The sequence below is a fragment of the Brienomyrus brachyistius genome, chromosome 21 (assembly GCF_023856365.1).
Source record: "Brienomyrus brachyistius isolate T26 chromosome 21, BBRACH_0.4, whole genome shotgun sequence".
Lineage (NCBI taxonomy): Eukaryota > Metazoa > Chordata > Actinopteri > Osteoglossiformes > Mormyridae > Brienomyrus > Brienomyrus brachyistius.
The window spans coordinates 12,237,921-12,294,744 of record NC_064553.1 but is presented as its reverse complement, the minus strand read 5'-3'; the positions used below and the strand labels follow the sequence as shown (position 1 = coordinate 12,294,744).

The 56,824-nt window shown below is 44.2% G+C and overlaps 5 protein-coding genes and 1 long non-coding RNA gene across 19 annotated transcripts; 3 read left to right on the top strand and 3 right to left on the bottom strand.

The window, feature by feature from the left end:
* Positions 1-1,820: 1,820 nt before the first annotated feature.
* On the top strand, positions 1,821-5,045 carry LOC125716532 (G-protein coupled receptor family C group 5 member B-like). Of its 2 annotated transcripts, XM_048988946.1 has the most exons (4): positions 1,822-2,573; positions 2,880-3,863; positions 3,957-4,015; positions 4,332-4,501. In XM_048988946.1, the coding sequence occupies exons 1-4, from the start codon at positions 2,510-2,512 to the stop codon at positions 4,395-4,397; spliced, it is 1,173 nt and encodes a 390-aa protein (XP_048844903.1). In that variant the 5' UTR covers positions 1,822-2,509; the 3' UTR covers positions 4,398-4,501. The 2 variants fall into 2 exon arrangements, with proteins under 2 accessions (XP_048844902.1, XP_048844903.1); XM_048988945.1 differs by lacking the exon at positions 3,957-4,015 and having other exon boundaries at positions 1,821-2,573; positions 4,332-5,045.
* A 10,035-nt stretch (positions 5,046-15,080) lies between these two features.
* On the bottom strand, positions 15,081-18,458 carry LOC125716584 (uncharacterized). Its single transcript, XR_007384358.1, has 3 exons — positions 17,678-18,458; positions 17,238-17,293; positions 15,081-15,221 (listed from the first exon to the last, which is right to left on the bottom strand). It is a non-coding gene; the product is annotated as an uncharacterized LOC125716584 (long non-coding RNA).
* Positions 18,459-20,868: 2,410 nt separating this feature from the next.
* On the top strand, positions 20,869-22,914 carry LOC125716540 (G-protein coupled receptor family C group 5 member B-like). Of its 2 annotated transcripts, XM_048988969.1 has the most exons (4): positions 20,869-20,999; positions 21,306-22,289; positions 22,383-22,441; positions 22,746-22,914. In XM_048988969.1, exons 1-4 carry the CDS (start codon positions 20,936-20,938, stop codon positions 22,809-22,811), a joined length of 1,173 nt encoding a protein of 390 aa, XP_048844926.1. In that variant the 5' UTR covers positions 20,869-20,935; the 3' UTR covers positions 22,812-22,914. The 2 variants fall into 2 exon arrangements, with proteins under 2 accessions (XP_048844926.1, XP_048844925.1); XM_048988968.1 differs by lacking the exon at positions 22,383-22,441.
* A 6,433-nt stretch (positions 22,915-29,347) lies between these two features.
* Positions 29,348-34,603, bottom strand: LOC125716555 (uncharacterized). Of its 9 annotated transcripts, none has more exons than XM_048988997.1 (6): positions 34,381-34,603; positions 33,112-33,504; positions 32,183-32,206; positions 31,907-31,930; positions 31,368-31,466; positions 29,348-30,876 (listed from the first exon to the last, which is right to left on the bottom strand). In XM_048988997.1, exons 1-6 carry the CDS (start codon positions 34,562-34,564, stop codon positions 30,665-30,667), a joined length of 936 nt encoding a protein of 311 aa, XP_048844954.1. In that variant the 5' UTR covers positions 34,565-34,603; the 3' UTR covers positions 29,348-30,664. The 9 variants fall into 9 exon arrangements, with proteins under 9 accessions (XP_048844954.1, XP_048844955.1, XP_048844956.1 ...); XM_048988998.1 differs by having other exon boundaries at positions 29,348-30,873; XM_048988999.1 differs by having other exon boundaries at positions 33,124-33,504.
* Positions 34,604-36,275: 1,672 nt separating this feature from the next.
* Positions 36,276-44,592, top strand: LOC125716527 (fibronectin type III and SPRY domain-containing protein 1-like). Of its 3 annotated transcripts, XM_048988937.1 has the most exons (13): positions 36,276-36,428; positions 37,617-37,712; positions 38,568-38,699; positions 38,982-39,083; positions 39,446-39,468; positions 40,224-40,345; positions 40,545-40,754; positions 41,651-41,749; positions 41,982-42,129; positions 42,217-42,296; positions 42,493-42,744; positions 43,099-43,187; positions 43,271-44,592. In XM_048988937.1, exons 1-13 carry the CDS (start codon positions 36,414-36,416, stop codon positions 43,379-43,381), a joined length of 1,479 nt encoding a protein of 492 aa, XP_048844894.1. In that variant the 5' UTR covers positions 36,276-36,413; the 3' UTR covers positions 43,382-44,592. The 3 variants fall into 3 exon arrangements, with proteins under 3 accessions (XP_048844894.1, XP_048844895.1, XP_048844893.1); XM_048988938.1 differs by lacking the exon at positions 39,446-39,468 and having other exon boundaries at positions 40,201-40,345; XM_048988936.1 differs by having other exon boundaries at positions 41,982-42,296.
* Positions 44,593-44,954: 362 nt separating this feature from the next.
* stap2a (signal transducing adaptor family member 2a) lies at positions 44,955-53,910 on the bottom strand. 2 transcript variants are annotated; one of them, XM_048988940.1, is made up of 14 exons: positions 53,611-53,910; positions 53,198-53,311; positions 51,015-51,086; positions 50,659-50,778; positions 50,444-50,500; positions 49,434-49,591; positions 48,569-48,700; positions 48,343-48,412; positions 47,204-47,306; positions 46,385-46,483; positions 46,074-46,220; positions 45,892-45,963; positions 45,652-45,771; positions 44,955-45,437 (listed from the first exon to the last, which is right to left on the bottom strand). In XM_048988940.1, the coding sequence occupies exons 2-14, from the start codon at positions 53,297-53,299 to the stop codon at positions 45,385-45,387; spliced, it is 1,305 nt and encodes a 434-aa protein (XP_048844897.1). In that variant the 5' UTR covers positions 53,300-53,311; positions 53,611-53,910; the 3' UTR covers positions 44,955-45,384. The 2 variants fall into 2 exon arrangements, with proteins under 2 accessions (XP_048844897.1, XP_048844898.1); XM_048988941.1 differs by lacking the exon at positions 53,611-53,910 and having other exon boundaries at positions 53,198-53,590.
* Between the last annotated feature and the right edge of the window lie 2,914 nt (positions 53,911-56,824).

Sequence of the window (56,824 nt, the reverse complement as noted above, 5' to 3'; positions counted from 1 at the left end):
CACGTACATTTTGCCCAGATTACTTTAAATCGGACAACTTACCCCGATAAGCCAGTAACCCTGCTTCGTAGTAAAGGCCACTGACATGACCTGATCTCAAGATGCACAACGTGTGGAACCTTGAGGCAGATGGACTACAACAGGGGTCTCCAACTCCGGTCCTAGAGAACTGCTATCCAGTAGTTTTCTATCCTACCTTGCTTCTGATGAGCCACACCTATTTCTGGTATTTACCCAAAGCAGACCTGTGTAGCTCATCAGACACCAGGTAGGATAGAAAACAACATCCATGCTCAATTACACATGCAAATTGGTAGAATTAATGGACTGTCCCTCACAAAAACTGTAACGTTTTAGTGGCTAAATTGCGTTTTCTACGCCATTTCAGACAGGAGATTTGTTTGGCTATGCCTAGATTTTTTTATACAATTTAGACAGCACAGAATCATTAACCTATTTTAACGCATTTATTTATACAACCACATATTTCCCACATTTTGACATCAGTGATGCAGTGAAGGTATATACACTCTCTTTATTTCTTGACACCAACCCTTCCCATTAATCCGGGTTTGGGACCGACACCTAGTTGAGCTGGCTTGCTCACTTAAGTGACTGGGTTAGGTTAAACTATATACATATTTACAAAGACTACAATAAACATCCCGAAATATGTAGTCTAACTAAACGCAGTTTAAAGAAGGTAGTCTACCTGGCGAAACTGCAAACAAATTAAAAGGTCCACGGCATATAATCGGGATATATCCAAGCAGTTTTTAAGAACGTAACCTACGCGGCGAAATTGAATTACTTTCTGGACAAACAAACGCAACCAGGTATGAACATTACGCACCTTCCCAGTCTTAACGTATGTCATCAGACGGATGAGGACGTTAGACATCCTACCCATCATGCACTGCAGTTTTGTTGCAAATTCCTCAAACAGAAACCCATTAAATACGAAAGGAACAGCTTAGTTTGACTTCAAAATATTTACTATGTATTGTAAATTAAGTGTTTCGTAGGGATTTTACAGATTTTGTTTTCAAAAAATTAGAAATTACACCATACACCAACCATAATAAGAATGTATACAAAATATGAAAGATATATAAAATAGCAAGTCAATTAATAACTCCAATTATTATATTCCAACTATCAAGAGTCTCGGATGGATTATGTCAATATAAATTTATGTGTATTTATTATATGCGACGGTGCCCATTTTGCAGGGGGGAGGGCCTTCTCCGATCCAGGGTAGGGCCCGGACCCAGGGGCGGTGGCCCCGCCCGCCACACCTATAGCTCCGCTCCTGACCGTAATACTTCAGTCAAAAATGTAGTACAAGGCTGATAGGCATGTTTCAGTATGCAGCGGAGCAGAGGTGGCGATTTCAGATCCAGAGAGTACAAATCCAGACCAAGATTTTGTTTCAACCAACCAGTTGGGTAGTCTGTGACTGTGACTCTTTATACTCAAGTGGTTGGTTGAAACAAAATCTGGGTCTGGATTTGTACTCTCTGGACCTGAAATCTCCACCTCTGCAGCGGAGTAGTACACATTTGTTTTGTACTATACAGGTAAATAAACAGGTCTTTCACAAACGTATCCCTGCTCGCTACAACCGCGAAGCTAAAGCTAACAAGACATATATTTAATACTACTGAAAAGAAAAAATGGAGACCGCAACTAAATTCGCTCCCTGCGTGCCCCATGTACAACCAGGGAAACAATAAACGAATGGCTGCTTCCGAATAGTATCCTTTCTGAATTAATGAAGATTAACCAAATAACAAGAGATTTGGATACCACATCCTTAAGTCAGAGAGCCTTTTGTACAATATTTATTTGTTTGTTTATACATACATACATTTATTTAATCAAGTTCGAACTATCCATCTATAGTCGCGCGTCGTAGAAATTACATGTAAATAAGATGCTGTACCCCATTTTGATCACAATCTATTCCCCCCATTACTAATAAAGAACTAACAAAACGACTTGTTCATCTTCCAATTTTAGGGTGGCGGTGTAGTTTCTTATGAAATTACTTGTTAACTTTAACCTACGAGTTTTGAGTCTCACATGCTTATTTAAATTATTTAACATTAAGGTCCTGTTATGCCGTGAAAAAACGACACACGAAAGTGGCCAGAAGCTACAAAAGTTCTCGGTGAAGACCGCAAAGGAACTTGGAACCATGGGCGGTTGCACAAAACATTTTTCTTAAAGTCTTACTTAGTTTCCTTACAATACAATCGGTTGCGACAAACACATAAAGGTTCTCCCCTTAGGGTTCCTTAAAGATGTTCAAGGGAACAATTAGGTGCAGGAAGTCGAATTCGCCACATTTGCTTGTTTTTGTTCGAAGTTTTCTTGCTTGTATTCAAAATGACGTTATCTCTTTCGAAGTGCCAATTTTGACGTTTCTGAAATTCTAAAAGACGTAATAATAGTCACGTGACAAGCGTTCTTAAATACGTAGCTCGACGCAATACTTGGCATTTGCATGAAAATGAACTCAGGTGGTTGGTGTGTTTTGAGAGCTGGTGAAGACTACAGACGTCGACAAGGTACGTAACCCCCCTATCCGAAATGTGTACATCAAACCTGCAAATTAGCTATAAAGTAATCCACTCCTCCTTTTCCTTTTGAAAGACTCAGATATATAAGAAAATTCTCTATTTGTTTTCCTAAACTGTAGAAGCCTGCTTATCTCACAGCACACTCTTTTGCAGTGGTTAAACACTTATAGTATGTTGCTGAGATGTCACAAAAGTGACAGGTGATGTGTCCTACATTGTGGTACACTGTTTATAATGGACTAATGCCTTTTCCACCCATAAAATAATTTTGTCGTCTCTCTCTGTTTCTGTCAGCAATGGCATTTCCCTCCTTCCTGCATATCCTCCTCATCTTCTCCCTGGTGGGCAGCGGCTTTGCGGAAGATGAGGCTTCTCCTGAAGGCTGTGGCTCTTTCCTGAAGAGGCCGCTGTGTAACCTGCATGCAGTGTGGGGCCAGGCAGTGACATTGGCGGCAGGCATAGGGGCCCTAGCCTCACTGATCCTGGCCCTGGTGCTGTTCTGCCGCCTGCGTCAAATCACAGAGCCTGAGGCTCGCAGTGGGGTGGCACCGCTGCTCCTACTCCTCGCCACCGTCCTCATGCTCTGCGTCCTCAGTTTTGCGTATGTCATCGAGCGGGACGACACTGTCTGTATTGCCCGGCACTCCCTCTGGGGGGCACTGTTTGTCCTGGCCACAGCATGCCAAGCGACCCAGGGTGCACGACTGCTCAAGTGCTCCGGTTTCAGACCCCTGGCAGGGGTGCTGATCGGCATGGCCATAATGCAGGGCATAGCCATTCTCCAATGGATCCTGGCAATTGCACTGCACCCGGGCCAGCCCGTCTGCCAGTACCATCCGCCACATTTCAGCTTGGCTTGCATGTACGGGCTGGCCCTGCTCCTAGCACTGCCATTGACCTTGGCCTGTGGCTTGTTTCAGGGGCAGCCACAGTGGATATGCCGGGCCTTGTGTCTGCTCCTCATGAGCATCGCTTCACTCCTTATTTGGGTGTTTTACTTATTTTATCAATTCAAAAAAGTGTTTCCTGACCAGTCCTCCAGCTGGAAGGACCAGTTACAGGCAGAGGTACTGGTGGCACAGGCCTGGCTGCTGCTGGTTCTCCATGTCGCTCCTCAAGCTCATGCCTGCCTGCGCCCAGCCCCGCAGCCCTCTGGTACAGATGATGTTCGGGAGCAGGCCCAGCCCCGCCTGAGGGAGGCCAGTATAGAGGAGGGCCTTCCCCTGTCCCCCCAGCCCAGTGTAGAGAGCCAGGGCTCTCCATCACGCAGCAGCTCAGGTACAGTACTTTCTGTTTTACTACATTGACCTACTGTTTGTGTGTTTGAGAGAGAGCATGACCTTCACTATTTCCTCCCACTCTTACATGAAGCTGGTTCAGAAAGTCAGTGGCCCAGCACATCCTTCCATATGGAGATGAGCAGCAACGCAGTGAGTGCATCTCCTCATTCAGCACCTCACACACATACACAATGAGGCAACCCAAACACTGCACTGAACATACAGGTTTGGTCTACAGGCCTTTCCCTGTTCCTCAGACCTCACCTGACCAGAGCCTAAATACCATGGATGCAGGTCAAATTAGAACTGGGCTGCACCCCCATCAGTCCGAGTTACATCATGCTGTTTAGGGGGTGCATGTATACACAAGTAGCCCTCAGCAATCCCAGTCAAAACTTTTAAGTGTCACCACTGAACTGCTGAAGGATGCTTATAAGGTCAGTAAATACTTGTCTCTCATCTGCAGGAACCCATGCCCTCCACCTCCACCGGAATATATCACATTTGGCATACACAGTCATCTGGATTTTGAGGAGGATGGCTCTGCTTAATTGGCCATGGACCAGCTGCTGCTCCCCACTGGACATCTGCAAGATTATTAATACTTACATGATTAAAATATGTAATTTTTATGACCATCTGTGTAATTGGTGTGTTTTGTTGCTAAAGGGTTAAATAAGCATTTAATTGTATTCACTATATGATGTATAAGAAGATTCATGCTGGAGATTCTCTAGAATTAATTTGTATTTTATATCCACAATTTAACATAATTTACTAAAGCTTTCATGTTTTATTTTAATACGAAGGAGCACAGTCCCTTTATTTGGGCACTCACCTGCTATGCTCTGTGTTACGTCCACAACACTGCTGAGTAATCGGCAAGACAACATTTAAACAATGGTTTTAGACTGATTTTGACTTGATTTTTAGTGACGTCTAATCAGGTAAACATGACAGTTATGTTCAGGGGTCAATACTATGGGACATTCTGACCTACATTGTGACCAAAATGCATTTTCTTACCATGTCACAGACCTTTTGTTCTTTCGTATGATTTCTTATCCAAGGTAGGGTTATGGTGAGTCTGAAATCTATAAGCAGGCACAAAGAAGGGTCTCATTCTGCCCATTCAGTCCTATGGGAAAAACCCAAATCCAACAATGACAATCTGAACCGTAAGTAACCAAACAGCTAAAAGACTTTGGGCATCTTTAGATTTTTCTTTGCACTCAGATTTTTATGAAACTGAGTTTCCCCTTGTGGGGATTGAAAAACTTGGTCTTCACAATGTAATATATACTTAACCGACACACACAGACAGACACACACACACACAAACACAGTCGTGTAATCATAGCTTTTTGGGGACTGCTCATTTATTTCTATGGGAAAAATACTAATGCTCACAATGACAAGCTTAACCCCCACCCAGCCCTAACCATAACCATAAGTAACAAAATGCAAGGGTTTTTGCATTTTTAGTATTTTTTATTGCAGTCACAGATTTAAAAAAAATACAGTTTTCCCATGTGGGGACCAGGATCACAGTGTGGAGGGCCAATGTAATGGCATCCTCAGATGACCTGTTTAACCAGTAGGCAAACTGATGTTGGTCCAGGGAGGGAGGTATGTTCTTCTTGATGTGTGCTAGGACCAGCCGCTCAAAGCACTTCATGATGATGGGGGTCAGGGCCATTGGATGGTAGTCATTCAGGGTCCTGACCGCTGCCTGTTTAGGGACGGGCCTGATGGGGGCAGACTTGAGGCAGGTGCGGACAGTGGCTAATACAAATCTAGCACTGTAGAAATAGGATTTTGAAAGGCTGACCACAGGTCTGAAAAACCATGCTGCATGTATAATAGAATAATGTTTGAGCCGGGGTCAAAACCTAATACATGGAATTGTGTGTGACAAGACTGACTCCATTCATATGGAGACTTGAGGCCAGACTCACCTACCACAGATCTGATGTCATGTAAGGAAAACATTGACATCAGGAAGAATAAATGGTCAATCCGAAATAAAAATATGATCTTGTGATGTTGTTGTGCCGAACTAGCCTACTATTACTGATTGGTGAGAGAGGTGTGGCCGCTGTGGTACATCCAATGAAGATGCCAAGAGTATATTCTCCAGAACTTTTAATAAAGGCTTGGAACAAGGGCTCTGTACTAGTATGTGTGTGTGTGTGTGTGTGTGTGTGTGTGTGGTCCTGAAAGTAGAAATAACAAAAATAGAATAAAGAATATAAATCCGTTATACATACAGAGTCCAGTATCAAATAAACAGTTCACAATATTACCTTCGTCGTTGTATTACGGTAACTTTAAGCGGCCATCCCGCAAGTTTAATAGAATAAACAATCATAATACACAAAGTAATATAAATAAGATTTGTTGAGATAAATAAGTATGTAAATATAAACCATTTAAAAATAAACATAGCCATTGCATGACATCCGAGGTAAATGAAACATAAATCTACGCAGTAAGTTAGAAAATAAAACGTTCGCCGCACTTAAGGGGCTCATTTACGATTAACTGTATATAATATCCCAACATAAACACTCTTGTACAATGCACATGTAGAAACTTACGGGTATCTGAACGCACACAATCAAAGATTCCCAGCGCGGTATATCGCTCCCTTCCCGATATGACTAAACCCGCGTTCTAAAAGAAGAAAAGGAAAAACATGGCGGGGATAACGTCCAGTTTACGCCTGCCTCAGTCAGAGTCCCTATTGGTCACGTGTCTCTGGCGAAGTCGTCCAATGAGAGCAGGAACTGGGCGGGACTCGCAGGGTGCGAGCTGAGCATAACAGGCAGACTAAACCCGCAGCCCTTTAGCACAGATGTCATAGTCTGTGTACTATGAAAAAAATATATGTTTCAGATGTGTGTCCTGTTAAAGAGCATGCATACAGAACACGCTCCTCTATGAGCTCATTGCAGCCCTGTCCTGTCCTCCCTAAATGTGTGCAAATACAGACACACAAAGAGAGCTTCTACTTTACCCTCTGTATCTGCAGGCGGAGTTTCTGTGGAGGGAAGTGGTAAAGGAAGACTTTATTGTCACGCTACGTTTACAGTCACTCCTTTTAGAAACCTTGCCAATAATAAATACATGATGTATGTGAGCTAGTTTACGCTCATCACAATTCCATGGGGAAGTAAAATGAGGTTTTTCTATTATTTGTTGCAGCCCCACGTATCACTACAACCTATTGTGGCGACATTATGTGTCCCAAATTACCAATTAGAACTTTCGTTCCATTGCCGGAGCATTTCTCTAGGTGTGGGATCTCCACTGTCACCTCACAGAAGTAGATCCCTTGATTGTTGAAGTTAGTGTTCCTTAGAGTCAGTCTGGACCAACTGTGTCCCCCCTCCTCGTACACCAGCTCTTTGGGGTCCCCATCGTCTGATACGTTTCTTCTATTGTCTCAAATGCTGGAGGACACCAGCACATGGCCTCCCTGGGATCCATCACTATGAGACCAGGTCACTCGAACCCTAGACTCGTCTGGCACCTGGAAGGTGCAGTTGAGTGTCAGGGAGTCCCCGGTGGTGGCCCAGGATTCCTGAGGCTGGGACACTGTGCACCAGCCCACAGCAGCTTCCACACACGCCAACACTGTGACGATGGGGAAGAGAGGATATGTGTCAGAGAAGTTAATCACAGACAGAAAGCTGCATGTGCCTCTGAAATACAGACTTCTGGGCACGGTGGAGATGCTTTTTAATGTTAAAGGAGAGAAACATTAATTAAACTAACTAGACATGCAGACCAAGAACCTTAATCAGCTTATAAATAACAGCATAATATTCTGCGGCCATTTATGTTAACTGCTGATAATCCCCTCTTTGATTCAGGTAATTATTCCATATGTAATGCAGGTAATGATTTATCATTCTTGCCATATACAAACAAGTGAGACTGAATGTAGCTATTTGTTTGCAGTCTGTATCTGTGCCTGCTTATTCCAATCGAGGTTAGTCAATGACTGGAATGTTAGATTAGCATATTTTATGCATTCAGAGGTGCATTTTTGGTTATTCAACTTTTGGTAAATTATCAATTAATGCATACAATATCAAAGCATGTGAATCTAAGTAATTGCTGTCAAACAAGAGAGGCAATACAAGAAGAGTCATACATAAAAGACTAAAGAATTCCTAAGAATATGTTTTACAACTCTTGAATCTCTTGCTAAAAATATTATATATATTTCAACTGCTACTTCCTACATCCTGTATAATTTGAAATAATTAGTTAAAAAAAAACGTTTTTGTGCATTATAAAGGCATTATGAAGGTGCAGTTAATGTAGAGCAAAACTACTTCCTACTTCCTGTAAAATTTGAAATAATTAAAAAAGTTTGATGAATGTGAGCGTAACACAAACTCTATAGAAGCGCTGATTGTGTCTTTACCTGTCATGAGTCCAACGGCTGTTTTGTGTCCCAGTTCCATTGCTGCAGTAAAGACAAGTGACGTTACTCGCTGTCTGTCTGCATCCCACACTCACATCTAGAAGGGACATGGAGGGGAGGGGCGATGACCACAAATGACACAAAGCCTTTTTTTTCAGTCACTAATACTTCTTGCAGTGTTATGAATATTATTTCAAAGTAATGCTTGGTTGTAGTGTAGTAAAGTTTGTTTGATGGGGCATAAAGGTTTCAGATTCGGAATGTCAGCAATTTCAAAATCAATTACATAAACTCATATCGCAAACATTAACTCTCAGAGATTTGTCTTCAAATATGTATCATACTAGATCAGAATCAGAAGCATTTTATATGCCATGTACAAAATTATAAGGACTTTTTATTTTTTGAAGATGGTGGTATGTATTTAAACAGACCAAATATACAACAAGTCCTCACCTCAACATACGATGCACATTGAAGGGGGGAACTCTGCTGTGTGTGTGTGTGTGTGTGTGTGTGTCTACCACCAGATTATGGTCAATCCAACCAAAGATGTAGTATCCCTGTACTGCGGCGATGCTCAACTCCACACACAGCCCTGTTGACAGCAAGTGTAGTTGTACAGTGATTAAAGTGACTGCAGAATAGTCTCCACTTCCCTCATATCCCACCCCCCCCCCCACTCACTTTTCAGGAAGTGCAAGCAGATACCTGCCTTAGTCATCAAGCACGATAAGTCGTGGGCTTGATCTTTAAAAGCGATAATGAACCCCCCCAGTGGAAATTACTGACATGTTGTGATGCTCTCTTAACAGCCCACACACCTATCTTCTAAATCTGCTTCTCCTGTACAGGCTGACGGTCAACATGGTATCTACACCAGAAAAAATAGGCCATAAGTTAGAAGCAGTGGTGTAGCTGTTAAACAAAATGGTGGGTAAACTATACATGTTTGTTTGCAGGCTCTTACACGCTGCTAAATAAAGGTGGATGTACGACTGTATGGGTGGGGGTAAGGGAGGTGTCTGGATCACAAACCGTATCTTTAGAGAGAATAGCAAAACACTATGTGTTTGTGGGTTAGATATACATTAAAAATCTATTATTTTGACGTTGTAGGGGGCATTTTTTTTTCAGTCCTCACAAAGGGAAATTCCATTTCATAAAAATCTATTACTGCAATCAAAAAATTTAAACTGCCAAACGAATTGTATTTTGTTTGGTTATTTATGGTGAAGCTTAGGGCTTGACAGGAGTTAAGGTTGTCATTGTGGGATTCACTGCCCATAGCAGTGAATGGACAGTCCCCACAAAGATTTGAGTACAGTGTGTGTTTGGCCCTTCCCTGCACTATGTGACCTGGATGCAGTGTGGGGTGTGGCGGTGGCAGCAGGTGGCCCTGGCCCTGCTGAGCCTGGCCCCAGTGCTGATGTGCCACATCACAGAGGCCACTGTCCTCATGCTGTGCCGTTAGCTTTGGTATGTCATTGAGCATGACTGCATTGCCTGGCACGCCCTCTGGGGGTGCTATGTGTCCTGAGCATACCTAACGACCCAGGGTGTGTGACTGCTCTGGCACTCCTGCTTCAAGGCCCAGGTGGGCTTGGCCATAATGCAGGGTATTGCCATTGTTGAGTGAATCCTGGCAATTGTGCTGCACCCAGGTCAGCCGGTCCCTCAGTACCAGCCACTATGTATGGCCTTGGTCTGTGTGTACGGCTGGCCCTGCTCATTGCAGTGCCGATGACCTTGGCCTCTGCCCCTTGTCATGAGCTTCACCTCCACCATGCTGTGGACCACCTGTCTCTTTTACTATCGATTCATGAATGAGATGACCAGCTGGAATTACCACTTGCAGGCGGAGGTGCTGGTGCCACAGGCCTGGTTGCTATAACTGTTCCATGCCATTTAAGGCCCACATCTGCTTGCGCCCAGCCTTGCAGCCCTCCGATCCCAATGACGTTGTTTCTGTGCAGGCCCTCCCCCACCTAAGGAAGGCCAACTTAGAAGCGGGAATTTCCCTGTCCCCCCAGTGGATTGTGGAGAGCTAGGACTCTGTCTTCAATGACAGCAGCTCAGGTACAGTACTTTCTTTTTTTACTACATTGACCCTCACTAGGGGCGGCATGGTGGTGTAGTGGTTAGCACTGTTGCCTCACACCTCTGGGACCCAGGTTCGAGTCTCTGCCTGGGTCACATGTGTGTGGAGTTTGCATGTTCTCCCCATGTTGTCGTGGGGTTTCCTCCGGGTACTCCGGTTTCCCCCCACAGTCCAAAAACATGCTAAGGCTAATTGGAGTTGCTGAATTGCCCGTAGGTGTGCATGTGTGAGTGAATGGTGTGTGAGTGTGCCCTGTGATGGGCTGGCCCCCCATCCTGGGTTGTTCCCTGCCTCGTGCCCATTGCTTCCGGGATAGGCTCCGGACCCCCCACGACCCAGTAGGATAAGCGGTTTGGAAAATGGATGGATGGATGGATGACCCTCACTATTTCCTCCCACTCTTACATGAAGCTGGTTCTGGAAGTCAGAGGAATGGAAGTGCAGAACCATGGGCCAGCACTTCCTTCCACATGCAGATGTACGAGCTGACCGAGATGAACAGCAGAGCAGTTTTGCAGATCCTCATTCAGCACCTCACCCACAGACACACTGAGGCAACCCAAACACTGAACTGAACATGCAGGTTTGGTCTATAGACCCACTGCTGCTGCCCATTGGGAGAAGACCTGGAATTAATTTGCAACAGTGTAATCATTACATGATTAAAACATAATGTATATGATCATCTGTGTGACTGTTGTGTTTTTTGGCTATATATGAATTTAATTGTATTCGTCACTACTGTTCAAAAGTTTGGGCTCACTTAGAAATTTCCTTTTTTTCCAAGAAAACACTCATGAAATTAATCTGAATAGAAAATATAGTTAAATAAACAACCCACATATTGAACTCTACTCAGTCCACAAATGCGTTTTCCTTACAAATCCATCCATCCATTTTCCAAAATGCTTATCCTACTGGGTCGCGGGGGGTCCGGAGCCTATCCCGGAAGCAATGGGCACGAGGCAGGGAACAACCCAGGATTGGGGACCAGCCCATCACAGGGCACACTCACACCTACGGGCAATTTAGTAACTCCAATTAGCCTCAGCATGTTTTTGGACTGTGGAAGGGGAAACCGGAGTACCCGGAGGAAACCCCACGATGACATTGGGGAGAACATGCAAACACACATGTGACCCAGGCGGAGACTCTAACCAGGGTCCCAGAGGTGTGATGCAAAAGTGCTAACTACTGCACCGCCATGCCACCCCTCCTTACAACTCTTTAAAGGGAAATCAACAGGCTTTCCGATGGTATAAGATTTATTGCCAACAAGTCTTGTCACAACAAAGAAATAATCGGCCAAACACAAATTTTCTTACTTTTTGTGCTAAGTTTATATACATATAATGGTTCAGTTTAAACCATGCCAGTGTTTCATTTATTTTTTGTAACCAATAAATTTATACGTGGATGAACAAACACATAAATAGCCATATGAGAAGAGTAGCTAACGTTCCTCGACTGAGGTAATTATACATTTAAGTATCAGAAGTTCCACTTCTAACTGTCCGTTATGGCTGAGCTGAGTACTCATTACATAACTGAGGTAATTATACAATAAGGTAAAGGTAATTTCGCCTTTTTTCTATAAAGCCACCACCTAGTTATTTGTTATATGACTTGTTATATAATACCTGCCTTTCGAAGCCTTAGCATGCTAAACTCAAATTTTGACGTTTTTACACATATGAAAGATAAACCTTAAGAAAAGAATAGGTCGGAACAACTTTTGTTGTTAGCAATCCTTAGTATGTACAACGAAACATTTGAAGTTTTTATAGATATGAAAGATAAATTATCGGAACGACAAATAATTACTCGGCATAACAATAGGTGGTTTTCTTAAAAACGTAGAAGTTTGAGTTGCCCTCAAAACTCAAAAATCTAGTGCAGTAAGTTGCCTTGAAATTTTAAGTTGTCTTAACTGTCTCCGTTTTACAGTATATCTATTTTGATAAGTCACCAAACCCCATCTGTCCATTTCTCAATTATTTTTGTGGACTTTCAGTGTTCTGGGCTTCATGAGAACATGGTGAATCTAGCGGCGCCATAAAACCAGTGTGTGGCTTTTATAAAAGCTGCTTCATGTCTGAAATATATGGCCAGTAAATATTTAAAGATATCGGTAATGTTTATTTAAGTACTTCAATGCAGCGTTTTAAAAGTTAACTGTCTGTCCGTGTGTGTGTGTTTTTCGGGCTATAAAATCAAGATATTGTAATGACTTAGGTCCTCACGAAGACAGTAATGCACGGGACGGTGGGGATGGTGTGGCCGAAACATCAGAGTTGCCCGTTGGTGGTGCGCTGAAATCAACAATTATTTAGCTTATAAATATTGAAGCGCTGGGCAGACCGAGGTATTGTGAGCGAAGCGAAGAAGAAGACTTACGTAGCGGATTTCAACAAAGATTTCATTGCAGTCCGAAGCAGGACTGTAACAGACCCCGCCCTCCTAATGAACACCGAACCCAAATACACAGCGGAAACACGCCGATTAATTTTGTGATACACCATACCGTGTAGTCTGGTGCTCTACATTTACTTTTGGAATCAGGAATGCTCGATATAATTTGAAAACACCATTAGAAGTGTGTATAGACGGCGAAAAGACGTTTTGAATGATGTATTGCTGCTTTTTCACAAGTCACACGGGGGTCACAATATCTGACATCAAGTAAAAAAAGTCACCCCTTTACCATAGAGCATGTAGAGCTGACCTGTACATCCTAGTAATTAATTATGTACAGGCTTTTTACCATTTGCCACTTTTTGCTTGTTTTTGTTTGAAGTTTTTATTTGTTTGTATTCAAAATGACGTTATCTTTTTCGAAGTGCCGGTTTTGACGTCTCTGAGATTCTAAAAGACGTAATAATCGTCACGTGACAAGAGTTCTTATATACGTAGTTCACCGCAATACTTGGCATTTGTATGAAAATGAACTCAGGAGGTTGGTGTGTTTTGAGAGCTGGTGAAGACTACAGACGTCGACAAGGTACGTAACCCCCCCCCCCCATCCGAAATGTGTACTTTAAACCTGCAAATCAGCTATAAAGAAATCCACTTGTCCTTTTGTTTTTGAAAAACTCAAATATATCCTTTGCCTTCTTCGTTTTTTTTCCCTATATGGTGGAAGCCTGCTTATCTCACAGTACTTTTTATACAGTAGTTAAACACTGATGGTATGTTGTTCAGACCCAAAATGATCTCTTCGTCTCTTTCTCCATAGCAATGGCAATGCCTTCAGTGCTCCATATCCTCCTCATCTTTTCCCTGGTGGGCCACAGCTTTGCAGAGGATGAGGCTTCTCCTCGAGGCTGTGGCTCCCTCCTAAGAGGCCATTCACCAACCTGTGCGACCTGGACGCAGTGTGGGGTGTAGCGGTGGCAGTGGCGGCAGGCGTGGCGGTCCTGGCCTCGCTGATCCTGGCCCTGGTGCTGTTGTGCCGCCTGCGACGCATCACAGAGCCTGAGGCTCGCAGCGGAGTGGCACCTCTGATCCTGCTCCTAGCCACCATTATCATGCTCTCTGCTCTCAGCTTTGTCCATGTCATGGAGAGTGAAGAGCATGTGTGCATTGTCCGACACTCCCTCTGGGGGGCACTCTTACTCCTTAGCATTGCATACCAAGCGACCCAGGGTGTGCGATTGCTCCGGTGCCCCTGCTTCAGGGCCATGGCGGGGGTGGCGATAGGCCTGGCTGTAGTGCTGGGTCTTGCTAGTGTTGAGTGGATCCTGGCGATTGCACTACACCCAGGCCTGCCCGTTTGTCAGTATCAGCCGCTGCGCATCAGCTTGGTCTGCATATACATGGTGACCCTGGTGTTGGCAGTACCAATTGCCTTGACCCGTGGCCTGACTCGGGGGCAGTCACAGTGGAAATGTAGAATTGTCAGCCTGTTTATTATGTGCTACATCTCTGCTGTGGTGTGGGCCATATTTTTTACGTACCAGCTATACAACAAATCGCTTCCTGTCCAGTCCCCTAACAAGGAAGACGAGATGCTGGCAAAGATGCTGGTGGTGCAGACCTGGCTGCTGCTGGTGCTCCATGCCACTCCTGAAGCTCATGCCTGCCTGCGCTCAGCCTCACAGCCTTCGGGTCTGGTTGATATTGCCATGCAGGCCCAGCCCCGCTCGAGGGAAGCCAGTGTGGAAGAGGGCCTTCCCCTGTTCCCCCAGCCCAGTGTAGAGAGCCAGGGCTCTCCATCGCGCAGCAGCTCAGGTACAGTACTTTCTTTTTTTACTACATTGACCTACTGTTTGTGTGTTTGAGAGAGAGCATGACCTTCACTATTTCCTCCCACTAAAACATGAAGCTGGTTCAGAAAGTCAGTGGCCCAGCACATCCTTCCATATGGAGATGAGCAGCAACGCAGTGAGTGCATCTCCTCATTCAGCACCTCACACACATACACAATGAGGCAACCCAAACACTGCACTGAACATACAGATTTGGTCTACAGGCCTTTCCCTGTTCCTCAGACCTCACCTGACCAGATCCTAAATACCATGGATGCAGGTCAAATTAGAACTGGGCTGCACCCCCATCAGTCCGAGTTACATCATGCTGTTTAGGGGGTGCATGTATACACAAGTAGCCCTCAGCAATCCCAGTCAAAACTTTTAAGTGTCACCACTGAACTGCTGAAGGATGTTTATAAGGTCAGTAAATACTTGTTTCTCATCTGCAGGAGCCCATGCCCTCCACCGGAAGATCTCATATTTGGCATACACAGTCATCGGGATTTTGAGGGGGGTGGTGGCTCTGCTCGATTGGCCATGGACCAGCTGCTGCTCCCCACTGGACATCTGCAAGAATATAATACTTACATGATTAAAATATATATATTTTTATGACCATCTGTGTAATTGGTGTGTTTTGTTGCTAAAGGGTTAAATAAGCATTTATTTGTATTCACTATATGAAATATGAGAAGATTCTTTAGTATTAATTTGTATTTTATATCCACAAATTAATATAAATTTACAAAAGCCAGGGTTCCCACGGTCATGGCAAACATGGAAAAGTTTTGAAATTATTTTTCTAGGCACTGAATTAATTTTGGAATTCTTGGACTGAGAGGAAAAATTTTGGAAACTAGTCGTAGCCTTGATCATTTTTGTTTCCCGCTGCTTTCTGCAACGCGCTAACGGAAATGTACGAGCGGAAGTCAATAGTTAACTACCTTAGTAAACACCTGTTTCTGCTCAGATTTCGTATATTTCAGATCGCTGCTTTTTTGATCGCTATTCCAGTTTTTATTGTTTTATTTTTTTGCATGTATTTAAATTTTATTGATCACAGTTTCCTGTTTTTGAGTCCGTTTGCCACTACCAATCATAATTATTTCAATATCGGAATTAATTTTCTTAATGATTGAACGGTATTTGCACATTGGCAAAAGTCGTCCACCGTCTTTGTTTATTTGGTAAGCAGATTGGCTATTATTGTACCGAAAATTGTAATATTACTATCTGAAACTGCATGATCATCAAATCAAAGCAAACTTGTGGATTTTGGAAATTTTTCTTATGGTACTGGAAAAGTTTTGGAAAAGTTATGTAAATTCATTCTGCCAGAATTGGGGGAGCCTGTAAAGCTTTCATTTTATTTAGCATTATTTCAGTACAAATCTAGAACTGCAGAAATGGGATTCGGGAAGGAATCATTCCAGCACAATAATATAGTTGTAGGGTGGGGGTCAGTTCTTCCTGTAGAGGAACTCACAGCCCAGATTAGACTCCAAGTATATGTCAGCTTATTTCACCTGAAGAATGAAAATGATATTAGGTGAAGTAAAAGTGATACAAATTAGAAAATAGCAGAACCTCACTGTCACGATCGCGGTCGAGCAAAGCGGCGATCGTGCGGGCAGGCGTGCGAAGAACAGGCAAACGAGTCCAAATCGGGGCAATACTCTGGGTTTAATAGGGGAATCGGGTCTTGGGAACACTGACAGGTACAATCCACACCATAACCACAATGACGGACAAGGGAGACAAGCAAGACTAAGACTTAAATAGGACAAGACTGATCAAAGTAATCGGACACAGCTGGAGACGATCAGGGAAGCACATGCGGGTAATCAGGGGGCGTGGCACACACGAGGAGCGGACGAGCCGGGCATGACACTCACTTTGGTACTGTATATTTTAAAAAATTCACAAAGTGTCTGAAGTTTAATAATAATTATTTTAATAATTGAGGAACCAAGCACACAGAAAGCTGAGGCTGGTCACAATTCTGAAATCCATGCTGTATGTATTTTCACATAAAGAGAGGCAGAAAGGGCCCAAACAGTAAAACATATAGGCTTCTAGGATTCCTCTTGAGGATTCAGCTATAAACAACTGTAGAAGTATTTATGGAAGCAATTTTTTTTCCTGCTGTGTCAACCTGCAGCTGGATCAGTAGGACATTTTAGGAAGAACATGTTAGGACAGATAAATGTATACAAGGTGTCACGGGACAATTAAAAGTCATAAAACGTCTTAAAATTTGAGTTGAACCAATTAAGGCTTTCAAAATATGCCTTAACCAGGTCAGTGTTTTTGAGGTTGTAAATGTTCACAGTGGTCTCCCTGTGGTTTTGCTTCCTACAGTTTCAGTTACCAGCAGTCCAAAATTATTAAATGCGAATTTCCTGAAATAATTCATGTTTTAAATTGCGCCCCACTCCAAGTAACGTGCTGAAAAGCTCCAAAAGGTGGGTGTGTTTGCTAAATATGTGGAAAGGAAGGCTTCAGCGGACGTAGGAGACAAGGAGGCCAACGTACTTGTGTGATATATGCTAGAATGTTTATCAGACATAACAATGGAATCACCTTTACCAGATCCAGCAGGATGGATGAGGCGCTCCAACTCCTAGGTAACTATAACACTAGAAAATACAACAGAGTGTAAACTATAAAAGTATATTATTTTTCCTTTTAGGTAACCCCATTTTCTTTCCCACAGGTTCAAGGGTAAGAGTCAACAACTCCTCAGTGAAATAAGACACACACTAACAAAAGTTAACCTTACTGATACAGGTATATACAGAAATAATAAAAGCACATAAACCAACAGACGTCTGGTCTTTGTGGTTGTAAACCAAAGTAAATAAACTTTTCACTATAGTAAATCAAGAACATCAACAACAAAAATAAGTAGTGATTCCCTTCAAGAGGATTACTCGGGAATATATTCGAACGTATTCAAAGAAACAGGTTTCACATTTTATAGCGACATACAACAGTAGCTGGACTGTTTAGAGTAACATTACCAGTCTGAGGCAGTGAGCTGCGGCCCTGGAGGATGGCTGTACGGCAGGGCAAGGAAAAGTCCGTTCAAGCGTCCATATAACTCCGTCCCAGGCGAATATGACGGGCGTCACCATTCCGCGGCCCAGAGATTACCGCATACAACACTCAGTCTCACTGCAGTACCGATCAGAAGAAAAACGCCAAATATCCCTTATCGTAAGAAAACCCGTCTCCTCTTCCTGCTTATCACAGCGAAATGAGAGAGTCATTCCGCGCACTCAGGACAGTCTGAGCTCCCGGTCAGTTCGGTAACTCTGCCACGCGCTCTGTCGTCGGCTGCAGCGCCTCTTCCATTTGGCAAAAAAAACTCCTTACTGCGGTACAATTTCACCAATCCGCAACCGCATACAAGGTAAAGCGCAAACACGGCTTGTGCCCTAGTTTAGGTTTCTGGAGAAAGAAAAAAGAAGTCCCCCCCCCCATTTAACGCATAAGCGCGCGGACCCCACAAAGAAAACAGCCACCGATTTCCGTTTCTCCGGCCGCGCGCCTCCACCTTTTTGCCACACCCACGAAGGGCAGACATCGCTTGAACTTCTTGTGCCATAAGTAATCAAAACCAGCCATTTCCAGTGTGGGGCTGGACTGTGTATATTGCCAGCCGGGTGGTGGGTGTAACAACAAGCTGCATCAGCACATGCTTCCCAACCTGTGGCTTGTACTACGAAGCGGGGTTACTGGCTTATTAGGATAACTTGTCGAACCACAGTTTAAATGGACTTCGTATTCGTTCACGTACATTTTGCCCAGATTACTTTAAATCGGACAACTTACCCCGATAAGCCAGTAACCCTGCTTCGTAGTAAAGGCCACTGACATGACCTGATCTCAGGATGCACAACGTGTGGAACCTTGAGGCAGATGGACTACAACAGGGGTCTCCAACTCCGGTCCTAGAGAACTGCTATCCAGTAATCCTACCTTGCTTCTGATGAGCCACACCTATTCCTGGTATTTACCCAAAGCAGACCTGTGTAGCTCATCAGGCACCAGGTAGGATAGAAAACAACATCCATGCTCAATTACACATTCAAATTGGTAGAATTAATGGACTGTCCCTCACAAAAACTGTAACGTTTTAGTGGCTAAACTGCGTTTTCTACGCCTTTTCAGACAGGAGATTTGTTTGGCTATGCCTAGATTTTTTAAATACAATTTAGACAGCACAGAATCATTAACCTATTTTAACGCATTTATTTATACAACCACATATTTCCCACATTTTGACATCAGTGATGCAGTGAAGATACACTCTATTTCTTGACACCAACCCTTCCCATTAATCCGGGTTTGGGACCGACACCTAGTTGAGCTGGCTTGCTCACTTAAGTGACTGGGTTAGGTTAAACTATATATATATTTACAAAGACTACAATAAACATCCCGAAATATGTAGTCTAACTAAACGCAGTTTAAAGAAGGTAGTCTACCTGGCGAAACTGCAAACAAATTAAAAGGTCCACGGCATATAATCGGGATATATCCAAGCAGTTTTTAAGAACGTAACCTACGCGGCGAAATTGAATTACTTTCTGGACAAACAAACGCAACCAGGTATGAACATTACGCACCTTCCCAGTCTTAACGTATGTCATCAGACGGATGAGGACGTTAGACATCCTACCCATCATGCACTGCAGTTTTGTTGCAAATTCCTCAAACAGAAACACATTAAATACGAAAGGAACAGCTTAGTTTGACTTCAAAATATTTACTATGTATTGTAAATTAAGTGTTTTGTAGGGATTTTACAGATTTTGTTTTGAAATAATTAGAAATTACACCATACACCCACCATAATAAGAATGTATACAAAATATGAAAGATATATAAAATTGCAAGTCACGTAACGACTCTCATTATTCTATTCCAACTGTCAAGAGCTTCGGATGAATTATGTCAATATAAATTTATGTGTATTTATTATATGCGACGGTGCCCATTTTGCAGGGGGGAGGGCCTTCTCCGATCCAGGGTAGGGCCCGGACCCAGGGGCGGTGGCCCCGCCCGCCACACCTGTAGCTCCGCTCCTGACCGTAATACTTCAGTCAAAAATGTAGTACAAGGCTGATAGGCATGTTTCAGTATGCAGCGGAGCAGAGGTGGCGATTTCAGATCCAGAGAGTACAAATCCAGACCAAGATTTTGTTTCAACCAACCAGTTGGGTAGTCTGTGACTGTGACTCTTTATACTCAAGTGGTTGGTTGAAACAAAATCTGGGTCTGGATTTGTACTCTCTGGACCTGAAATCTCCACCTCTGCAGCGGAGTAGTACACATTTGTTTTGTACTATACAGGTAAATAATCAGGTCTTTCACAAACGTATCCCTGCTCGCTACAACCGCGAAGCTAAAGCTAACAAGACATATATTTAATACTACTGAAAAGAAAAAATGGAGACCGCAACTAAATTCGCTCCCTGCGTGCCCCATGTACAACCAGGGAAACAATAAACGAATGGCTGCTTCCGAATAGTATCCTTTCTGAATTAATGAAGATTAACCAAATAACAAGAGATTTGGATACCACATCCTTAAGTCAGAGAGCCTTTTGTACAATATTTATTTGTTTGTTTATACATACATACATTTATTTAATCAAGTTCGAACTATCCATCTATAGTCGCGCGTCGTAGAAATTACATGTAAATAAGATGCTGTACCCCATTTTGATCACAATCTATTCCCCCCATTACTAATAAAGAACTAACAAAACGACTTGTTCATCTTCCATTTTTAGGGTGGCGGTGTAGTTTCTTATGAAGTTACTTGTTGACTTTAACCTACGAGTTTTGAGTCTCACATGCTTATTTAACATTAAGGTCCTGTTATGCCGTGAAAAAGGGACACACGAAAGTGGCCAGAAGCTACAAAAGTTCTCGGTGAAGACCGCAAAGGAACTTGGAACCAGGGGCGGTTGCACAAAACATTTTTCTTAAAGTCTTACTTAGTTTCCTTACAATACAATCGGTTGCGACAAACACCTTTACGTTTTCCCCTTAGGGTTACTTAAAAATGTTCAAGGGAACAATTATGTGCAGGAAGTCGAATTCGCCACATTTGCTTGTTTTTGTTCGAAGTTTTCTTGCTTGTATTCAAAATGACGTTATCTCTTTCGAAGTGCCAATTTTGACGTTTCTGAGATTCTAGAAGACGTAATAATCGTCACGTGACAAGCGTTCTTAAATACGTAGTTCACCGCAGTACTTGGCATTTGTATGAAAATGAACTCAGGTGGTTGGTGTGTTTTGAGAGCTGGTGAAGACTACAGTCGTCGACAAGGTACGTAACCCCCCTATCCGAAATGTGTACATCAAACCTGCAAATTAGCTATAAAGTAATCCACTCCTCCTTTTCTTTTTGAAAGACTCAGATATATAAGAAAATTCTCTATTTGTTTTCCTAAACTGTAGAAGCCTGCTTATCTCACAGTACACTCTTTTGCAGTGGTTAAACACTTATAGTATGTTGCTGAGATGTCACAAAAGTGACAGGTGATGTGTCCTACATTGTGGTACACTGTTTATAATGGACTAACGCCTCTTCCACCCATAAAATGATTTTGTCGTCTCTCTCTGTTTCTGTCAGCAATGGCATTTCCCTCCTTCCTGCATATCCTCCTCATCTTCTCCCTGGTGGGCAGCGGCTTTGCCGAAGATGAGGCTTCTCCTCAAGGCTGTGGCTCTTTCCCGAAGAGGCCGCTGTGTAACCTGCATGCAGTGTGGGGCCAGGCAGTGACATTGGCGGCAGGCAACGGGGCCCTAGCCTCACTGATTCTGGCCCTGGTGCTGTTCTGCCGCCTGCGTCAAATCAGAGAGCCTGAGGCTCGCAGTGGGGTGGCACCGCTGCTCCTACTCCTCGCCACCGTCCTCATGCTCTGCGTCCTCAGTTTTACGTATGTCATCGAGCGGGACGACACTGTCTGCATTGCCCGGCACTCCCTCTGGGGGGCGCTGTTTGTCCTGGCCACAGCATGCCAAGCGACCCAGGGTGCGCAACTGCTCAAGTGCTCCGGTTTCAGACCCCTGGCAGGGGTGCTGATCGGCATGGCCATAATGCAGGGCATAGCCATTGTCGAATGGATCCTGGCAATTGCACTGCACCCGGGCCAGCCCGTCTGCCAGTACCAGCCGCCACATTTCAGCTTGGCCTGCATGTACGGGCTGGCCCTGCTCCTAGCACTGCCATTGACCTTGGCCTGTGGCTTGTTTCAGGGGCAGCCACAGTGGAGATGCCGGGCCTTGTGTCTGCTCCTCATGAGCGTCGCTTCTTTCCTTATTTGGGTATTCTATTTACTCTACAACTTCAAAAAAGTGTTTCCTGGCCAGTCCTCCAGCTGGAAGGACCAGTTACAGGCAGAGGTACTGGTGGCACAGGCCTGGCTGCTGCTGGTTCTCCATGTCGCTCCTCAAGCTCATGCCTGCCTGCGCCCAGCCCCGCAGCCCTCTGGTACAGATGATGTTCGGGAGCAGGCCCAGCCCCGCCTGAGGGAGGCCAGTATAGAGGAGGGCCTTCCCCTGTCCCCCCAGCCCAGTGTAGAGAGCCTGGGCTCTCCATCACGCAGCAGCTCAGGTACAGTACTTTCTGTTTTACTACATTGACCTACTGTTTGTGTGTTTGAGAGAGAGCATGACCTTCACTATTTCCTCCCACTCTTACATGAAGCTGGTTCAGAAAGTCAGTGGCCCAGCACATCCTTCCATATGGAGATGAGCAGCAATGCAGTGAGTGCATCTCCTCATTCAGCACCTCACACACAGACACAAGGAGGCAACCCAAACATACAGGTTTGGTCTACAGGCCTTTCCCTGTTCCTCAGACCTCACCTGACCAGAGCCTAAATACCATGGATGCAGGTCAAATTAGAACTGGGCTGCACCCCCATCAGTCCGAGTTACATCATGCTGTTTAGGGGGTGCATGTATACACAAGTAGCCCTCAGCAATCCCAGTCAAAACTTTTAAGTGTCACCACTGAACTGCTGAAGGATGTTTATAAGGTCAGTAAATACTTGTCTCTCAACTGCAGGAGCCCATGCCCTCCACCTCCACCGGAATATATCACATTTGGCATATACAGAAATCGGGATTTTGAGCAGGATGGCTCGGCTCGATTGGACATTGACCAGCTGCTGCTCCCCACTGGACATCTGCAAGAATATAATACTTACATGATTAAAATATATATTTTTTATGACCATCTGTGTAATTGGTGTGTTTTGTTGCTAAAGGGTTAAATAAGCATTTATTTGTATTCACTATATGAAATATGAGAAGATTCTTTAGTATTAATTTGTATTTTATATCCACAAATTAATATAAATTTACAAAAGCCAGGGTTCCCACGGTCATGGCAAACATGGAAAAGTTTTGAAATACCTTAGTAAAACTACTGAAAACTACCTTAGTAAACACCTGTTTCTGCTCAGATTTCGTATATTTCAGATCGCTGCTTTTTTGCTCGCTATTCCATTTTTTATTGTTTTATTTGTTTGCACGTATTTAAATTTTATTGATCACAGTTTCCTGTTTTTGAGTCCGTTTGCCTCTACCAATCATAATTATTTCAATATCGGAATTAATTTTCTTAATAATTGAACGGTATTTGCATATTGGCAAACGTTGTCCACCGTCTTTGTTTATTTGGTAAGCAGATTGGCTATTATTGTACCGAAAATTGTAATATTACTATCTGAAACTGCATGATCATCAAATCAAAGCAAACTTGTGGATTTTGGAAATTTTTCTTATGGTACTGGAAAAGTTTTGGAAAAGTTATGTAAATTCATTCTGCCAGAATTGGGGGAGCCTGTAAAGCTTTCATTTTATTTAGCATTATTTCAGTACAAATCTAGAACTGCAGAAATGGGATTCGGGAAGGAATCATTTCAGCACAATAATATAGTTGTAGGGTGGGGGTCAGTTCTTCCTGTAGAGGAACTCACAGCCCAGATTAGACTCCAAGTAGATGTCATCTTATTTCACCTGAAGAATGAAAATGATATTATTAGGTGAAGTAAAAGTGATACAAATTAGAAAATAGCAGAACCTCACTGTCACGATCGCGGTCGAGCAAACGGCGATCGTGGGGGCAGGCGTGCGAAGAACAGGCAAACGAGTCCAAATCGGGGCAATACTCGGGGTTTAATAGGGGAATCGGGTCTTGGGAACACTGACAGGTACAATCCACACCATAACCACAATGACGGACAAGGGAGACAAGCAAGACTAAGACTTAAATAGGACAAGACTGATCAAAGTAATCGGACACAGCTGGAGACGATCAGGGAAGCACATGCGGGTAATCAGGGGGCGTGGCACACACGAGGAGCGGACGAGCCGGGCATGACACTCACTTTGGTATTGTATATTTTAAAAAATTCACAAAGTGTCTGAAGTTTAATAATAATTATTTTAATAATTGAGGAACCAAGCACACAGAAAGCTGAGGCTGGTCACAATTCTGGAATCCATGCTGTATGTATAGTGAAATAATGTATTTTCACATAAAAAGAGGCAGAAAGGGCCCAAACAGTAAAACATATAGGCTCCTAGGATTCCTCTGGAGATGATTCAGCTATAAACAACTGTAGAAGTATTTATGGAAGTAAATTTTTCTCCTGCTGTGTCAACCTGCAGCTGGAAGTGGAAGAATGTATTATAGTAGAGAAATGTATACTGGCCCGTAAAAAGTCTTATAACGTCTTAAACTTAAGTTGAACTAATTAAGGCATTGAAAATATGTGTCAAATTGATTACATCTGAATTTTTTTGAGGCCATCCATATTCACAGTGGTTTCCCCTTATCAGTGGTATAACTTCCCATGGTTTCAGTTACCTGCATACCTGTCTGAAATATTAAATGGAAAATTCCAGAAATTATTCTACGTTGTGTAGTACCCACTTCAGTTATCAGGTTGACTATCACCATATATGGCAAGCCAAATTGTCTTTTGTTAGTATATGGCTTACACATCATGACTTAATTGTTACTAATAAAAATAAGAGTCTTACTAGTAAAAATGCAGTTTTGTGAATGCATTTGCTTGGACTTACTATATTGCCCGTAGGTGTGAATGGGCACCCCATGGCAAAAAAAATTTTGATCTGCTGGTGCAAAACCCCCCTCCCCCTGATTGGTGAATTTTACTAAAACCACTCCCACCTCCATCATGATTGGAAAATACCACTGGCAACCTTGAGCTGCAATTAGCATATTATTGAAGTTCCATTGTTTGTAATCCCCTCTCGTTTCCCTTTCGGCACCAAAAAAACAGCACAAATTCCCCCTTTAATCCCATATTATGGTCCATAATAATATAAATGCACACTCACTTAGTACTTTATTAGGAACATGTGTGTTCATGCAGTTAATAAATCAGCCAATCACGCGGCTACAGTGCAATGGATAACATCACACAGATTCGGGTCAGGGGCTTCAGTTCATGTTCACATCAAGCACCGCAATGAGGAAAAATGTTATCTCGTGATTTTGAACATGCATCTGAGGATGCACAACATGTGTAACCTGGAGGGAGATTGGCTACAACAGCAGAAGACCATATCAAGTTACACTACTGTCAGCCGAAAACGTAAAGCTGAGGCTGCAGTGGGCACTGGCTGTTATACCTCGTGTTCGTAAAACGTGTTTGTGAATAAATATTAAAAACTACAAAAAAAGATCCCTTTGTTTCCCGTGTTCCCTTTTCCCGTTCCCTGGTTATCTCATCTTCCCCTCTCCCTTTCCCTTACCTTTCTGTCCATCCTCAACCCTAGACTGGGGATCGTAACAGTATACTGTATAGCTGTCATATTGCTGAAACTATAGCAGTTCTCTAGGTTGTATATACACAGAGTGAGGTGAGATCTTCCAAATCTCATGAATGAAACCACAGCATTTCAGTGGGTGGCACTGTGGCCACACGTGTGACATCTAACTAGAGGTGTGAGACTGTGCAAACTCTTATTTCCTCCTGCATTTCCTGAATCTCAAACTCTTAAGCAGAACTGGTGCCTGTAAAGTGTCCGTGATGTGTGCACTGATGTGGAGGGTAAATGTGGGTAAACGCTGTTCACACGCCCTTTTTAATTGCAAAGCAAGGTTCACTCTATATATGATCGTTTGCTCACCTGTCATTCTGCAATTTTAAAAAGATTGAGTCAAATATACTCTGTGCCGTTCTCTGAATTAGCCTGCAATGGCAAACCACACTAACCCTTTCCACAAACTGGCACACTACCCCCCCCCCCCAGACATTTTGCAAGAATCACAAATCCCACCCCACCCCCCAAAAAAACACATAGAGATTGAAAATGGTACACAGGCCAAGTATTTATTTTTCAGTAAATAAACTAACGTTAGTTATCATTGCGTACTGTAGCATGCAGGTTGATACCTTTTGCAATAAAGGTTAGTTGGCTAATAGACATAACATTAAATAAGCATCTGAATCCATACAAGTTTATTTCCATTTTTTCTAGCTGGGCACAAACTTATCAATTTCCACACTCAGGGTTTGTGTCATAGAAGGGCATCCGCAGATGATGCCCCCTCAAATGAGGCATTGTGCTCCCCCCCGAAGAGCCAACAACTAGGGACACCATCTTTATGTTTTATTTAATTTCAGTTTTATTTTTTCAATAAAGGCGTTCATCCTAAAACTATTGCTATTGATCATCTGCTTATCCAACACTTCGCCACCGATCAATAACTTTTATCCTCGCCTAGCACTGTGTGGTATATTAAACTTTTACGTTATATCGGTCTATTGTCAAAATGAGATATAGGGTAATACAATACCCTTTATATCAATATACTTTTATTGCTTGTTAAAATTAGGGCTATATTAAAGATTTTAACAGGAGCCAATAGTATTCCTTTCTCGAGATAAGCAATGCTGTACCTCTGGTCGTGACATTGCACACACTCTTCGAATCCGCAGCTAAAAAAATCAAGTTGCTTAGCGTCTAATGGAGAAACCGATGGAACCAAAATCCAAAGAATCAGTCTTTCTTGGTTCATTCCAAAGACAAACAGCTCACAGGTTAAAAATATCATAATTTGTAACATTTTGTTTTATTTTGTTGAAGCGTAATAACTTACAGTAACATGAGGATCTTCCTAGTGATTCTGCACACTTTCCATGCTTGTCAGGCTTCTGCTTTAAGAGGTATTTACCAAAGATTTTAAAATTTAGTTTTTTGTTCATAAACATTCAATGTCATAAACTGATTTTAAAAAATTCTGTTGGTAGATATTGTGGAGTGATAAATTTATAGCAAGGCTGTTTTATTGGACTCATGCAACACAGATATTGGCCTAGGCATAATTTATTCCATCCATCCGTTATCATAAGCTCTTAATCTCCACTGGGGTCACAGGTGGGCCTGGAGCTTATTGCAGTAACCAACACACCATAGGCCACTCACCCAATTACAGGGCCAATTTAGACACGCCAATCAACCTGCCCTGCTCACTTATTGGACTGTTAGAGGAAACCAGAGCCCCCAGCGTTTTCACAGGAAGAGGAGCGAACTCCACACAGAAAGGACCCGGGACCGAACCCAGGTCTTTATTTTGTCTTTATTTTGAAATGTCTGTTTGCAGTAGTGGAAATTGTCTATATGGTTGTGGTGGGGCGTCGATTGACCATGAAAGGTCTGATTCGTAATACAGTACAGGCTGTGTGGTACGTCGTTCCATGACAATGAGCCTCTGCAGAAAACGCTGCCAACGTCACGTCTCAATGATTGGTCACTATGCCGTCGTCATGTTGAAACTTCACCATATTGGATACTTTCTGTCCAATCAGAGCGGTCTGTTTCTAGTCATCGCTTTAATTTAGTGAGTGTATAGCAACTGAAAAATGGCCCCCACAGCGTCAAAAAAAGGTCTTTGGTCCTCACAATGTATACGCATACACACTGTAGTGTTTTGCTATTCTGGCTAAAAATACCTAGAAATAGTGTGTGGTCCAGAATGCCCCCTTACGCTCCATGATGATGATGATTTGGTTTTAATGATAGTGCAGTCCTGCTTATATGTCAGATAGTTTATCTTAATTTTTTTAGTGGCATGTAAGGGTGTCCACGAATATGTATAGCCTACCCAACTTTTCTTGTAGCACTAAACCACTGCCCTATTTTTTCTGGGTTGGACTCCTGTACAGGAGAAGCAGATTTAAAAGATGAGTGTACGGGCTAAACCCAGTCTTTATAAGAGAGCATCACAACATGTCAGTAATTTTCACAGGGGGTTCACTATCGCTTTTTAAGCCCACGACCTTATCGTGCTTGATGTCTCTGAATCCGGTATCTGCTTGCACTTACAGTAGGGGGGGGGGGGGGGGGGGGGGGGTTAGGGGGCACAGGAGGGAAGTGGAGAATATTCAACAATCACGGAGCCGCATGCGTTTCTTTTCGAATTGGTGGCGTGTGCATTTAAGCACAGCCTGAAGGTCACGCCCTAAGCGGCATGACCTAAATAAAACAAGCAGCAGGAAGTGGACGGGGGCACTTACAGCCAATGCCTTCTTCACATTTCCTATCTGCCATCCTCATAGGCAATGTGGGTTACAGCTTCATCACCACTGCACTTTCATTCTTGTGCGGGAGATAATTTAAATGTTCAGCTTGTGATGGCGTCTTACCTGGACTGCATTTTCCTGCTCCCCCCCCCCCCCCCAACATCATACATGGCGGGGGAGGTGGGTGGTCATACGATGATGGTGCTCGCATCAGTACAGTTTTCTGGGCCAGAAGATTATGCTGCCAAGCTGTAGACTCGGCCCACCAGCTTAAGGAACCAAACAAGTAACCTCCCGTTAATGCGGCGATGTCACTTCTTTAACTTGGATAATTAGAACGAGAATTTTGGACAGATCTATAATCAAAAGGCCTTAGAATGGGCCGCCCCTGTTTCACCCTCGAAAAACTATTTATATTAATGGATTCATTATCTAGCTACTGCATATGGATGGGTAAAGTCCATCCATCCATTTTCCAAACCGCTTATCCTATTGGGTCGCGGGGGGTCCGGAGCCTATCCCGGAATCAATGGGCACGAGGCAGGGAACAACCCAGGATGGGGGGCCAGCCCATCGCAGGGCACACTCACACACCATTCACTCACGCATGCACACCTATGGGCAATTCAGCAACTCCAATTAGCCTCAGCATGTTTTTGGACTGTGGGGGGAAACCGGAGTACCCGGAGGAAACCCCACGACGACACGGGGAGAACATGCAAACTCCGCACACATGTGACCCAGGCGGAGACTCGAACCCGGGTCCCAGAGGTGTGAGGCGACAGTGCTAACCACTGCACCACCATGCCGCCCCGGATGGGTAAAGTGTGGAATGGAATATCTGGTGTTTCCTGTTTCCTGACAGTAGCAAAGACACCATAGTTATTAACGGTAACTGCTGAAAGCGGCGAGCGCTTTGCTGCAGTATGACATCTGTTTAAATGTTCATGCTAAAAAGCACAACCGGCTCTTGTGGTCTGGTTTCCTTGCACTGCCTCAAACCTTCACTTCTCTTCACACTCCTGTGGTCATGCTGTGTTAACTGACCTCATTGAAATAATAAGCAAGTTCCCGTTCTAGAAAAAAACACTAAGCACAAGCATAATGCACAGAACATTTTTTATTGGTTAAAACTCATATCACAAGCTTATTAATAAAAGTGCTAGTTAATATAATATAAAATATAAGTCTTTAAAACATGCCACCGTTTATCATGTGGACAGCTAATATGAGCCATACATATTAGATTTGACCAAAGTAGCATGGTATTAGTATTTGAGGCCAAGTTCAATCTTGCGACCTTCCAGTAATAGGCACAGAGGTTTAGCCCACTGATCCGCACACTTACATAGCCATTGTCTCACCACTTATCCTATACAGGTTAACTGGTGGAGCTGCAGAACAGGGCAAACACACACAATCATATGGCAATTTAAAGATGACTTTGGACTGTAGGTGCAGAAGATCCTGGAGGAGTCCGTGTTAAATTTGAGAAAATTTAATTTAAGCCAGTCTCAGTTTGCACCCAGGTGTCAGTAGTAAGCTGATCACTGACATGACCAAAACGGAAAAGGAGGTTACATCAGACACATACTACTGAAGCTGCGAATGATATGTCTTTCGAGATAATTATCTCGTTGTCTTGCAAGAACAACATAAAACAATAATTGCAAACATAGACATCCCCGGCTTCCATTGTATGTGCGTGTGAGTGTTTCATGCTATTTGTGCAACTGAGGGTAGAAGACAGTAGTGCTGGTTGTTGCCGGGGGGGTGGGTAAGGGGGGAGGGGAAAAGGAGGACAAAGGGGCTAAAATGAGGACACCCAACAGCAGTCTGGACACAGCGCTGGAAAACCAGGGTGTCCGGACAACATCCGGATGAGTCCTCACCCTTGGCTATTGCTACTGAATCTGCGCTGCATGCCCTTCCCCCCAAAAAAAAAAAATTTAGAACTCCTCTCCACATGCTCATCACATAAGAGATTAACTGGAAAAATAATGGATCAGTACAATAGCGCTGAGAAGAAAGGCTTCTCTTGAATCTGTTTTTACTACAGCTGGCAAAGCGCACCACAACCTGTGCACAAAGCAGAGTCCCTCTGAAGCGAAGCAGAGTGCCATGTAGAAGCAAGCAACATCCTACAAGCTCAATGCAAACAACAGTTTTAAATAAATGCTAGAGCTTGAGGAGACAGCAAGGCGCGGATATTGCATGGCTTTTGCCAGTGGTACAGACAAGCCCTAGCCAAGTTGGAAAGTAATTCACTCCTGAAAGGCATTTAACTCATTTAATAGGCTTTACCGAGCAAAACAGAATCACAATAATTGAATTTTAAAATGATAAAATTATAATTATATATATGTATATTTATATACAAAAGTTCAGTACACATACACTATTAACCCGAGCAGATGCTGGCTTATGTTTTTAGGCCACTGGTCTGGACAGGCTTCCGCCCCCCAAGCTTGGTGAGGGCCTCCAGGGACTTGGGGCTCGGGGCCTGACACGGTTTGTCCTGGTACCGGTTGAGGCAGGTGACCTGATTTCGCTTGCGGTCCGGTACCTGGCTGCGGGGCTGAGCTCGACTGAAGGGGCGACGAGCACGTGGAATGTTGGCATAGGTCACATCTTCTAAAGGAAAGACGAGAAAAGATCAAAGAGCTGACAACTGGATGATGGCAGTGAAATCCAACGAAACGGGTTTGTATAAGTGCTGCAGTGGAAGGGAACAGAAACAATGCTTGCAGAAGAAGGAGCTTCTCTTAACCACACAATCAGAAGAAGAACTTTTATTTACAAACTCCTGGGAACTGAACTTGCAGCCTATTGGTCACAAAGTCTGTTCTTAAACTATTACTCTAAGATTTACTGCAATAAAGGTTTGCTGCAATAAAGAATGTAGATGGGCCAATCCATATGTGTGTTACGTTGCACCGAGAAATTAAGTTGGGAGCTGTCATGTGTTGTGCTACCCTTCTCAACACGCATAGTGGTTAATGGTAATGCACCTCTCCATGGCGGTTTAAGTGTAATTTCTCCTACTGCTAACTCCTTGGACAGGTACCTCCAATGTTCTGTTATAAAGAATCTTTTGCAGAATCAGCACTAGAACAATGGCCTACCTTTGGGCCTCTTCTTCCAGCAATAGATGGACAATCCCAACATCATGCCGGTCAGCAGAAAAGCTATTCCTACTCCCACTCCCAGCCAGATCTCCCAGCCTGGACATGGAGAAGAGGACTTGTGTTGATTTCAGGACCATATGAAGGCAAAACAGGGACCATGTGAGGATTAAAGCACATGAGAAATATTCCATAAAACCAACAGTGTTTGAGCCTGAAATAAGGCCAAGTTTAAAAATAAACTTGTGCATAACAAGACCGAATGCATTCATGTCCGAATGATGGGACTCGAGTACCATTGCTCTGAATTCTTGCATGGAATAGGCTGACAAAAAAATCTGACTTTAAAATCATGGTCAATTCAAAATAAATATATGATCTTGTGGTGTCATAGTCTGTGTACTGACAAAATAAATGTTTCAGATCTTTCCTGTTACAGAGCAAGCATACAGAACAAACTCTATGACCTCACTGCAGCTCTGTCCTGTCTTCCCGAAACGTGTGCAAATACAGACACACAAAGAGAACTTCTACTTTACCCTCTGTGGCTGGAGACGAAGTTTCTGTGGGGGAAGAGGTAAAGGAAGACTTTTTACTGTCACGCAATGCTTACAGTCAGTCAGTTTAGAAACCTTGCATAGAATAAATATATGATCTTGTGGTGTCATAGTCTGTGTACTGACAAAATAAATGTTTCAGATCTTTCCTGTTACAGAGCAAGCATACAGAACAAACTCTATGACCTCACTGCAGCTCTGTCCTGTCTTCCCAAAACGTGTGCAAATACAGACACACAAAGAGAACTTCTACTTTACCCTCTGTGGCTGGAGACGAAGTTTCTGTGGGGGAAGAGGTAAAGGAAGACTTTTTACTGTCACGCAATGCTTACAGTCAGTCAGTTTAGAAACCTTGCATAGAATAAATACATGATGTATGTGGGCTAATTAATACACCATAAATCCATGTAGAAATTAAATTAAAAAAATTCTTTCACTCTTATTTTTCCAGTCTCATGTGTTGCTATTATGGAATATTGTTTACTATACAACGTAAAACATAACCATTATGACATTGTTAAAAAGCATAACAAATACTCATAATGAAGTCATTACAATGTAATCATCATAATGTAATCAACACAATGTAATCGACTGAGTATGTATCTGCAGCTTATTTTAGCCTCAGAGCTTCTATTAGCTATGTTATGTTAGCCCTGATTGTATGAATATCCACCTTTTTTTAGTGTTGCAGTTTTTCACCACGTTGAAGGATGAATATATTATCAACCCTTTCGTTAGACATTGTGCGACAAGCTGAAGCTGCCAAGGTTTGCTACCGAAGGGAAGGGTTTCGCCTGAGTTCACGGCTGAGTATTTTTAAGAAACCAACTAGAGACGGTCGCGCCACAATTATGTTCGGCCGAGGGATCAAACAGTAAAAGAAATGACCGACAAATTTATCACCTAGGGGTGTGGATCAAGGGAGAAAACAATGATTGAGAATGGTTGAGGGAATGATGATGCTTAAGTGATGAGATAAGAACTTGTATAAAAATTCCTGTAAAAGAGTATTGGACACACTTGCCAGTATCCATCCTTGGTTGTAACCTCATTGTAGCAATAAAGACTGAATTTGGATCTACATGAGTGGCTTCTGACTTCTGATTTGGCGGGGAAGGAAAAACCACAACCCTATAACATACTGTGGATAGGAAATCACAGGGCGGTCTGTTACACACACATACTTTGCCTTTTACCAATTATAACGTTTGTTCCATTGCCAGAGCAGTTATCCAGGGTTGGGATCTCCACTGTCACCTCACAGAAGTAGATCCCTTGATTGTTGAAGTTAGTATTCATTAGAGTCAGTTTGGACCAACTGTGTCCCACCTCCTCGTACACCAGCTCTTTGGGGTCCCCATCATCTGATACGTTTATTCTATTGTCTCGAAACGTGGAGGACACCTGCACACGGTCTGCCTGGGATCCATTACTATGAGACCAGGTCACTCGAACCCTAGACTTGTCTGGCACCTGGAAGGTGCAGTTGAGTGTCAGGGAGTCCCCGGTGGTGGCCCAGGATTCCTGAGGCTGGGACACTGTGCACCAGCCCACAGCAGCTTCCACACACGCCAACACTGTGACGATGGGGAAGAGAGGATATGTGTCAGAGAAGTTAATCACAGACAGAAAGCTGCATGTGCCTCTGAAATACAGACTTCTGGGCACGGTGGAGATGCTTTTTAATGTTAAAGGAGAGAAACATTAATTAAACTAACTAGACATGCAGACCAAGAACCTTAATCAGCTATATCAGTATAATATTCTGCGGCCATTTATGTTAACTGCTTATAATCCCCTCTTTGATTCAGGTAATTATTCCATGTGTAATGCAGGTAATGATTTATCATTTCTTGACATTTATTAAATCAGACGTGTTCTGTCGGTTTCTCCATCCCTGCTCATTCCAATCAAGGATGATGGATGACTGGAATGTCTGGAATGTCAAGGTTCATTTTCACAAGCCTCTTATTGTTTTGCAGAAGCCACGTTTGCATTTCTTTTCAGAGCTTCACCACACTTTTGGTTATTCGAACAGTAAATTCTATTGTTCTATGGTTGGACTAGATTTTAAAGGAAATGCTGTGACTATAACTTATGTTTTGTGCTTTTCTTTTTTTCAAATTCTGGATAGACTGTACTGTTGTAAATAATCAATCAATATATACATTATCAAAGCATCTGAATATATGTAATTGCTGCCATTTAATTAAAACAGAACAGAGCGAGAAGAAACACAGAGTCATAAGTAAGAGAATGTAAAAAATTCTAAAGAATATTACATATCATTTTCAACTCTTGAATTTCTCGCTGAAGATATGATATATAATTCAACTGCTGAACTACTTCCTGCTTCCTGTATAATATGAAATGCAGCATTTCTAAAAACCAAAAATGATTTGGTGCACGTGAGCGTAACACAAACTCTATAGAAGCGCTGATTGTGTCTTTACCTGTCATGAGTCCAACGGCTGTTTTGTGTCCCAGTTCCATTGCTGCAGTAAAGACAAGTGACTTTACTCGCTGTCTCTCTGCATGGTGTGTCTTCCCACGCTGATAAGCAGAGTGGAGGGCGTCCACATGAAGGGGGAGAGGGAGAGAACCACAAATGGCATGAAGGCATTTTTTTTCAGTCATGAAATGGCATCAGAATGGGGCAGTATCTTCTGTTGAGGTTCAAAGTGTGCGGTTCAAATGACTTAATACTGCTATTCTGTATTTTAGGTTGTGGCATGTGGGCGTGGTGCTTCATGTCAATTTCTGCGGGGAATCTGCTTCTGAGAAGAAATCAGGCCCAGAAAAAAGGAAATGGGTCTTCTCAATGTTCAGACAGAGTTGTGCACCCAATATATTAAAAGCCTTATGTGTCTGCATGTGTGTCTGTGTGGGTCAGATGTCCCCACAATGTGATAAAAAAACCTGTTATTTTGACATTGTGGGAACATTGTTTCGGTCCCCCCCCAGGGTAAATTCAATTTTATCAAAATCTGTGACTGCAATCAAAAAGCTAAAAATGCCAAAAGACAAGTACTTTGTGGGGCTTAGGGTTTTGCTCATAGAAATGAATGGATGGTCCCCACAAAGATATGAATATAAGTCTGTCTGTGTGTGTCTGTGTGTGTGGGGGGGCAGTTTGCTTAGATCAAATTTCGAGACCAAAATGTCTCCAAAGTATAGTAAAACCTGAAACTTCCTTACTTTTTGGGACATTTTTCAGGTCGCCATTTGAATAACCTTTTTTTTTTTTTTTAATCTGTGATTATGGAACTTATGGTTTGGTCTGGGTGGGGGTTAAGGTCTTCGTGATTGGGATGGAAGGTCCCTATTTAGATAGGTATACCAACATGGGTGTGTGTGTGTGTGTGTAACAGACCACCCTGTGATTTCCTATCCAGCATATGCCCAGATGTCAGTATCTATGTCAGCCTTGTACATACCCACAATGCACCTGAACACAGAGTGTTTCCTGTCCACCTCTAGCTGATGATGGAAGCCAGTTTAAAATAGTGATACCTGACATGTCTTCATGTCCCCTTATGTCACCCATCCGTTGTGATGTACTCATGTGTTGACCTCACTGTACATGGTACATGTTTCATATAACATTTCACTAGGACCTCAATACTGACGTCTTGTTCAGCAGTAGAGACACTGCAATAAAAGCAAGTTTTATGTCAACTTGCTTAATTTTCCTTACCGTCAGGCACAGAAGAGGCAGTGCAATGGTCTAAGGTTGCCTTTGCAGATGACAGAGTTGGTGATCTTTACCAAATTCAAGCCAGTCTCAAATAGGATGACTGTCACAGCATACTTCAGTGGCACGTGACTCCATCAGGGAATGTTTTTGGTAGAAAGTAATTTTTTGGTGTGAAGAAAAGTAAGAGCAAAGTAACACACACACACTCTAAATATCAGGGAATTCTTGCAGAAGACTGAGAAGACATGGTGGATAATTTTTGTACTGATTTTTACCTAAATGCCTTCTGTTCCTGAAGCAGTTATCAAAGAAAATAGTGGCTATTGTTACAAAAGCAAGATTAAATGCTACTTTGGCGCCTCATATTTGTTGTGTATGGTACTTACAGGTTTATTGAATTCTTTCGTTTTTAAGTATTTTAAGAAAACTTTTTCGAAAAAAAACATAGTTTCTAGTAGTGTACTCAAAGTTTTGACTAGTACTGCACCTTCCATGCATAGATTTTTCCTAAAATGCTTTTGTTCAAATTAAAGGACACTTGTACATCAGGACATTTAGTAATACGCGGCGGTATTCCGTCATTCCGTCACTAAACTCCATTTCCCATCGTTCCAGTTTACGTTTCCTGAATTTACGTAACGCGCACGCAAAGGGCCCGGGCGTAGCAATGTGAAATATCTAAGCATCAGTGCTCACCGGGTTAACTGTTTAAGTCAAGGCGGACAGGGGATTACTAGTAAAGGTATTCGAATTATCAAGCCTCTGGAACCGGGGCGGCAGTCCGGAGATATGGGAGATCAGAAGGTAAAGTGTCTTCCGAGTCCGCTGCGTATGGACGGCTGTTTTCCTTGCACAAAGATAGAGATAGTCTAAGTAGGAGCGTGAGAGTGATGTTATTGCCTGCATGTTCCCTTACATCACTATCGTGTAGCCTAGCGTCCTGTGAAAGGATCTGTTTGTGATTCACAATGAGTGCTTGTGTATGTGTTTTGGAATGGATGCATCCCGGCGCTAAGTGACAGCATCGCCGTGTTATTTTGCAACCGAGGCGGGCATTTCTGCGGCGGTAGCCCACCATTGTGCCTTTCATTGCCCGAAGCCCCCAGCTCTCGGTTCATACGTGCCTGCGAGCCACACCTGACTTTGGACAGTCTCTCTGGAGATCAGGTAGAACAGAAATAGGATCTCAGTCTTTCAGCCGAATACCTTCCTGTGATCAAGGGGATGCATTTACCGCCAGCAACACGGGATCAGCAACACAGCACGGGCAGAATGAAATTAGGGTGGAGTGTAGATAGGTCTGTTCGTCCCCCTATGCTGATATGTCAAAAGAGGCCTGGTTTTGAACCGCAAGGACTCCCGAACCACGGCTTTATGCCAGACAGTCTGAGAGACTGAGTGTTTGAGGCTATCTGGGCGTGTTGCTTTTTCCTTCATTTTAATCGCTGGGGATGTTCCACGAAGCAAGATGTCTCAGTTAACTGGGGTAACTTAAGCTAGAAGTAATGATTGTCCAGTAGGAATCCTCTTTGCTTAGTCTTATTGGACTGTCATGAGTTCTAGCTTAAGTTAACCCAGTTAACTGAGAAATCCACCCCCCCCCCTCGCCTGGCTGATGCCTTGATGCATCTCACTGAATGGGATGGTTACTTCTGCTGAATGACGGGTGCCTTAACTGTGATGCCTATGCAGATGTCAAACTTAAATCCTGATGTTTGAGTAAAGTTGTATAGTGGCTCTTGCACTGCTCTGTTCTCAAAAGATGGTTGGGACCATTTAAATAATGTATATTTCATCAGCTTTTTAGCGCTATATAGGATAGCACTAAATTTCTGGAAGATTCAATTGCTCGATCAAAATTGTTTTGGTTGTTTAATAACTTCGAAATAAATCAAGAAACTGAGCAGATGCTAATGTTGTATTTCCTTGGAGTTTTCTGTGAACCGTGTTAAGTGCTTTTTGCCCCCCCCCCGGGCCCGTGTGTTATTCCAGGAGACTCTGAGAAAGATTTCCACCACCCTGGCACTGAAGAATGAGGAGATCCAGAACTTCATCTGTTGCCTGAAACAGAGCCTGAAAAATCTAGAGGTAAAAAGTTCTGAACACCAGTCGCCAGAGAGTTCATGAGAGCTGGTGATACGCTGGCAGTTTTCATATCCCTCAGTCAGAGAGAAGATATTTGATCACATTTATCTATTATCTGATCTATCTATCCTGCATCGATCAGGACATGAAGAGGGTGGTATCATCATAGTCGGTGCATGTGATCAGCGCTGCTGGTTTCCCCCTGTCTTAAACTCTGGCAGCTTTGTGCAGTTGATTGCTCACAGTGGACGTCAACCAGCATGTTCCAGGAAGTGTCTGTCATACGGGGGTTGTGCTGGTATAAAGCAGTCTGCAGCTTGTGGCCCCTATTTGGCATTGTTTCAGAGAGGATATGGGAGCCATCTTGCATGCGAATGCACATCGCTGTTTATCTGCACTCATGGTAGAGCTAAATATGTCCTGTGTGTCACTGAGAAAGCTAGAGGCACCATATCCTACAAACATTGGAGATTTTTTACATTTTTTTTTACATTGATAAAAAATTCTGATTTGACAGGGAGAGAAAGTTGCAAGGTCACACCCCCCCCATATGATGTCATCATAAAGCCCTAAATGTCCTCAATAAGGAACAACAGGACTCCGAATGACACGTGCAGTATAAGATGTGTGAGCAAAGGCTTAATATCCTCTACAGAGGAAAAAAAATCTCTGGTCATTGGTGATCATTGTAAGTCATTAAGTTAGTCATTAGTAAAAGGTTTATCCAAAACTTCATGTAAAACAAATCGGAGAGTTTGTTTTTGTCTTCAAAATGTTTGCGTGGTGAGCCGAGGTTGTGCCACATCTGAACATCTCATTCACTCATCTGACCTCACCTCATCTCCCTGCCTGCCCCAGTCCAATTCTAGCCGCGTGCAGGAGGACCTCGAGTCGGAGTTCAGCTCCCTGTATGCAGTACTGGATGAGCAGAAGGAGAGCATGGTGACCAGTATCAAGCAGGAGAGGGCCAGCCGAATCTACGAGCTGCAGGTGAGAGTCCTTGAGTTGTCATGTCCATAGGGCTGAGGAACAGGGAAGAACCTGCATATAAATCAGAAGTTGGCACGGTGACAAAAGACGAGGCGAATTTTTACTTGTGAATGCAGTGTAGAAATCTTCAGATGAAACAGTTCCATTACAACACATTTGATTCTAGTCTGAGCAAGTAACTTCTGTTAATTTCAAGGAATATTAAATGGAAATTTGGGGATACAAGAGAAAAAAGGGATGAAAACAGCACAGACAGACTTTTTGTTTCCCAAAATGCATCAGAGTCAGCTGACCGCCTGCACCAAAGCTCTGGAGAGCTCGGAGGAGCTACTTGAGTTGGCCAATCAGGCGCTGTGCTCTTCCGAGACCGACGGCTTCAACCAGGTGGGCTGTGTTTTTCTGTTGCAATACAAGTATGCAGATAAAACTTTTTTAAAAAATTATTCAATAAAACATGCCTTTTGTGCCAATTAAAATACACTGTTAAAGATGACCAGTATCAAGCACATATGTTTTTTTTCCCATGTTAGCTTAATGCAATGATGATGTAACTCTAACCAGCTTCCAGCCAGCTTTACAGTCAGAGTTACCTCCACTGAAACTAAACCCCTCGCCAGGAAGGATGGCCTGGCTCATGTTACCTGTGTGTGTTTGGACACAGTCCTCCACTCGACTCACCCCTTTCTCTCTTCTGACTCCTCCCTGTCCCGCGTCTGTCTCGTCCCTCTGCCTTTTCCTGTTTCCAGGCGGCCAAAGAGATTAAGGATAGGTACTGTAGTGTCGTCCACGCGCTGTAGCATCCTAGCACGCTTATCCCATGTGTGCTCTTGTCTTTTTTTTTTTACCTGTAGTTGTTCAGATCTCCTCAGGGGTGGAAGATGCTTTTTGTTAAATGTATCACAAGGTTCACTCAGCTTGGGCCTGCTTTTGAGCCCTGATTTCATGACCTGCTGACTGGAGATGCGGGTGACTATCTTTGTGGGGTGGCGCTGGTTTATATTTCTTATTATTTCTAGCTGAGAAAAATCCTGGTTTGAATCAGTAATGGAACTGGGGTAGATGGGGAGTTCTGTAGTTTATTAGTCCTGGGTATTGAGTGCTTTGCCACACAGGGCAATTTGTCACCTCTGGTTGATCTGGAGAATATAAAGAAACTACTCATCACGTACTCATCACGTACTCATCACGTACTCATCACGTACTCATCACGTACTCATCACATACTCATCACATACTCATCACATACTCATCACGTACTTTCTCATTAGCAACTTGCTGTGTTTGTGTGAGCTCTAAATGGGGTTTGCTTTGCATTTGAGTTCCTCTTTAGTTTGAGTTTTTGTGTCTTGCTGTCTTCTGTGCTCCATCTGCATGCAAGGTCTAGCAGCTGTTGTGTGCGTATAGTCTGTAGTGGTTTACACGATTTTGATTTTTGATTATTGTGGTTCTGTACTGTAGTGCATGGTGTGCCGTGGCAGTATCACGCTAATTGGTGTTACAGCCTGTGTGTGTTTATGTATACAGCGTGACGATGGCCCCTGCCTTCCGCCTGTCCCTAAAGGCCAAGGTCAGCGACAATATGAGTCACATGATGGTCGACTTTAATCAAGAGAGGAAGACGCTGCAGGCACTGAAATTCCTGCCAGGTCTGACTGCACAGTTCCCTCGCTCATTTCCTGTTTCGCTGTCTTGTCTCCTAACCACTTCCAGCCACCGACCTGGCATTCTCTGTGCATCCTGTGGCACATGCATCTCGCTGCCGGTGCCACGGGACGTAGAGCTTTTCCGAGTCTCGTGTGACAGAGAGCCACATGGTCACCCAGAATCCCATGCTCTGTCCCACAGTCCCCGGCACGCCAGAGATCCTGGTGTCTGAATGCAGGGTGTGTGACAATACTGTGACCGTGATGTGGGAGCTCCCGGAGCACGACGACAAAATCGAGCACTACATCCTGGAGTACCGGCGCACCAACCACGAAGGCCCGCCCCGCGCGAGGGAGGACCACCCCTGGATGGTCGTGGAGGACATCCGTCAAATGGAACACACACTCACAGGTAACACCCCCACAAAGAGATAACAAAACAAATGCAAACTCCAGCTCTTCCAGAACTTCCAAACTCTGTGTTTGTGGCGTGATAGAAGTTCCCCCATTTCCTTAGGAATAATTTCGTCCCAGTGCTGAAATAGTCCTCCTCATATTTCAGACGTTAAAGATATAAAATTTAGGCATTAACATGAAAGTAAAGTTGGGATGACAGACAGAAGCATGTGACACCACTGGGGCAGAGAAGGGGCTAAAAAACTGTAAAGAAGTAGCAAAGAAAAGATGCTTTGCTTCAAGACAAGGGGAAGCCATTAACTTATATGAAACGTAAAGCAGTTTAATATTAAATTGGTGATAGGGCACCATTGCAGGAATGGCTTTGTCATGTGACTTGTCCTTGGTGCCTGATGTCCATGTCCAGCCCTGAATTAAATTGGTAATTAATTAGCTAGTTATTAATACTTAATTTGCTCTTTGTAATTGATTCCCTTTTCGGTCCTGCTGGGGTCTCAGATCTCATGTTACACCCCCACAAACAGACCTAGATTCAGGCAGTTACCCAGGCCTATGATCAGGTAAAGTACAGACGCCTGCAGTTCCTGTGGTAATGGCTGAAGGGAGGGCCGCTTCCTAACCCGAGCCGTTGGTTATTGAGCCCAGAGCATGCCCAGCTGGTAGGCAACACGGCAGCTCAGTCGGAGATGGTTAACCAGCGAGGTGTCTGTTTGACATACATGGTGTGTGTGTGTTTGTAATTATTTCGTTGTGGGGACCAGATTTCCCCACAACGTGGAATAAAAAAAATCTGTAACTGGTATATATACAAACCTCTGTGTGTGTGTGTGTGTGTGTGTGTGTGTGTGTGTGTGTGTGTGTGTGTGTGTGTGTGTGTGTGTGGGTTTCCAGGCCTTCGCTTTGACACCCAGTACATCACTTTCCGTGTGAAAGCATGCAACAAGGCGGTGGCCGGGGAGTTCTCAGAGCCGGTGAACCTGGAAACGCACGGTGAGCTCTCCTGCCGCTAGGGGGCGCTGTGTGTGTGGTCCAATGCATGACGTACTGCGAGATGAGTGAGAGGCATTCAACTATTATGCGTCTACAGGTGTGGGTCCAAAAATGACACTGCTGCTTTGACTGTGGTAACTCTATACACTTTGGAGAAATAGTCTGTTCTGGTTCTAAGGGAGTTAAATGAAGTTATTGGGTGGATGTAATTGTACCCCCCCCCCCCCCCCAGCCTTCAACTTCAAGCTGGACGCTGCTTCGGCCCATCAGAATCTGCGTGTGGAGGACCAGTCCGTGGAGTGGGACAGCAGCGGAGGGAAGGTGCAGGACATCCGCAAAGACAAGAACCGAACCAACTCACCTATGCATTCCCCAGCGAGGTCCGTAGAGAGGTGGTGGGGGAGGGGGGTGCAGTGTGTGTGTGTGTTGGTGTCTAACACAATTTCGATGCCTTCCTGCCCATCCAGGACCACGATGTCACCAAAGAAGCTCCCCACGGCACGGGGAGGCCGGGACCGATTCACGGCGGAGTCCTACACCGTGCTGGGTGCGTGGCCTCCGCTGATTGGCCGACCTGCAGCGCATGCAGTGCTGTGGGGTTACTCGCTCAGTGCCTGTACTTATAACACCAACATCTGTACTCCTGTTTTTGAACTGTTAGGATAACGTGTTACCTGTGGGTACAGCAGTTGGTTTGCTTTTTGGTGGCGAGTCTCGTCGCTTAACCACTTCGCCCCCTACAGGCGACACTGCAATCGACGCAGGTCAACAGTACTGGGAGGTGTGGTTCGACCGGGAAAGCAAGGCGCTGGCGGTGGGCGTGGCCCTCCGCTCATTAGGCCGATTTGACCAGCTGGGCAAGACCGCAGCATCCTGGTGCCTCCACCTAAACAACTGGCTCCAGCAGAGCTTCACCGCCAAGCACAACAACAAGGCCAGAACCCTGGACTGTCCAGTACCAGATCGCATTGGCATCTTCTGCGCTTATGAGGAGGGTAGGGCCTGCACACCACAGAACAGCAGCCCAATCAGTACTATTCTGTTTTCAACCTTGAAGAAGTAGTTTTGATTTGTCTGGATCAGAAGTTTCTCCAAAGACCTAGTTGCTGAACCACTTAACAAACATGCATAAAAATTTCTTTTTGCAACATTTATTTCGTGGTGATTAATACATTTTGATACAGCAATGACTGAAAAGTATTTGCAGACGCACTGTATCGTCCTGGGAGTAGATTGCTGTTCTAGCAGCATCTGGTTCTTGGTTTTGTTGGTAAATGTTAATCGAGAGGATAACACTGATAGTTTGGGTGCCGCCCTTGCGGGCTGGACCTTCTGCGTCTCTCCTGTAGGGGTGCTGTCCTTCTACAATGCCAAAACCAAGCAGCTGATCCACACCTTCAGGACCAAGTTCCCACAGCCTGTGGTCCCGGCCTTCATGGTGAGCTGAGACATGGGCAGGCGAGCTGACTGAGATATTCCGGGGGTGCCCGTCCTCATATGGATCTCTGTCGCCCCCTGCAGGTGTGGAATGGGAGCTTCACAGTGCAGATGGGCCTACAGGTGCCTACTGTAGTGCAAAGCGGGCAGAAGAGGAACAGCGCCACCAGTAGCTCCAGTGCCAGCCTTGGCTAGCCCATAGCCACCAGCTGAGCAGAGCCCCACCCTCATCTGGATCAGGTGGGGTTTAGGGTACGCACACCCACCCCCCCGCCCTGGCAGGCTGAACCGAGCTTTTTCCAAATCTCCCATGATCTCTCCCAAAGAGCCAGAGAAACATGGTGCCATGCCCCCCCCCAGTATAAACTCCACCCCTTCCTGTTTTGTGCACTCTTCCTGTGCCTTTCAGTGTCATCGAATCATCTCTCAGGTGGGTCATTCACCTGGCATGTCATGGTGTTACTTCTGACTCTGTCGAGATGCCATCCTTTACCTCTAGATCCACACCTGGCTCACTAGAACGTTGCCCTGGTTACCACACCCCTAAATGTCTAAACTCACTCCTTAGCAAGCCAGCGCATTGCAAAGCTTCAGCAGAAATAACTCCTTAATTCCAGCCCGGGCACAAACGTACTTTAAGCAGCAGAAAGCTGCTGCTCCTCCAAGCTTCACTGAGGACTTCTGCAGCAGGCGGTGAAGCCGACTAGACCAGCTGGGATCTCTGTCAGCACTGGGGCGGGGATATGTTGCACTGTACTATGTATGTGTGCTGGTTAATATAACTGTACTATATGAAACACACTGGTATGGGGGGCAGTGTATTAGAATGCAATTGTTTCAAATTTGATTAAAAGAATTAAATAGGAATTTGTATTTTAGTCTTGGAGTGAGAATTTAGGCTCAGAACAAACTATTAAAATGTTAGTTGAAAATTGAGTCAATCACATTGTCAGAAAAAAAGTACCAATTTGTAGGTAATTTGTCACTGGGGCTTGTACCCTCAAGGGTCTGCTAATTGTTCCATAGCTGTAGGTAAATGTACCTTTTAAGACACAGGAATAGATTGTTTGTACCATTGGGGAATAAAACTGTATACCCTTTTCCTGACTGCATATTCTCAGTCCAATTTCTGTAGTCAGAAAGCCATTTTTCGAAACCATTCCCAAGTTTTACTTGAATATTATTCACTGGTTTCAGTTAACGTGAATTGGACTGAATTACATACTGGTAAAGGTAGTGGTACCGATTCTAATCCACACCACTGTAAGCCGTCTCAGCTGTCCATAAAACCTGTTTGAAATGTACTGCAAGAATCTCCTGGACTATTGAGGTTTTTGCACTGGCTGCTTTTGTCAATAAAGTAAACGAGAATGGTGCTGCCTCGCCGTCTGGCAGGTAGAATAGGATCGAGTGAGTGTTTCATTCTGTCTGTTGGTGCACAAATGTGTTATTAAAGGAAACAGCCAGAGGAGAATGTTTAGGGAGCAGAAATGTGATCTCTCATTTAATTCTTGGGGGGGCTGGGAGAGTAGTGGCACCAACATGGTGTAAAATGAAAGGGTGGGTGGCTTCTGATGCATTTTCTTTGCATTACTGCAAATTACTGTCCCTGGCTGGTATGTGTAGGATGTATTCTAGGGCAGGGATGCTACTCCAGCCCATGGCTGGCTTAAACATACACCGAATGACTCAGAGGGAGCGTGCACACACACACACACACATACACATACATATATTCTCAGTGAGGATCAGTCTACTGAATGCATCCTTTAATTCACAGTACATACAACAGCAACGGGCTTCTCTGCTAAGGAGAGACTGTGTGGCAATGCAGAGCGCCTCACGCAGAGAAACAGAATAACACTGGGGAGGGACGTCACATAATCCTATGAGCCTTTGAAATGATCTGTATCATTTAATGTGCAAAATAAAGAATTCACCACTCCATGCTGGCTTGGGGCTCTTTCCTAAGGTGTTGATGCGGTGCCTGTAGGGGGCAGTAATGAGCAGCCAGTGCGCTGACTTCTGTCGAAGGACTTTCACAGCAGCTGGCCACCCGCGTGGCTGGGATCTGGGAGAAGCTGCCTCTTGATCAGTGCAACGTTATTGGCTGTTTTCAGAAGGGGAGGTCGTCGGCGTCAGTTGGCTGGGTTTCTTCAGGGTTCCTCCTGATTGGCCAGACTTCTCCAGAGAGATCACTACTGATTGGTTCGTCTCAGCTCCAGTTTCAGCTTGAGCTCCTCTGTTACTGCTGTGGGGTAAGAGCAAACACACAAGAGGTGGGTCAGGCCCCTCAGCACCTGCACACAGTGCATTCATCTAGAGAAAGAAAGAATGAATGAATAAATAAACACAGCTCCTGTAACTAGCATATCAAGTGCAATTCTGAGCATCCGGCAGCTGTGACTCCGACATCTAGGTGAATGACACAAACCATATGGTTGCTGGGTGACAACATCGCTCACCTTGGGCTACCGAGTCTGGCACCAGGCTCATCTGCCTCAGTTGGCCATCAGCCTCTGAGGCATCTGGCGCTTCGGAGTCTGGGGGTGGGGGCAGTGGTTTCAGAGCTCTCTTGTCAACTCCTGGCGAGTCAGAAGATTTGAGGAGGTCAGGTATCAGGGTGCGTCAGGGGGGTGTTAGAGTGCTGTGTCATTTATCATCATTTATGAACAAGACCTAGAGAGATAGAAAGTGAGGTTTACCAGCCTCACTGCAGAAACGCTCCTTGGGGGGGCCAGGAGAGGAGTTATTCCGCCGGGGGAAGCCTTTCCTCCCTGAAACAACCAATCACACAACTCAATAAAGAAGGGGAAAAAGCTGCACAGATTTGTATTTGGGGAAACAAAATTAAATGGCGGGTTGACAGAAGCAAGGTGGGACCCACCTGGTTTGGGAGGCAGTGCAGGGGGCTCCAGTCCAGATGGGGGGGGTACAGAGCTGGCCCGGCGGAGGCCACACGGTTCATTCAGGTAGACGTTTTCCTCATGTTCTTCTGTTGGCACCAGGTGGAACCAGTGATCATGGAGAGATCCTGCACGGGTGAGCATGCAGCACGCGAGCATGGGATGGTGAACGAGCGTAGTGTGATAACAGCCAGGTCTGTATAAGTGCCTCTAATTACCTCGCCGTTTTAAGATCGGTTTATAGGAAAGACTGACCAGAAGATGTGTGCTTGGGGTGTCATGGGTGACTCACCTGGTTTGGGGGGCAGTGCCGGCACTGTGCAGTGCTGGGGTGATTGGAAGGTTTGATGCAGGCTTCTTTCGCCGTTTTCATCGTTTGACTTCACGAAGGCTGCAGTGGGGCGTTTGAAAGGAGGCCGAGTATAAGCCAGTGATGTAATAACTGCCAACAGAGTAATAACTGCCAAGTACAAATACTTCCATTCTTAATAAAAAGAATCACAGAAGTCGATAAGGTAATGACTGGCCAATAATGTAACACTTCTTGAACCAATACTGTAATAACTTGTTACAATTTCCACAAAAAGTAATGACATTATTGGTAGTTATTACGTTATTGGATGCTACAAGGTGTAAGCGGATTAGTGATGGTGAGCTGGAGGATCAGCGCCCAGCACATTCACTTGTGTGCATAATTACACGTGTGCTGTTTGTGGACTGTCACAGGAAGGAGATCTGGGCACATGAACTTGTGCGAATGAGAATGCTTAGGTGGATGCAGTTTGTTCAGAACAGTTTGTGTGCCTATCTTCGTGTGCATGTGTGTTCTGCGTGCGCGAGTGCATGCTGCGCGTTTGAGAGTTATTCTGCTGGTTTGTTCGAGTGCGCGGGTCTCACTGATGTTCGTGTTTGTTTGTGTGTGTGAGTATGTTTTACGCTGCTGCTTTGTGCCAGAGTGCAGGTCTCACTGATGTTCATGTTTGTTTGTGTGTGTGAGTATGTTTTACGCTGCTGCTTTATGTCAAGAGTATAGGTCTCACTGATGTTCATGTTTGTTTGTGTGTGTGAGTATGTTTTACGCTGCTGCTTTGTGTCAGAGTGCAGGTCTCACTGATGTTTCCCTCATACGGCTCCTCCAACAGGAAAGGCTGCAGCGTTCCAGCCGTCTTCTCCACCAGACGGTCGATGACATCGTGCAGAGTGGCACAGGGAATCTGCCGGAGAGGAGGAGCAGGAGGATGGGGGGTAAGGGGGGTGAAGGAACAGAGGTGGCCGGTGAGGGCCTTTATCTAAAGACTGGGTAGAAATACTGATGCTACTCGACTTACAAAGCGGCTACGTCCCGATGACTCTGCCAGAAGTGGAAAATTTCACAAGCCGAATATGAATACGATATGATAAATAAGTAAATTAAAAAAAATGAATACTTTATATGGTTAAATTAAACAGGGAAAAAAACTGTACGATACTTCGCTAAACAGTGTACGAGATCTTTGCGCTCACGATCACTACAGAGACTGGAATCGGGGCTGGGTGGATGCCGCCATCACCTGGCATCAGTAGAGAGTATCGCACGCCGTATAGCTAGTCCGGGGACAGATCGAAATTCAAAGCTGACTACCAAATGCACCTCGCTATCGCACCATTGTGAAGGCGGCATTTCGTCAGTCGGACCATCATAAAGCGAGGAGCATCTATGTCACGCAGAACATTAGAGACAAACTGCACAGTTTAGATTTTCCACTTGCAGATTTTCCACTACGACAAATGTAAGATGAACAGCACTATAAAGCACCACTTAAGATAAGCTTTTCGAAGGACCCTCGAAAACAATCTCGGTCATTTCTGTGCAGTGATGAGGCACGCCAGAAGGTTAGCCAGGATGCTGTAAAATGATTTCAAAATGTAAAATGATCGCATGAATAGACAAACATCAAAAAATCAAAGTACAAAACATATTTTAAGTAAGAAATTTTCAAATTTACTGTACAGTAGGCAAGGGCGTCCCACCCATATATCATGACAATATGATTATTTGGGGGGGGGGGGGGGGGGTTGTATTGTCCTGTTATGATTATTGAGGGAGTCACAACCCCCCCCGTCATTTATGCCCATGACTGTAGGGGTACTTAAGCAACACTGAATGGGAGGAAAGGCAACAAGATGCTTCCCAATGAATGGATGATCTCCCCCCCCCCCCCACACACACACACACACACACACACACACACATTCACAGAAAGTACTTACTGGATTCTCCACTTCAATCAAATATCCGCCATCTTGTTTCTGCGTAACTCGATAGTGTCTGAAAACTGACCTGGACAGGATGGAGAACATAACTTCAGCCGCAACAGGTTAATCTGATACCTGTAAGAGTCGCTACCTGTAATCAGTCTTCTCTGGACTGGAATAATTAATGCAGGCGGCTGGTGATGGGACCAAGACCGGCTCGGGGGGGGGGGGGGGGGGTTACCCGTGGAGGTCCTGGCGGGTGGTGACGGCCAGGGACGAGCCGTCCCTCCCCGGCCGCAGCAGAAGGTTCCCGCAGTCCGGGTGCCTCTCCAGAAGCACCTCTGCTTCGGTCCTGGACACGGCCTGGAAGCACCTGCAGGAGAGTCACCCGCTGGTCACACGCCGCAGCCTTCACCACTCCTGCATGCGGCTTCCTGCACGGGTGTCGACACGCTTCACTTTCACTTATTCCTTGTTGGGGACTTCAGTATTACACAAGGTGGCGTGTTTAAGCATATATTATATATATATATATATATATATATATATATATATATATATATATAAACCCCCCTCTGTCAGTACTGGCTGTACAGCAAAATAAATTTTCCGATATGTCTGATACAATATTTAAGCATGCACTTGGATGATGACATTGCATATCCCAAATATTCTTTCTTACGTAACTAAAAAGTGTACTGTGTTGTTAAGGTGTAAATTAGGGATCGACACCAAGCTGATAGACGTTTTGTAACTGTATATAGTTATTGCCGACCACTGTGCATTTTTCTTATGTATTTTTGGACCATTTAAAATCTACCCCCAGTACAAAGCTGCCGTACCCATTAAAGCACGAACTGGCTGCAGCTTTTTTTTTATTCATCAGTGCTGCCGTCAACATTAAATAAAATAAACGCTTTATTTCACACGTTCTTTCTTTCACGCCGAAGCCTGGCCATCAGCATCAGCCTTTTTCCTGGCGTGTGCTTCAGGCTTGGGGTGTGGAAACGCTTTCACTCCTTCGTCTGCCATCTTCGTGACTCGCCAGTGAGCTGAGAAAACGGTCTCTCATTTCCCCTGCTCAGTCTGCAGGGGGTTAAACTCACGCGGGTATTTCCCCCACTAGGGGGAGGTAGAGAGGCACGGCCGGGGCAGGGTGGGTTGGCGGTGGCTTGCGTCTCCGCCTTTCCCTTTCTCGTTCCACTACCTCCTTCAGCATGTAAAGTTGACCCGGAAGCAGGTTTAAGGAGCTGGGCACAGACAACTGGGAAGAAGAGAGAACCAGCGAGAGCTTCAGAACCACCTTCAAGGTTAAACCTCACACAACACAAACAAATTACACTGTCATGGCATGCAGGATGCGCCATATGCTCTCTGCGATGGGCTCCAGGCAGCCCGGCGACCTTGACCAAAATCAGCAACTAGGCTATGGAAGGGCGGAAAACATGCCAAGCCTACAGGTGCCGTCGTTGTCTTTCAACAACAGCTCCAGTAAACATAAAAAACAAAGTAGATGATGAGGAATAAGACGATTACTTCACTATGGTCTGAGCCCAGAAGGGACAGCGTTGATTAATGTTTCGATACTATTAAATATGGTCAGGAAAAGTGGTAACACTTTACTTAAAGCTGTGATCTATAATACGTTATAGATACCTTGTAATCTATTATGCAGCCATCTTCTAATAACATCAATATGCAAATTATTATGAAAAAATTATGAGCAATGAATGTTTTATCATTAAATAATATTCCTCAACAAATCCAGTTTCATCAGTGGTTTTTCAAAAAAGAAAATTTTAAACTTAACTTTCATCTATTATATCATTTTCTTTCATCTTAATTAATCAATTCGTCTTGATTAATGCCGAGCTGCATTCATAAAATGAATGGAAATAGGGTAATAAAGCTCTCATCTATAATGCACTATATTCATAATGCATAATAAGCATGGCTATAATGTGTTATGCCTTTTTATAAATATAGATGTTTATAATGCTTTATGAATGCATTATAATGCGTCGTGAATGTATTCATAGATTCTTACAGAATGGCATAGAAATGCTCAGGAAATAACTCAGAAAGCAGGCAGGGACTTAATGGTAACATTACTAACCTCCACCACAGAGTAGATGAAGCCCTTCCACAGCTCACGGGCCTCCAGACTGGGAGCCTGGGTGGGGTGCAGAAAGTCACACCTTAGAGTGCTGCAGTAACACAGCTAATGCTGCGACACTCTCTCGCGCTACTGTACCGCAGAATGCTGATGTGTCCAAAGAAACCAGGAGCAGCCTGGTGACCTCAGCACGGCCCTGTCCCCCGCACCCTCACCGTCAGTGTGACCTCCCCGCTCCGTAGACGCAGGGTCAGCCTTGCTGCCTCCAGGTTTCGGCCTCTGCTGTCATCATCCGTCAGGGAAATGAAACCACTCAGGTCGAGTTTCTCTGCATACTGTTCGTGCGACATACACAGACAGACAGACGCACACACACGCCCAAGTGGGAGACGCTTAGTTTGTTTGCTTACAGTATTAACACAGAGACTGACACAGACACTAAAGTTTGTTTGGGTGTGTGTGTGTAACACAGACACAAAGGTTTGTAGGGATTTTTAAGCTCCTGCTCCTTTTGAATGTTACCAGAGCATCTCCGTCCCTTTTATCATAGACAGGCACAGTTGACACTCACAGCACTGTCCTTGGTGCTGTTAAAGAAGTACAGAGCATTGCCACACAGGCAGGTCCACAGCCGCTGTGACACCTGTGCACACAGAGAGAAACGAGACAGGACAGCAACAAATCACCTAGTGCAGCGTACTAATGCAGCTCTGCCGTGTTATTCCGTACCACTACACGTCACAGTTAGATTTCGTATATATCGCGCTGTTTGTTGTGCAGGGAGGCACAGTGATGTGGAGGTCAGCACTGTCGCCTCACATCTCTGGGACGTGGGTTCGAGGCTCCACACAGGTTCCATGTGTCGTCGTGGGGTCTTCTCCCCCCACAGTCCAAAAACATACTGACAAAAACTGGAGTTACCAAATTGCGTGTAGGTGTGTGAGTGTGTGATGAATGGTGTGTATTCGAGTGTGCCCTGTGATGGGTTGGTGCCCTGTGATGGGTTGGTGCCCTGTGATGGGTTGGTACCCCATCCTGGGTTATCTGCCTTTTGGCCATAACCTCCAGGATAGGCTCCGGGCCCCTGGTGGCCCTGAATAGGATGAGTGGTTGCAGAAAATGGATGGATGTTTGTTGTGTAAAGAAATGTCTTTAAAGCAGCATAGTTTTCATATTTACTTTTGGTAAATAGAATTTGTTAAAAAGTATAGAAATATGGTTTGGTGATATCTGCCAGATGTCAATGAGGTACTCCATGTCAGAGAGGGAAAAGGCCATGAATAGCAAGCTAAGGGGGGGGGGGGGATGCAGCCCCCCTGGGTCCATTTCTATGAGGATTGATTGGGAGATGAGCAGCTGAGTTGCATCGTACCTCATCTGGGACATGAAGTCCAAACTCATTACAAGTGACACCCCCACTACCCACCCTAATTACAAATGTTCAGTTAATTGCTCCTCCCTGTCCCTCCCTCTACACGCACCCATCTACCATACGGAATAGTCCAGACCAGGACAGATGGTCCATTGTGTCCCGAGACAGCCAGCAAACTCCGATCGCACCAGCTGAGCACCGCATTGTCTGTCAGTCTGCCTGAGCAGCCTCTTATTCAGGAGAGGACGCGAACGGCATGTAATTAAAAACACCGGCATTGTTTCCCACACATCGACATACCACACTTCGGAATACAAAAATACAATATACTGAATATCCATACTTACGTGAAAGGAAGCATTGATAAATAGTTCAGATATAACCAGTTTCCTGTATTTCAGAAGCTTATACTAATTGCGATCTATAAATCTGTTTCCTACCCTAACGCGTTAAAAGCACGCAGGCAGGGCCTATAGATATGCTTTATAATCGGAATAAGATGCCGCATCTCTCCGTGATTATTTTTCAGACGTGTATTAAACTCTACCTGTCCATCGGTAGTTGGCAATTTAAACGGTAGATTGCAAGAATGTGCAACCACCAAAATATTTCAATATCTAGGTATAAATTAACTGACAGACAACGGGTATTAAACAATTCATACTTTGACATCGGCGTTGCTTGTCACTCTAAATTGAACTATACAATGAATGACAAGCCTCCAGACGTCTATACGATTTGGCAGGAAAGGAAATCAGCTCTAGACTGAGCAAAGTAATTCCCGTGTGGCTTTATATTATTATATGTCATATCAGACGCTCCTAAGTACAGTACATATACGAATAAAATAACTTGCGAAACCTGCTGCTGGTCCGCACTGACATCCCCCCTCCCGCAATTTTATGCCTTAGCATCAGACTGTTCGTGTGAAGCTGCAGTAATATGGTTTCTGTTCGACTGTTCAATCAGTCAGAATTCATAGTTATTTGAAGAATCAAAATACAGGGGAAAAAAACTCGGGGTTAACTTAAGGTCTTTGGACGTGGGAGGACTGGAAATGAATCGTATGCTTTTCTTAGCTGGACAGTCTTGCGCGAATAATACTTATGATTCATAATGAGATTAACTGCACGCCTGATTCTCACTAGAGGTGTCTGGAGTCATTTCCTTGCATTGTGGTTCGCACGGTGTTTGCAGTCAGTTGCCACATCTGTCTTATATAACGGGATCTTGCATAGGACAGGGAAGGTGTGTGAAGGGATTTGATGTCTGGATTAATTCATGCAAAATTCATTCAAGACAAGGTAGCTAGGAGTTCTCCGACAATACGGTCTTATTGCATGGAAGTGACTGGCGTAATGGCAGAGGCGTATGCTCCGTACCTTTTCTTTGTGTGCCCTCTTCTCAAGGTACCCTTCGTAGTAGCACGCCGGCAGCTGTGCTCTGGTCCGCCCGGCTCGCTGCTTTGAAGGTGTAGACGCCATGAGGGTCGCAAGCTAGCAGCGGTGGGACAAAGAGCAGCAGTGAGAAGTGGGTCTCATAGATAACATTTCACCGGGAAACCACGCAGATTCTGTGCAATTAAATGCAATGCATTTCTCCTCCCTCTCAATTCCACATGTCACCGTAAGCATGCTTTACAGGAAAAGTTAATCACGGAATAATTAACAATTGTGCATAATCCAGAAAAGCTGCATTTATTGCCAGTGCATGCGTTAAATGAACTGGCAGGGAATGCCGTAGCGTGATTTCCAGCCAAACGGATTCACGGCTAAGACAATCTGCGGCGTCTTGCCTTTCAGTTGCGTTTTAATGAATGGTGATACCGCAATCTGGAAGTGTCCCAATTCTAAACCTAAACCGGGATTTTTTCACTGTTCGGGCGTCGCTCCTTGCCGGTGGTGGTCTTCATGCCGATCGAAGGTGTCAGGAGAATTTTTCGAAAAGCTGGCAATAAGATTATTGTTTAAGATGTAGTAATCTGAGCGGCTCGGGGATCCGTCACTCTCGGCTTGTGTTTGCGGGAACCTCACGCCCACAGTAATAGGCGATTGGCCATCCACTCTGGGCTACGGAAGATCCGTCCCCGCCATCAGGCTGTTGCATTCTATAGACTGTATAGATCAATTTGCCTATTTTTAATGCTAACATGCGAAAAAGCTTTATAAATAAAAAAGTGTACCATCTATAAGTCATGGTAATGCAGTTACACAAATACATACATATATACACACAGCATTTCCACTGGTCCTGGAAAAAATACCAGATGTGCTTAACGAATCTGAACTTTAATGACAGGCAGGATTATCTGTTTTATTATCATATTAATGCAGGAACCTTTTGAAGATTGAAAAGGGGAGGGTAGGGAGGGGGTGTGCTATTTTGTCCGCCTCATGGCGGCGCTACAACTGAGGGCTAGGAAATTGTGAGGGCAGGTCGGAACGTGCACCTGTTACGACAGTTTCAGGATTTGAATAGCAATTGAGTTTATGTCAACTTATTTATTGATTACCTCGGAGGTCTGGTAAATATTTCAGAAGTTAATTGGGGAAAGACAGTATACAAATATTAAAATTTAATTAAAATTATTACCTAAAATATTACCTAAACTAGGCCTATGTGTAAGAAATCGGTGGAAATCACATATATTTAGATATTAAATTGCTAAACAGGCATCCATGGGTATTTAGAGAAAACATATAGGTATAAATAGGTATGTGTCGGTTCTGTCGTTTTTTTTCGCATTCTAGAAAGAGAGGGATGGTCGTTGAAATTAAGGTTCTTCAAAAGGACAAATCGTCTAAGGACAAATGATTGATGAAGATTGTGTAGCCACTGGGACTGCAATGCTCGAAGTCACACAGCAAAATTCGCCAGCGACCAGACACAGCAGAACAGTGAAAGAGCAAAACACTCAGGACTGGGGGCTTTGCAAAGAGCTACTTTGTTCGATGAAATGGAATCTGACTCATTCGGGAAATGGGTATGAAATGGCTACACAGGAAAACTGAGTTTGCGGTTTGCGAAAGAGTGATTTCAACTTACCATTCCACCACCAAATACAGGTCATAGAGTGCAAACACTTTGTATTGGAAAAGAAAATATCCATCCATCCTTCCCTCCATCTTCTAGCCACTCATCCTGGCCAGGGTCACTGAGAAACTAGAATATGCTGGTGATGAAATTTCTCCTTCCTGAAGCCATTGACCGACGGCACTCTTTTCAAATGATGCAGCTAAATTCCTTCACAATTGCTTTAATAAATTATATAAAACAATTGTAATACAGGGTTTCCGACTATCATGCACTCACGCTTTCAGACTCTCACGCAAGAAATCTTACGTCAAATCTATGTCATTCCATTATAAACCAAAACTTAGCTACATCAAAAGCATTGGGGTAGTTTGCAAATCCTACAGACTATTTACAAGGTAATAAAACTGTTACATATATGTAACTGCGTATGCATGTACACCAAAAGTATTGGGACACCTGCCTTTACACACTCATGAACTTTAATGACATCCCATTCTTAATGCATAGGCTTTAATATGGCGGTGGCCCACCTTTGCAGCTATAACAGCTTCAGCTCTTCTGTAAAGGCTGTCCACAAGGTTTAGGAGTGTGATTATGGGAATTTTTGACCATTCTTCCAGGAGAGCATTTGTGATGTTGGATGAGAAGGCCTCACTCGCAGTCTCTGCTCTAATTCATCCCAAAGGTGCTCCATCGGGTTGAGGTCAGGGCTCTGTGCAGGCCAGTCAAGTTCCTCCACACCAGATTCGCTCATCCATGGACCTTGCTTTGTGCACTGGTGTGCAGTCATGTTGGACCATGAAAGGGGCCAAACTGTTCCCACAATGTTGGGAGCATGAAATTTCCCAAATGGCTTTGAATGCTGCAGCATTAAGAGTTCCTTTCACTGGAACTAACCCCTGAAAAACAACCCCACACCATAATCCCCCCTCCACCAAACTTGGCACAACACCTGGCACAATGCAGTCCAACAAGTACCATTCTCTTGGCAACCGCCAAACCCAGACTGATCCATTGGATTGTCAGACAGAGAAGCTTGATTCGTCACTCCAGAGAACACATCTCCACTGTGCTAGAGTCAAGTGACAGCGTGGATTACACCACTGCATCCGGCGCTTTGCATTGCACTTATATAAGGCTTGGATGCAGCTGCTCAGCCATAGAAACCCATTCCATGAAGTTCTCTTTGCACTGTGCTTGAGCTAATCTGAAGGCCACATAAAGTCTGGAGGTCTGTAGCCATTGACTCTGCAGACAGTTGGCGACTTCTGCACACTGTGCACCTCAGCATGCGTTTGTCCCCACTCTGTGATTTTCAGCGGCCTGAAATGTTTAGTAGCAAGGAAATTTCACAAATGGACTTATTGCACAGGTGGCATCGTGTCACGGTACCCGCGCTCGAGTTCACCGAGCTCCTGAGAGTGATCCATTCTTTCGCAAATGTTTGTAGAAGCAGTCTGCTTACCTAGGTGCTTGATTTCATACACCCATGGCTATGGAAGTGATTGAAACACCTGAATTCAATGATTTGCAGGGGTGTCCCAATACTTTCAGCAATATATTGTATGTGCAGGCTTGCCTCTAATTGAAAATCTCACTCCAGACAGCTGATCGAAGTTGACAACCCCGGTAATATCTAATCTGTATCCCGATTAGACCTGTTATACTTGCTTTCTGCCTGAGACATTGTTTGGATTACCTTTTTAGAGCCCTACCCACACCACAAGCCAAGTGTCTTGTCTCCCCACGTCAGCCAATTCACTATAAAAATAAGACAGCTACGCAGCATATTATCCTGTGACAGGTACAGCTATGTGAACGTTATTTTATAGCTGCCGTGAAGCTGAATGGCATTCCCCCTGAACTCGCTGTCTTCGCTCCAGTTCTGCAGGCTTCCCACCGGCCTGCTCATCGTTGTGATGAGGGGTAATTTCCAGAAAAATGATGTGGGCGCCCAGGCGGCATCCGATCCA

What these genes read in the sequence shown, in the direction of transcription:
- LOC125716532 (XM_048988945.1), top strand. Translation starts at nt 2,510, where the DNA reads ATGAAAATGAACTCAGGTGGTTGGTGTGTTTTGAGAGCTGGTGAAGAC. An exon ending in AGACTACAGACGTCGACAAG is followed by an intron (nt 2,574 to 2,879) that starts GTACGTAACCCC and finishes TGTTTCTGTCAG; the next exon opens with CAATGGCATTTCCCTCCTTC. An exon ending in TCCATCACGCAGCAGCTCAG is followed by an intron (nt 3,864 to 4,331) that starts GTACAGTACTTT and finishes TCTCATCTGCAG; the next exon opens with GAACCCATGCCCTCCACCTC.
- LOC125716540 (XM_048988968.1), top strand. Translation starts at nt 20,936, where the DNA reads ATGAAAATGAACTCAGGTGGTTGGTGTGTTTTGAGAGCTGGTGAAGAC. An exon ending in AGACTACAGTCGTCGACAAG is followed by an intron (nt 21,000 to 21,305) that starts GTACGTAACCCC and finishes TGTTTCTGTCAG; the next exon opens with CAATGGCATTTCCCTCCTTC. An exon ending in TCCATCACGCAGCAGCTCAG is followed by an intron (nt 22,290 to 22,745) that starts GTACAGTACTTT and finishes TCTCAACTGCAG; the next exon opens with GAGCCCATGCCCTCCACCTC.
- LOC125716555 (XM_048988997.1), bottom strand. Translation starts at nt 34,564, where the DNA reads ATGACTGAAAAAAAATGCCTTCATGCCATTTGTGGTTCTCTCCCTCTC. An exon ending in AGCCGTTGGACTCATGACAG is followed by an intron (nt 33,505 to 34,380) that starts GTAAAGACACAA and finishes CCATCGTCACAG; the next exon opens with TGTTGGCGTGTGTGGAAGCT. An exon ending in TTCGTCTCCAGCCACAGAGG is followed by an intron (nt 31,931 to 32,182) that starts GTAAAGTAGAAG and finishes CTTCCCCCACAG; the next exon opens with AAACTTCGTCTCCAGCCACA.
- LOC125716527 (XM_048988936.1), top strand. An exon ending in AGACCGACGGCTTCAACCAG is followed by an intron (nt 39,084 to 39,445) that starts GTGGGCTGTGTT and finishes TCCTGTTTCCAG; the next exon opens with GCGGCCAAAGAGATTAAGGA. An exon ending in AATGGAACACACACTCACAG is followed by an intron (nt 40,755 to 41,650) that starts GTAACACCCCCA and finishes GTGGGTTTCCAG; the next exon opens with GCCTTCGCTTTGACACCCAG.
- stap2a (XM_048988940.1), bottom strand. Translation starts at nt 53,299, where the DNA reads ATGGCGTCTACACCTTCAAAGCAGCGAGCCGGGCGGACCAGAGCACAG. An exon ending in AGAGGGCACACAAAGAAAAG is followed by an intron (nt 51,087 to 53,197) that starts GTACGGAGCATA and finishes CTGTGTGCACAG; the next exon opens with GTGTCACAGCGGCTGTGGAC. An exon ending in TCATCTACTCTGTGGTGGAG is followed by an intron (nt 49,592 to 50,443) that starts GTTAGTAATGTT and finishes TCTTCTTCCCAG; the next exon opens with TTGTCTGTGCCCAGCTCCTT.